The sequence below is a fragment of the Vicugna pacos genome, chromosome 21, assembly GCF_048564905.1.
Source record: "Vicugna pacos chromosome 21, VicPac4, whole genome shotgun sequence".
In the NCBI taxonomy this organism is placed as follows: Eukaryota; Metazoa; Chordata; class Mammalia; order Artiodactyla; family Camelidae; genus Vicugna; species Vicugna pacos.
In genome coordinates this window covers 21216481-21288090 of record NC_133007.1, presented here as the reverse complement: position 1 = coordinate 21288090, position 71610 = coordinate 21216481, and the positions used below count along the sequence as shown (strand labels likewise).

General features: G+C 39.6%; 4 protein-coding genes and 1 non-coding gene across 5 annotated transcripts in view; 3 read left to right on the top strand and 2 right to left on the bottom strand.

Moving 5' to 3' along the window:
* The window catches only part of PCP4L1 (Purkinje cell protein 4 like 1), an 18995-nt gene extending 7629 nt beyond the window's left edge, over window positions 1-11366 (top strand). Inside the window, exons 2-3 of the mRNA XM_006215739.4 lie at window positions 9117-9171; window positions 9763-11366. Of these exons, the coding sequence (XP_006215801.1) occupies window positions 9117-9171; window positions 9763-9905 (198 nt within the window). The 3' untranslated portion in view covers window positions 9906-11366. The remainder of the gene's footprint in view (window positions 1-9116; window positions 9172-9762) is intronic.
* Window positions 11367-18044: 6678 nt separating this feature from the next.
* On the bottom strand, window positions 18045-26231 carry MPZ (myelin protein zero). The gene is given in 7 exon segments (XM_006215700.4): window positions 18045-19280; window positions 19383-19443; window positions 19611-19746; window positions 19995-20208; window positions 20462-20628; window positions 22920-23016; window positions 26159-26231. Coding segments are annotated over 6 exon segments (939 nt in total). The 5' UTR covers window positions 22987-23016; window positions 26159-26231; the 3' UTR covers window positions 18045-18986.
* Window positions 26232-26483: 252 nt separating this feature from the next.
* On the top strand, window positions 26484-54703 carry SDHC (succinate dehydrogenase complex subunit C). Its single transcript, XM_006215701.4, has 6 exons — window positions 26484-26545; window positions 32043-32099; window positions 34339-34440; window positions 42175-42236; window positions 51038-51201; window positions 53841-54703. The coding sequence occupies exons 1-6, from the start codon at window positions 26526-26528 to the stop codon at window positions 53943-53945; spliced, it is 510 nt and encodes a 169-aa protein (XP_006215763.1). The 5' UTR covers window positions 26484-26525; the 3' UTR covers window positions 53946-54703.
* A 1543-nt stretch (window positions 54704-56246) lies between these two features.
* CFAP126 (cilia and flagella associated protein 126) lies at window positions 56247-59934 on the bottom strand. Its single transcript, XM_072946242.1, has 5 exons — window positions 59685-59934; window positions 58378-58440; window positions 57805-57885; window positions 57026-57202; window positions 56247-56645 (listed from the first exon to the last, which is right to left on the bottom strand). Exons 1-5 carry the CDS (start codon window positions 59709-59711, stop codon window positions 56373-56375), a joined length of 621 nt encoding a protein of 206 aa, XP_072802343.1. The 5' UTR covers window positions 59712-59934; the 3' UTR covers window positions 56247-56372.
* TRNAL-UAG (transfer RNA leucine (anticodon UAG)) lies at window positions 57947-58018 on the top strand. Its single transcript has one exon. It is a non-coding gene; the product is annotated as a tRNA-Leu (tRNA).
* Window positions 59935-71610: the final 11676 nt, after the last annotated feature.

The window sequence follows — 71610 nt, the reverse complement described above, 5'->3', positions numbered from 1 at the left end:
TGAGAAAATTTTAGTTCACATAAATATCTGCTGACTAACCACTATGTGCAGTTACTACAAATGATACCCAAATGAATGGGAAATATGGACTGTGCTTTCAAGGAAATGGACCCTGGTGGGGTGGTGACAGTGGGGAAAGGGAGGTAAGACAAATGCACACTAACTATAATATAGGTAATATGCAATACACTCCTAGAGAAGTCCTTCCCCTTCATCCTCGGCTGTCTTTCAAGCACCTATGCTGAAGCGAGGAAAAACAGTGCCTGGGCTTCACAGTCTCTGAACCAGCTGCAGAAAGGAGGCCCTCAGCTATCTGAAAACAAATCTGACTTCAGAAATCTAGGTGAGGTGGGAAGTAAAGCCGAGCGGGAGTTCCCGTCATTCATTCACCAACTCCTGCATGTACATCGTGTGTAAGGGCATTGTGCTAGGCCCCGGGAACCAGTAGTGAGTAAGATAGACCCTACCCTCGAAGGAACTTGCACGGAAATGGAGGAGACCAACATTCACTATCTAATCACTAAATTATTCTTTAATCATATTAGTAACAAGTACTACCACAGAGAAATACTGGGTGCTATGAAAACTTATAATGAGGGTCCTAGCCCAGTCTGGGGAGCAAAGTAGAGCTCCCCAGAAGAAGGAACCCTTGAGGAGAGCTTTGAATGATAAGTAGAAACTAATTAGGTAGAAGGGGAGCAGGGGTAAAAGAACCATGAGCCAAGGTCCTGAGGTGGGAAGGAACGTGGTAGCTTCCAGAGATGAGGTTATTGAGGTAATCAGAGGCTGCATAATACAGGGCCTTTTAGACCATGTTAAGAATTTACTTCTTTAACTTAAGAACATCATTAGCCATTGGGCTGTTACGGTGGTCAACATAAGAAACAACTGATAGGGTGGTAGCAATGGAGAGAAGTGAACGACTTAAGAGGTGTTTGGGAGATAAAGTTAACAGGACTGAATATTAAATTGGATATGCAATGTGAAAGAAAGCAAGCTGTCAAGCATAGTTTCTAGGTTTCTGGCTTGTACAACTGGATGAGATAGGGAATACTTGCAGGGGACTAGGTTGAGTAGGCAGGATTATGAATTCAGTTTGAGACACATAGGGTTTAGAGTGTCCATAAAACATCCAAGTGGAGATGTTTTAAAGCTCAGAGGAGCGGCCTGGGGTAGAGATATGCAGTCTGTCCTTGGTATCCAAGAGTTCTACCAACAGCGAATCAAATTTCTGAATCTAAGGGTGCAGAACTCATGAGGACTAGATGGCCAACTGTACTGTACCATTTAAAAAAAAATTTTATTCCTTTTTTTATGGGGGGAGGTAATTAGGTTTATTTAGCAGAGGCACTGGGGTTGAACCCAGGGCCTCCTGCATACTAGGCATGCACTCTACCACTAGAGCTGTACCCTCCCCAACACCACCCACTACCAGCCGCCTCTTACTATGCAATTTTAAATAAGGAACTTGAGCATCTGTGGATTTTGGTATCCTTGGGGATCCAAAAACCAATCCCCCTCAGATGCCAAAGGAAGACTATACATTTGAGTCTTCAGTGGCATTCTGTGCTATTCAGTATGATACTATTAACCACATGTATCTATTTAACTTATTAATTAATAATTAGTTATTAACTTACCAAACTAAAATTCAATAAATGTATAAATTTTATTCCTCAGTTACACTAGCCACATTTCAAAGTACTCAATAGCCCCATGTGCCTAGGTGAGCACCATATATTGGACGGCACAGATATAAAACATTTCTATCATTGCAGAAAGTTCTATTGCAGGGATCTGCAAGCTTTTTCTGTAATGGGCCAGAGAGCAAATATTTTTGGCTTTGTGAGCCATGTGGTCTGTGTTGCAGTTACTAAACTCTGCTGTTGTCATAAAGCAGCCACAGATAATATGCAAACAATGGGTATGGCTGTGTTCCAGTAAAACTTTATTTACGAAAACAGGCTGCAGACTAGATTTGGCAGTGAGCAGTAGTTTGCTGGCCCCTGTTCTATTGGATGGTGCTGGTACAAATGATAACTGAAGTCATAGGTACAGATAAGATCATTTAGGAAAGAGAACAGAAGAGAGCCTAGCCCTAAACTTTGAGAGCTCGCAACACTTAAATGTTGGGAAGAAATGTCCAGAAAGATAGGAGAAAAATCAGGAAAAACTGTGATATACCAGGAGCCAAGGAAAGAATATGTGTCAAGAAAGGTGAAATGATTAAGAATGTTAAATGTTTTAAGAGGTCAGTCAGGCCAAATGAACCTGAAACTTTTGCATTTGATTTAGTATCGCAGACAGCACTGGTTTTCTAAAGAGTCATTTCAGTGGAATAGCAGTAGAAGCCAGATTGAAGTGGGTTGGAGAGTATGGGGGAGGTGAGCAAATGGAGACAGTAAGCGTTCTGAGAAGTGTAGCTATGAAAAGAAGGGAGATAAGAAAGGCCCTTGCCCCTGACCCTGACCCCAGTCATTTTTCTACTCTACCTTTCTAATTACTCCTTCTCAGTCCTTGATAGCTTCTCAACCTCTCGTTCACCCTTTCTTCCCATTTAAAAAAATTAAGGTATAATTACTTTGGAGAACAGTATGGAATTTCCTTAAAAAACTAAAGATAGAGTTACTATATTATCCAGCAATTCCACTCCTGGGCATAAACCTGGAAAAGATGAAAACTCTAATTTGAAAAGATACATGCACCACAATGTTCATAGCAGCGCTATTTACAATAGCTAAGATATAGAAGCAACCTAAGTGTCCATCAACAGATGAGTGAATAAAGATGTGATATATATACACAATGGAATACTACTCAGCTGTAAAAAATGAAATAATGCCATTTGCAGCAACATGAATGAATCTAGAGATCATATTAAGTGAAGTAAGTCAGATAGAGAAAGACAAGTATCATATGATATCACTTACATGTGGAATCTAAAAAAATTATACAAGTGAACTTGTTTGCAAAATAAAAACAGGCTCACAGACATAGAAAACAAATTTATGGTTACCAAAGGGGAAGGTGGGGGAGGGATAAATTAGGAGTTTGGGATTAACAGATACGTACTACTATGTATAAAATAGATAAACAATGAGGACCTACTGTACAGCATTGAGAACTTCACTCAATATCTTGTAATAACCTGCAATGGAAATATATATATAAAACTGAATCACTTTGCGGTATACCTGAAACTAACACAACATTGTGAATCAATTACACATCAATTAAAAAAATAAAGTATAATTTACATGCAGTAAAATGTACCCTTATCAGTTCTGGGAATTTTCACAAATATATACATTCATGTAACCACTAAAGATACAGAGTGGTTCTATCATCCCAAAATTCTCCCATTCCCTTTAGTAGTCACCCCTCTCATGATCTCAGCCCCTAGCAGATACTGATCTGTCTGCTGTCCCTGAAGTTTTGCCTTTACTAGAAATGTCATCTAACTGGAATCATACAATATATATGTGGCCTTTTGGGTCTGGCTTCTTTCACTCACCATAATACATTTGAAGTTCATCCATGTTGTTGCATGTGTTAGTAGTTCATTCCTTTTAATTGCTGAGTGATAATACATTGTGTGGCTGTATCACCATTTGTTCATGCATTCCTTAGCTGAGGGACATTTCAGTTGTTTCCAGTTTTGGGTGATTACAGGTAAAGCTGTCATAAACACTCTCTTGCAAGTTTACGGGTAGACATAAGTTTTAATTTCACCTGGGTGAATGTGTAGGCGTAGAATTGCTGGGTTGTATGATAAAGGTACACTTAAGAAACTGCCAAAATAATTTGACACAACATTGTAAAATGACTATACCATTTTGCATTCCCACTAGCAATGTCTGAGAGTTCCAGGCCCTCTGTATCTTTGGCAGCACATGGTATTGTCATTAAAAAAATTTATTTTAATAGTTGTGAAATGATATCCAATTGTGGTTTTAATCTGAATTTCCCAAATGGCTAATGACATTATATGTACTTTCATGTGCTTATTTGCCATCTGCATTATCGTCTTTGGTGAAGTGTACATATATCTTGCTCCTTTTTACAAACTGCATTCGTATTATTGGGATCTGAAAATTCTTTAAATATTCTGAATACAAGTCCTTATCGAATGTGTGATTTGCAAATATTTTCTTTCAGTCTGTAGTTTGTTTTTTCATTCTCTCAGGAGTGTCTTTCAAAGAGCAGTTTTAAATTTTGATGAGGTCAAATTTACAATTTTTTTCTTTTGTGGATTGCATTTTTGATGTATCTAAGAAATCTTTGCCTACTCTAAGGTTGCAAAGATTTTTTTCCCCTATATTTTCTTCTAGAAGTTTTATAGCTTTAGGTTTTACATCCATTTCAAGTTAACTTTTGTATAGGGTGCAAGGTATAGATTGAGGTTTTTTGTCTTTTGCATATGGCTGTCCAATCATTCCAGCACTATTTGTTGAAAAGGCCACCCTAAACTTTTAACATTGGGATCCTAGACCCATTTCTTTTTACTCTAATGATGATTGGAGAGGGAATTCAGATTGAGGAAGGCTTTTTGTGTGTGTCTTTTAAAGAAAGGGAAAAGTTATATATAAAAAAGTGAAGAGAATTGGTTGTAAATATTCCTGAGAAGGAGAAAAGGGGAATGGGATCTAAATCTCAGATGGAAGGACATCATCTGAATGCTGATAAATGCCCTGGAAGGAGGTATCGGGTAGGGAAAGGAAGAATGCTGCTGTATTATATCCCTCTCTGCAGTCTCAAAGCCTGAAGACATCTCTAAGCCAGCATCTCCTTTTTCTCCTTCCTCATAGGAAGGGAAAGTCCGCAACTTTGAACTGCAGAGGAAATAAAAGTATGCTCATGGGGAATTGGCAGCTACTGCCAAGATGATGGAATGGAACATTAGAGCACGTCAGGCCCAGAGGTGAGGAGAAAAGGGATACAGGAAGGTAAGCAGGGAAAGAAACTAGGGCCCTCTGGGGAAAGGCAAGAGTTGATGGGCCTCACAGTTGCTAATTAGTGTTTGATGTGTGATGAGAAGTGAGAAGCATTTAGTCCTGTGTGGGCGGTGAGGCTGAACTCAACCAAGCTCCAACTGACTAGAAACTTGGAGTAACAGACTTCAGTGTAAGCAAGGGAGTCATTTGAAGTGGAAAGTAGTGGGATGATCCTGCACATGGAATTCTCAGAATCTGAAGGGTTAGCATCCAGTCCTGGGAGTGAAGAACACATACATAAACTGTGGCTCTTCCCCAGGGGTCTGCCTGGTATGTGTTAGGGGACCCACTGAGCAAATGGGTCAAAAGACAAAAGCCAGAATCAGTGGTTAGCTCATCTACCAGAGCAGGAATCTGAGTCAGTAGGCATAGTCTGGGATCAGGTTCTCAAATAACATGTAGTCTTTCCACGTAATGGAAGGACAGGACCCTGTTCCTCATGTTCCCTGTAGAGTGTATGTGAAGAAAGTGTTGGGGACTGCAGCTTGAGAGACTAGTCCTTGAATACAGCTGCCCACCGGTGGGATTGGAAGGAAATCATGATCCCTAGGACTTTCCTTCTTACTTGAGGATTTCTCTGCTCTGCGGGAGACCTCGTCTAGTTAAATCAGTCTCACATTGGACATCTCTCTCAAGTGTATATACCACATGCACACACATGCCTATGCTTTTGGCTGGAGATTGGAATATAGCATAGCATAATGCTCAGGAGGGTGGACTCTGGAGTCAGACTATCTTGGTTCAAATCCTGGCTTTGCTACTCCTTAGCTGTATATCCTTAGGCAATTTACTTAACCTCTTTTGGACTTTAGTATTTCATTTGTAAAGTGAGAATAGTAACAATACCTATCTTACAGGGCTGTTGTAAGAATTCAATGTATTAATGTTTCTAAAGTGCTTAGAAAAGTGACTGGCACATAGAAAGTATTATATATGTGATTATTAATAAGATGTGATGAGGGGCCATTCTAAAGTCCTTGATTTCTTCCAGTTTCCTTAGCTGGGTCCCACAAGGAAAAGAAAAGATTTGCTAAACCATTTCACTGCTATTATTTCTGATCAGAAGAGCTCAGTACTGAAAGAAGTGGAAGAGCACTGAGAGTCTGTAATCCATACCTGGCTAGAGTGAGAGGCTGAGAGTGGCTGAGAAACATTCACCTATCACAGCTCCTGTGGGTTAGCACTGCTCCTCTGGAGGTATGAGTTTAAGTAAGAGACACTCTTATAGAGCATGTGGTTTCTGGTTCACCTGGAGTAGACCTCCATGCCTTCTTGGTTTACCTGAAGTGTGGTTTAAGTCTGATGGCTGTCAGATGGATGCACCAGAGGACCTTGATTCATCTAAAACTGCTGAGTTTCTGAAAAAGACACAGGAAAGTTGGGGCAGAGACCAGAGGCCAGTAAAGGGCTGAGTACTATATAGAGGATAGGGGCTGACAATATGTTATCTAACTGCTCCCACCCAACCCCTGCAAATCATTCACAACTAAATCCAGAAATCCAGAGTGGCCAGAGCAGCTATTTTAAGAACTGGCTGGAGAGGGTGGAGGGAAGAGGGGCAGGTCGAAGCCCTAGTGAATTACTTTTTAGCAGAAAGTGTGAGAGTGATTTCCAAGGGCACTGTGAGTAATAGGGTTTCTTTTTCTCCTTTTCAGCACCCTTTTCTGGTCTCCCCAGTGACATCTCAGTAAATTTAAACCAAATGGAACTGGGAATCCCTGGGTGGTCAGACCACAGCTGAGCCATGGCTCCATTCCAGGGTCAGTAATCTCAGGAGACACTCAGGAAGGGGACAGCTGGCAGGATGGAAGGAAAGGGGTGGCCTGTGTGGTTCAGTCCTGACACAGATTCCTGCATAGAGGATTCTGAGAGTTGGCTGATATAAGAAGGAAAGCAGAGGAAGAGACAGCTACCTGAGGGGAGATATTTAGAACTGGGGTCCAGATTTTCCTCCAAAGGCGAGGGGCTGGGATGAGAGAAAAGAAATAGCAGATTAAGGGTACAGGCTGAGAGAGAGAGAGAGGGATAATGGTTAAAGCAAAGGTCACATTCAGGGATTTGCTGGCAATAGAGAAAGTAGGATTTGAAGTTAGAGATAATGGAACTATAGAGGTTGCCTCTTAACATATGACCCTCTTGTCTGGACTATTGACTGTTATCCTATTACTAAACACCCCATCCATGCCAAGCCTTTGCAGTGTGGACAAACCTCTTGTGAGTACAGTGTACCAGAGTGGAAAGTGTCACCTAGCTAACTACTGGACTATTATATTGATCATTTGAAAAAAAAACAACAAAAAAAGACTACAGGAAGATCATGGAGGAAGAAAGAGTAATGAGTGGTCAGTCTTTTTTGACTGACTGATGGTTTTTTATTTTTGGTCAAAGGGGACTAGCAGGAATTTCATTAATTCCATTGGGTTTTAGGAACACTTTTTTGTGTGTTCTTTCAGTTTTTAAATAAAATTTATGTATACAAAAAATAAAATAAAATCCTTTGCTAAATCCAAAAAAGTATACATACATAGATAAGCAATCAATATTTTTTACAAAAATTTGACCATATCAATTTATAACCTACTTTTTAAAATGTTAGATAGTTTTAAAAATTAGATAGTCTGGCCATCTCCAGTACTTTCCAAGATTCTAGGAATACACAAATAAATCATAAGACTTGAAAAGGCAGTAAAAATGTGACCAATCTAACCTTTGAAAATCACATGTGATCAATGAAGCCATCTTAGTTTGGCCCCAAATTTTCTCTTTAACTCATATTGAATATCCAACCGCTTATGAAATCATCTCCGGTTGGATAGTTAGGTAGGCATCTCAAACTTGTCCAAAAGCAAGGTCCTGATCCTTTCCCTAATACCTGCTCCTCCTCCTGCTGTCTTCCTCATTTCAGGAAATGGCAATTCCATTTTTTTTTTCAATTCCTTAGCCCAGAAACCTTGGAGTCATCCTTGACTCCTGTCTCACAATGCCACTCACCCAATCAACCAATCATATTAGTCACAGCTTGAAAATACAGTCAGCCCTGTGTTGTCTGAGGGTTCCATGTCTGTGGATTCAACCAAGGACTGAAAAAGTTTTTAAAAATTTTCAAAAAGTTCCCAAAAGCAAAACTTGAATTTGCTGCAACCAGCAACTATTTCCATAGCATTTACATTGTATTTACAACTATTAACATAGCCTTTACATTGTATTAGTATTACAAGTAATCTAGAGATGACTTAAAGTATATGCATAGGTTATATGCAAATACTAGGCCATTTTATATAAAGGACTTGAGCATCCATGGCTATTGGTATCCTCGGGGGCCCTGGATACTGAGGGACAGTTGTATACCCAGAATCGAGCCACATTTCACCACCTCCACAGCCACCACGTTGATCCAAGCAACCATTATCTCTTGCCTAGTCTTCTGCAATAATCTCCTAACAGGTTTATCTGCTTCCTCCCTAATGCCCCTTATGTGCAATTTGAAGGTCTTTAATGGCTTCCCATCTTCCTCATGATGAAAGTCAAACTCCTGAAAAACACTCCCAAGGTCCTACATAGTCTTCCCCCATTCCCAGATATCTCTGATCTCATCTCCATCCATGGTTCCTCCTTCCTCCGTCTCTCTACTCCAGTGACATTGGTCTCTTGCTATTCCTCAAATAGGCTAGTCACACTTCCACCCTAGGGCCCTTGAAAGCTCTTGCTTGGACATCCACAGCCCTTACTCCCTTATCTCCTTCAGCTCTTGGCTCAAATACCACTTTTCAGAGGGACTTTTCCTGACTACTCTGGCAAACTCTGTTTCTCCATTCCCACCCCAGCACTCACTACCTACTTTCCCCACTTAACATAATAATTTTGTTTACTCATTTATTTATCTACATACTAGAAAGTAAACTTCATGAGGGCAGGGTTTTTGTCTGTTTTGTCACCTACAATTCCCTTATCACCAATAAATACTTGTTGAGTAAATTTTGATGACTTTTCTCCCTTTCTCTGATCTCAAGTCCCACTTCTTCAAAAGACTAAGGGAAGTACCTGGTAATAGGAGGGTGAATCTAAAGGGATAGCACCTTCCTACTTCCATGAATATCTAATATTCTGAGTTTTGTTTTTCAGCTTAACACCAAAACATCCCCAGCAACCAACCAGGCACCTGGCCCAGAAGAAAAAGGTGAGTGGGGTTGGGCTAGGCAGTTTGTAGAGCGGGTAAATACAGGGACATGAAGACAAGTAGGGCTGTAAGTCTGGACTCTCCTAAAATCAGTAACAGGAATAAGAATGTGGAGAAGTGAAACAAAGCACTGGGTTAGGACAACTCTATCCATAGGCTTCATTCCACTTTTTCCTAAGAGGTAAACCTACCAATATTTACTCTTTGATTTTAGAAACTGGCTCTGGAAACAGGCAGTAGTCGGAAGAAACCCATCAAATAATCCCAGCCTCTGTCTCAATCAGAAATTGAGGGAAAGCTAAGAAATAAGTGTGTGGTCTGGGACTCTAAACTATAGGATTTAGGAATAAGTGGTGATAGAAGATATTTGTCATTTTGGTTCTAGAGTAGCAAATCTTCTAAGTAACTACTATAGCTAATTCTCAGTCTACATACCCTGACTCAGACTTCAAGGAGGCTTATCAGGCATTCTTGTTCTCAGCAAAGAAGGGGGCACTTCACAGAGTCCAGCAGAAATTGGACTTTAACCACTGTATTTGGGGCTGGGGCAATGCAGGCTTACTCATTAATGAATCTCTCAACTCTCTGTAGGGAAAGCTGGCAACACCAAGAAGGCTGAGGAGGAGGAGGAGATTGACATTGATCTGACGGCACCAGAAACAGAGAAGGCTGCCCTTGCCATTCAGGGCAAGTTCCGGCGATTCCAGAAAAGGAAGAAGGATCCCAGCTCCTGAATAACCAGCCTTGCCCTTCGTCCTGCTCCCTTCTCTCCCCTTCTCCCTAGCTCTGACTCCCATGTATCTCTGTCTTTTTGTCCTGTTAGCCTCTCACTGAGGCAAGTTCAACCCTTATATATTATTTTCTCTGGCCCCCTCAAGCCATGACAGTTGTAGAGGCACAAGGAACAAGGGGAAGATAAATTAGAAAGGCAGCCGCTTGCCTAACAGTGGACCAGTTTCTCCTTGGCTATGGCTCGTTGATCAGTACCTATGCCTGTCCTAGGAGTTTGAAGAACCAAGAAGCTTTGAGGCTGAGAGAGGGAACCCTGACAATATGGGAGGGAGAGGAAAGCCTTCAGAGTAGGGTGCCTGCCTAAGGTGGGGGGGTATATACACTGTTCTGCTGGCTACAACATTCACACTTCAGGTAGCAGTTTTTCCGCTTTGCATCCTTCTCACCAGCACGTCAACTTCCCTCCTATGTGCTAAGCCACAGTGGGGACTGGAGCCCCCTTTTCCCCTAGGCAGACCTAAATCAAGCTGCTTCCACGTTAGTGCATGTTGAGCAGATTAGTTCCAAGGAAGGGAGACTGGGACTGGTAGAGATCAGGAAAAGTTTCCTTCATCATCTAGTCTAGAACCATAAGGGGCAGAAGTAAAAGAGGTTCAAGGGTCCACAGGCAGGGAAATGGGAACACTGGTAGATTTGGGGAGGAAAGAAAAATGAAGGAGGAGGAGATCACTAAAGACACAAGTTACTGCCGGTAAAGATGTACCATGTGAAGGATTCTTGGGGCTTTGCTAACCTGCTACCTCTAACCCCTCATGTCCAGCCACCCCCAGGGGCCACACAAACCAAATGACCCTTGTAGTTCCCAGTTGCCCCACTGTGGAGTCAGAGCAGAAGTGGAATAGCCACTCTATGTGATTTTAGCATGTTTAATAATGATGAAAACAATAAAAATAAAACCTCAAGTGGGGTCACTTAACCTCTACTTCTGTTTTTTTCTTGGGAGGAATATGAATGTAAGCCCAAGCTGGCCTCAGGGAGGGTGACAGAGCCATGTGTGGGTTATATGGGTGCAGAGAAAGCTAACACTGGCTTGAGAATTTCCAGACTGAAGCCCCCTCCTACTTTCCTTCCCCTGACCTTGTCCTCACCTTGATTCACTGCCTTTGTCTGCTGCTGTTGCCACCCCCGCAGTGCACCTGCAAGGGTGCTCATCTCCTTCCCTTTCCCCCTCCAGCTGAGCATGTTTGGTGGATATGCCTCTGAAAACAATCCCACTCTTCCTTGCTCTGTATCCCCAAATGACCTCTGCTAGCTGTCCCTCCTGCTTTGTCTTCCTCCCACACCCTCCCCTCCCATTGTTATATCAAGGAGAAGAAGTGGATGATTCTGGGTCAATAGAGAGCACCGCTGTTACATTAAAGATTTTAAACCGTGAATAAAACGATGGCTTTCGAGTGACCTTACATTGCTGAGAAATAATCTCTATATGTTGAAACAGAAGCCAAATGCTTGAAAATTGAGCAAGGATTGCTTTATCTCTCCCACCCTCCTCAATTCTTAGTATTGATTCAAGAATACAGAAGTTGAAACCATGTAGCAGCTCTGAGTAGGAAGCAAGGGACAATATTCCTAGAAGGCAACCTATACCCAAAGTTTATCCATACCTAACAAGCCTTGGCTCTAGGATATTAGGAAGGTTGAACAGTGATTCATGGGGAGGTCCTATGTTAAGGGAAATACCTTCTCCTCCTTCTCCTTGTGATGTCAGAGAAAAGGAGATTTTACATTTGAAACCTGCTGAAGTGACTTAGGTTTCGTCATATTTAGAGTGCTCAGGGATGTTCATCCCCCAAGTTGGGGTAACTCCTTAGCCTTACAGTCCCTGCAGGGCATGAATGGCGGTGACAATAGTAATATTTAAGATTCATAACGTACCATGTGCCAGATCCTGTTCCAAGCACTTTTTAATATATTAACCCATTTAATTCTTACAACCCTATGACATAGGAACTATTTTGTCCCCCATTTACAAATGAAGAAATCGAGGCACAGAGAGATTAAATGACCTTCCTAAAGCAAGTGAATAGGTGAGTTAGGACCAGAATCCAGGTGGTCTGTTTCTGGAACCTGTGCTCTTTGTACCACCTTGATAAGGGAGTGGATGAGTGAAGAGAAGATAGCTTGTTTGTCAAGGATGTTGTCAGGCCTAGTTTAGAGGTCTGAGCTTCCCTTAGCTGAGCCCAGGTGTGCCTACTTGATCCCTCATAGCCCATATAGGTAAGATCAAGAACCTCCCTGGTCCCCCATATTCTAGGGGACCACCAGATCTGGCTTTACCTAATTTGTCTGCCAGACTCCTCCCAGAATTCTATCAGTGCCTTGATTTCATCCAGCTGCCTCTCTCGTGCTCCAAGGAACATAGGGGTAGTTTCTCTGGAATGAAAGGTGGTTTGAAGTGAAATGGATAGCGAAATGGGGCTCAGAACTTGGGAGGTAGGGCTGATAAACACTCCTAGAAAGGAGGAAGGGTCAATAGACTCACATTAAGGTATAAAGGTGAATAGATGTGGCCATCAAGAAATGAAACCAAACTTTTCTCTAACTCTTGGGAAGGCTCCAGGACTCATTTCCCCAAGCCAGTTCTGAACAGGGTGGTATACTCCCCTCTAGGGGATATTTTGGAAATCCATGGGGGTATTTTCTGGTTGTCATGATGTTGGGAGGTAGGGTAGAGATAGGGGAGGGTTTCCTGGTATTATGTGTCCAGGGGCCAAAGATGCTAGACATATTGCGATGACCAGGACAGTGTTGCAGAAAATAAAATTGTCCCATATCCCACATGTCTTTTAAAAGTACCACTGGATATTAATGTGAAAAACCTGTTATAATCTGAGGGCACCTAGAATCCAATGTCATTTTACACATAAACACAAAGTATCTTTTGCACCATTTTAAACACTGAATTTCCCAGAAATGCAACTAACATGTAGATTGAAGAAACTTGTGATTTGTTTTGTTCAGAACTTTACCAAGAGTTGCTTACCATTTCAGAAATCTGTGTCACCAATGCTTCCAGTTATGCCTGAACATTTCACATTAAAATACTTACAACTTTATTATAAATTAATCTTTCATTTCACCTTTATAATACAGAGTACCATATCTACTTTTTGAAATTATGTGCATAGTTTACATCACATGAATATTATTTCAGAATAGTAAAAGGGGCACTGGGTCTGTGGGGATTGGAAAGCCATGCCCAGAACTTGCCTGAAAATTCAGAAGCTCATCTTTTTCCTGCCTCCATCCCTTTTTCCCTAAAAGAGACTCTTAAAGCTTACTGATAAGCTGTGAGTCTTTACCATGGGCTAGATACTTAGAGAAGGACTGCAGGATAAATAATGGGGGCTCAGCTGGGAGCTACACTTAATGTCCAGAAAGGAAAGCCCTTACAGGACAAAAGGATCTGTCTGTGTTGTGATGGTGTCTGAATTGTGAAGCAGACAGTAGTAGACTGAGATCTGGCCTGTAGGCAGTGAGTTAGGCCCTCCTGCCTGAGTGTGTTTTGTGGGAGAGGTTTCCCACTTGCTTCAACTGAACATAGGGAAAAAAAGGGTCGTAAATAATGACTAGGACCTAGTACGGATGGGTCGTCTACTCTATCCCGGGTATTTAGTGACGTGGTTCACACATATTCTCAATTTCTTCTTTTAAATGCACCATAGGATAGATATTAACTTAACAAAACACAAAGTTATGCAGTCAGGTGATTTATCCCTGGTCACAGAGAGCCACAGTGAGAATTAAAGCAGGTTTGGTTTGATTCCTGTTTTAGGTCTTGCTGAAAACAGGGATGAGTTCCTTCTTTAGACAATTCCTAACTTTTGGTTCTTTTAGAATAAGCAAAGAGATTTAAGCAAATCAGACACACAGATTCTGATGAATCTTTATTCTACCCCAGAACAATATTAAATAATATTCACACACACTAGAATGAACCCTTTGCTTAGTGAAAGAGATTTCTCTTTTACTCTGTGTGTGTACAACTCTGCTCAGTCCCAAACTCTCTGCTTTTGTTGGGGAGGCTCAAACACGTGGCTTCACCCACGATGGGTGACAGCTTCCCAAGGAGAAGGCATTCTGATCCCTTTTATTTCCTGAGTGTGACTAACCAGGAGGGAGGAGATACAATGAAAACTCCACTATCTCAGTGGAGCCTGGCTCAATGGACAAGACACTCTCTGCTCTTTAGCAGTAATTTCTCAAAAGAACTTTGCATGTCCCATTTATTTCTATACATGAAAACTGTCTTCTGGGAAGGAATATAGAACATAGATTTTGGTATAACTCCCTTCCTCCCCTGTTGCTTTATTGAGCTATAATTGACACATATTGTGTTAAGTTTAAGATATACAATTGCTGATTAGATACATTTATAAATCACAAAATGATTACCACCATAGTATTAGCTACCACCTCCATCTCATCATGTAGTTACCATTTCTTTTTTGTGGTGAGAAAATTTAAGATCTACATTTTTTTTTTTTTGTAAAAGATCTATTCAGAGAGATGCCCACTGCATAGACAGAGTATAGGCCATCTCCAGGCCAGAGAGGCCACAAGGCATGGGGTAGGGGAGGAGGATTGAAGTAAAAGTATATACACACTCCATAGACAGAGTGAAGGCCATCTGGGAAGGTGAGGGAACGAGAGGCCTAAGATCTACTCTCTTAGCAGCATTCAATTACATGACACAGTATTATTAACTATTTTCACTATGTTATTCATTAGATCAAACTTGTTAATCTTACATTTGTATAACTTTTTTGGGTTTTATTTTTGTTTTTGTTTTTTTCACTGAGAGAATTTTCCTTCACCACTGTCCTTCACTGTTACCCCTGTCGGAAGTAAACTTCCACAATTTAGTCTTTAGATAACAGAATATTCAGTGGGACTCTGAGTTTGAGGAGTAACTAATGTAGCCAGAGCTGGACACCAGGACTGTTGGCCTGTTTGAGGAACTGTAAGAAGCTCTGGGTTGTAGTCTGACTATAACCTCCCTTCTCCAGCTTCACTTTCACATTTCATTGTTCACTATGTCCAATTTCTTAGCTGTTTTAATGTAGAGTAGCAAATTCATGCTAAGAGTAGTCAGGCAGGTAAGGAAGTGAGAGTAGTGAGAATGCAGTTCCCATCTAAAGGGGGAAAACAACATTCAGTTCAAAATAATTGTTGCTCTGTGATAATCAAATGAACCTTTAATTTGAATAAACAAACACACATCCCGTGGGACAAACAAAAGATGTCTTCCTGGTTGTTTCAATCTCTACTTTAAAATTGTCATACATTTCTCAAATAGGTAAGAGAAAATCCATAATACTGTGTTTCCAGGAAGCCAAGAGATAAAGTGTTATTAGAAAGAGAAAGTGGCCAATAATATTAAATGCTGCTGAAAGGATGAGGACTGAAAAGTGACCTTCGAATTTGGCTAAATGGACATCGTTGATGCCCTTTGACAGGAGCAGTTTCAGTAGAGCGATGGAGTGAGTGAGTTGAAGAGAAAATGGAAGAATAGTGCCCCAGACTTACTTAAGAAGTTTTGCTATAGAGGGAACCTGAGAAATGGGACAGTAGCTGAAGATGGGAATAAAGGAGTTGTTCGCCTGTTATGTGTAGAAAGATAATTCATTTGTGTTGTATTTTTCTCCATGATTACCTTTTGGTTTTGTTTATATTCTGCCATTAAAGGGGTGCAAGATTTTATGTACTTCTTTAGGATTTCTGGACTTCCTGGCTTGTTTAAAAGGCTTTCCCATTTGAAGATTAAACAAAAATTCTTATTTCCTTCTGATATTTGTATTTTATTTCTTAACATTTAGATTTTATTTTTCTATGTGATGTGAGATCTTACTTTATTTTCTCCCAGACATAAAAGTCAATTGCATCAATATGTCTTATTAAATAATCCATTCATTTATCACTGAACTGAAGTGTTATTTTTATGATATAGTATGTTCTCACACTTACTTGCATTTCCCAACTCTGTATTCTGATTCACTGATAATCTAATCTTTACTTAGGTATTCCCAACTTTTTTTTTTTAATTGGAGGTACTGGCATTTGAACCCAGGACCTTGTGCATGCTAAGCATGTCCTCTACCACTGAGCTATTCCCCACCACCTGATATTCCCAACTTTACTGAGTTGTGACTAAGCTTCCTCTCCCACTCTGAAAAAGCTATATAAACTCTATTAGCTTTTATTTTCCAATTAAAAAAAATTGTGGTAAAATATGCTTAACATAAAATTTACCTCAATCTTTTAAAATTCTGTATATTTCAGTGATATTAAGTACATTCATAATGTTGTGCAACCATCACCATTATCCATTTCTGCAACTCTTCATCTCGTGGAACTGAGACTGACTCTATACCTATTAAACAATAAATGCCCATTCTCCCATTTCCAGCTCCTGACAACTACTTTCTACTTTCTGTCTCTATGATTATGACTACTCTAAGAACCTCATACAGTGGAATCACACAGGATTTGTCTTTGAATGGCTGGCTTGTTTCACTTGTTATGCTTAACATCCTCAAGTTCATACATGTTGTAGAATATGTCAGAATTTTCTTTCTTTTTACAGTTGAATATTGAATTATTTTATGTTGGCATGGGATGGAGGAGGTAACTAGGTTTATTTATTTTTAGAGGAGGTACTGGGGATTGAACCCAGAACCTCCTGCATGCTAAGCATGCACTCTACCACTTGAGCTATACCTTCCCTTTACATCTGAATAGTATCCCATTGTATGTATAGATATACCACATTTTATTTATCCAATCATCAGTTGGAATTTGGGTTGCTTCCACATTTTAGCTATTGTGAATAATGCTGCTATGAGCAAGGGTGTACAAGTATTTCTTCAAGACACTGCTTTTAATTTTTTTGGATAAATACCCAGAAGTGGAACTGCTGGATCATATGGTAATTTTATATTTAATTTTTTGAGGAATCTTCATACTTTCCACAGGGGCAGTACCATTTTACATTCTCACCAACAGTGCACAAGGGTTCCAACTTCTCCACATCCATGTTAACACTTAGTTTTGTTTTGGTTTTGATAGTAGCCATCCTAATGGATGTGACATGGTAGGTATCTCACTGTAGTTTTGATTTGTATTTACCTAGTGGAATCTATTAGTTTTTTAATTAAATTAATTTGGGTTAAGTTTTCTTTTAAGAGAAGTGGAAGACATCCCTTGAAATAAATGGAAGCACTCTGGGTTTTGGTAAATCTGCTGTCAAAAATCTCATCTTTAACCTCTTACCAAGGTAAAGAAATGACTTGTGGGAAGCTTGTTTTTCTACCGTCAATAACTCCCAGAGGAAAAAGACACATGTATGTTTTTCCACAATTATTTAAGGATTCCAGGATATTAATGGTGTGCCTAAATTGGCATACCCACAAACTAGCTGATAAGTTATTAATAGTATACCTAAAATAGCGCACCAAGGAAACAAAGTTGTATGTGAATGTGTTTGTAGGGGTAAACGAGATTAGTGCTAGTTTATAAAGTGTAACCCTTTAGGCAAGATTAAGAAACCTCTTAAAAGGACTGATTCTTAATATCTTAGTTGTATATCAATTTATAGTTTACAGGGATTTCCATACACAGGATCGCATGTGATTCTTACAAAAATCCCGGGAATTAAACAGGACAGATATCATTATTTCAGTTGTTTACAAATGTTAAAACAGGGTCACCTAAGTCAAGTAACTAGCCCTGGATCACACAGTTAGTGAGTGGCTGAGACGTTTTAAGGATTCAGATCTTGGTGAAGAGGGAGTCTGTTATAACCCATGTAAATGCAGAGCCTGACACACAGTTTAGCACACAGTACGAACCCACTGGGTATCTGCTGAATGTACGAATTTGTCTTATGAACCTATTTCAGAGTTCTTTCCACTATACTATGTAATCCCATACTATAAAATTAAATTCTTAACAACTGAAACCAGATGGGGAGGAGAATGGGTTGGGGAGGAGAGGGATAGGGAAGGTGGGAAGTTAGGGATGGGGTAAGGGACAGGGATTGTTCCCAGGAGAATGAGGAAATTGGAGATGGAGGCAGCAGCTTCTGGAAATGTCAGTGTTTATTAAACATTTAAGGACATTTGGGAGTTTGAGAAGAAATGTACAGAATGTAGAAAAATCCTAAGAATCCCCTGTGGCTGGGAGTGCAGCCTCTTCCCTCTCCCCCCACCTCTCATTTGTTTTTTTCTGCTTTCTCTTTGGTTATTTAAAAGCTGTTTCTTAGGCTCATGTGCCCCCTCCTCAGCCCCCTGACCTATGAGGATCCTTTGTCTCTGTCCCCTTTCCCATGACTCTCAGAACAGTGCTCCAATGTGGTCAGGGGGCACCATTCCTATAGCTGAGGTTTGAGGATCAGGGGCCCCTCTGCTAGACTCAGTTAAGGATTTGATGGGGGTTAAGGAATTGCAAAAGCCACATGACGTCATTGGTACTCAGTCATGGGGGGGAGGGTGGAGCATAGGCACAGATAAACAAACAAACAAACAAACAAGAATGGATTAAAAAATAAAAAATAACTAACAATCTAAATAAACCCTGAAGGAGAGTTTGATCTGGGTGATCTGGGTGTTAGCTGGGACAAAAGAGCAGGCAACTGGGCCACCTGATGGAAGGGAGGGAAGGTCAGAAAGAAAAGAGCCAGAGGGATAGGCTAGGTGGTGCAGGGGATGGGATACCAGGTGGCCTGGAATTGAGGCACAGGGTGTCAAGGTCCCTTTCTTCTCGGCGCCAGAGAAACAGGCACCAAACACACAGTCCTTGGGGCAGGTGAAGGGTAGGATGGGGCCCTGGGCTCCCAGAAAGCCAAGGGGTAAAGGCAGGAGAGAATATGAAGTGCCTGGGGAATGAATTTTGGAATGAAACTTACATCTCAAAGGGAGGTGCCGGCAGGGCAGGGCTGGGGAGCGAAGGAGGAAAGCACCTAGACAGGGGATGGAGGAGCCTAGGTCCCCCTGCTCTGGCAGGGCCTGGGGGCGGGGGGGTGATCACTTTTCTGAGTCCAGGCCTATCATGTTCTTGAGGGCGTTCTTGAGGCTGGTTCTGCTGGGGGACTTGACAGCAGGCCGGAGCTCCGAGTTCTGCTCATCCTTTCGAAGCTCCATCTCGATGACCACCACCCGAGCGCCTTTGGAGACCTCTGCCCCTGGCCCCCGATCCCCCGCCCGGCCCGCTAACCGCTATTTCTTATCCTTGCGAGACTCCCCCAACCCCTTAGTTTTCTTCTCACTGACAGCTTTGGTGCTTCTGCTGTGGTCCAGCATGGCATATAGCACTGGCGTCTGTGGGGAGGGGTGCACACATCAGTCATCGATCTGGTGGGGCTGGACTGTTCCCATCCCCCCGCCTAACTGCTGCCAGGCGGCTCCCCAAGTCCCGCTAACCTGCCGGCCGCGCTTCGACGAGTCCTTCGAAGGCTTGTGCAATTTCCCCTTCTCCATGGCACTACAGAGAATGGGGGAGGGGTGCAACGGATTTGGCCTCGCCGGAACCCCTGGCAGAGCAGTCAAGGCTTCCTCTCCCCTTTGGCCCTCCCACCCAACGGAGTAGTCTGCGCCCAGATTGGGGGGGGGTAGTCGGGGTGGGGAGGGGAGTCAGGCTCCGCCCCTTACCTGAGCCTCCTCTGCAGGGCCGCCTGCCTGCGTAGCCAGCAGTAACGAACCAGGTAGAAAAGCCCCAGCGACAATAGCACTATCCCCAAGACACCCCCGATCACAGCTCCCAGCACTACCCCGTACCTAGTAGGCACTAGGAGGGGAGGAAGAGAAGTCGAGGAATGAGCAGGGACAAGCATCTTTCGTTCCTAGCTCCGCACCTATTCCCTGCAGTTGAGGAATGTAAGACTTTCCAACCAAGTCTGCCTTTTGCCCACTCTCCCAGTGCCAGAAAGGCATAAGCCCGGGCATTTTGCCCCTTCCCCCAGCCTCTCGGGGAGGCATGATCCCCTCTCTGAACTGCCTCCCATTCCCCCTGCCCAGTCCCACTTCCTCTCACACCTTTTTCAAAGACATAGAGTGTGACCTGAGAGGTCTTGCCCACTATGTCTGGTGGGTTTTTGACGTCACAGGTGAAAGTGCCGTTGTCGCTATAGTCCAGGTTGTGTATGACAATGGAACCATCCTTCCAGTAAGGGTCTCCTACCCACTGGATGCGCTCTTTGAAGGTCCCCACCTCATCGATGTAGGGTTGTCCCTTGGCATAGTGAAAGATCTATGAGGAATGAGGAGAAGCATGTAGCTTTAGCCTCAGAGTGAGGGATTCTGGGATGGAGAGCATGGTGCTGGGGAGGGGGCATTAGTGTCGATAGGACCTAGTCAGGATGACAAAGATTGCCACTTACCTTGCCAAAGTTGGGGTTATGGCTCATAAAGGATTCCCCCTTCCTCAGCCCAAGATCTCTTTTCTGTTGTTCTCTGAAGCACCCTTTCTGTTATCCAATCCCAGGATTCTCCCAGGCACTCACCGAGATGGCATCCCGGCCACCTTCAGGTTGGTAGCGCCAGGTGAAGGAGATGTCATCTGAGACCCACTCGCTGGACCAGAAGGAGCAATGCAAGGTCACCTGGGAGCCCACAGCACCGTGGACCTCCCTATCTGTGTAAACCACAATGGCCTGGGCCGGGGAGAGCACTGCAAACAGAGAGGGAAACAGATGCACATGTGAGCCCAATGAGGGATATAGAGGAAGTGAGATCAACAGGAAGTCAAGGCTTAGTCACATGCCATAGCAAAGACTGGGGCAGAAATGATGAATACTGAGGCCCAAGTCAGTCTGGACTAATTGAATAAATGAATAGAAATACCATGTTGGTTCAAGCTCTTCAGCATGTTTGATAGAGGAAATGAAATCAGCAGTAACAGAATTCTCCAATTTCTAGAAGTTGGAGTCTGTCTCCAAGTCTTACTTTCCCTTTGGGTCAGTATCTAATTTTTAAGCTATCCCTTAGATGTAACCTTTACAATTTTAAAACATTATAAGTTATACAGATAACACATATAGCATTCTTCTTAAACTATTCAAGCAATAGAAATAAAGAAAGCTAAATTCTTTCTTGAAATCCCCCAACCAATTTCTTTCTTTTAGTCCCCTCCCATACATAACCAATGTTATCAGTTTAATGTGTAACCATTTTCTATGTATCAAACTCAATATATACATGTACATGTAAGAAATAGTTTTGTTCCTGTGGAGCTTTCCTTTTTAACATACATTGAATTATATTCTACTTTTTTTTTTGCTTAAGAATATATGTACCTGAGGGAGTGTTTCATGTTGATTCATAGAGATCAATCTTATTTTTAACAGCTGCAAAGTATTTCACAGTATGGCAAACTCAAATTTCTTGCAAAAAAAAAAGAAGAAGACACTGGAGAAAGTAAGTCTTCTTCCCTGGCCCAGCTGTCTTCATTGCTGGTTTCCATACAGCTGCTCTTGACTGTGGGGGGTGGGGTGGGCAGGTCAGAGAGGGAAGGAACTCATACCCCACTCAGGGGAAGCTGATGCAGAGCAGGACCCCCAAGCCCAGAATTCAGATGACTCTGCATGTGAGACCTTTATGGTTCTGGTTTGACCCTCCTCACCCTCCTCTTGGCCATTCTGGCCCAGTGCCACTCCCAAGACTCACCCACACAAGGAAAGCCATTCCAGAGGGATTATGTGTGTGGGCTGGCCCTGGCTGGGGGCAACTGTAGACCCTTTTGTTCTATGGGAGGGGGAGGAAGCAACCAAATAAACAGAGACCTATTGTCTGACCAATGCTGGGGGCTCATACCTCCCCCCTTCTCTCCCCCTTGGGCTCCATAGTCCTAAATCCCCCACCTTAGAATGCAATATCAGTGACTCACCTCCTGGGATTCAGCCTTAGAGCCTTCTTGGGAATCCCAAATGTAACAAGGAAGGTTATTCATTGGATCTAACTTCTATTCCTCCTGTTCAAATTTCAGCCACTGCCCTTCAGCTCTGTTCAATGATTCTATGAGTGGGTCAGGTGCTGAGACAGAACTCTCCTCCTTATACTCCAAGATTCCCTCTCCCCATTTCCCTTACTATTCTCTTCTCCAACTCCTTATCCTTAACATTTTCTCAGAGTACCTCTGAATGGTGCAGTACAGCCCAAAAGAGTCTAGGTTCTGAGTTTAGGACTCAAGGAGACAACAGAGAATCAGACAGCTCCCCAGGCCCCCATTTGCCTACTGCTCACCCATTGCATTAGGCTTCGGGGCATTTTGGAGAAGGGGAGGATCCATTCAAATAACTCTACTCTGAACTTCTCTTTCTCACCCAACATCTGCCACATGGCAAAGAAGGAGTTGGTCAACTCAGGTGGAAGACAGTTTTAGATGGACAAGATTCTAGAATCTCCTGGAACCTCCCATTCACCCACATAATGGATAACTGATCCACAGAGAGAAACTGAGGCACCAAGAGAAAAAGGATCTGAGGAGTTGGGACCACAAATCTTGGGCTCCTTCCTTAGATCACTTTCTCTGACTACTTTTCTGGGAAACTAAGGTTAGGTACCTCCTGCACAACTAGGGGATGAGTAGGGACCAGAACCAGATGTCTGAAACGTCTGAACCTGTGTTCTTATCAAGCTCTAACATTGCTTCCTACTAGGCCCTCAGCATGGCTCTGAGGGCATGTTACTAGTTACCAACCTAGCTCCAGACAGCTCCACCTCAGGGAAGCTCTCTACACTCTCTTTTACCTTCTCCCTTCACAGAATACCTTTACCTTTACTGCCTCCCTCCAAACTGTATATATATATATATATATATATATATATATATATATATATATATGTTCCTGCTCTTGCTCACCTTTTCTTTGATTGCAGTGGGGAGTGCAGTGAAGGCCATGGGAAGGTTGCTGAGAGACAACCTGAGCCCCAGGGACCCCAGACTGTGGTGACTCCACTTACCCAAAGAGGAGAAGAGTAGCGCAGCCAGGACAGGACTAGGGCTGGACGAGGGAGCCCCAGGAGCCATAGCTGGGGCAGGGGCTGGGGCCCGGAGCGTCTGCGGGGTTGGGAGAGTGGGGGAAAAGGAACTGAGCGGGGGCTCCTGGAACCCGCTTAAAATCCCCCGGGGCCCCAGTATGAGGGGGCTGTCCTGAGCTAGTAACCAATTGCAGCCTGGCATGTGCAGTTGAGAGGTGGTGGGGAGGGAGGCAGAGTGCAGGAAGCAGAACGGGTATTGTGTCCTCTGGGTGGAGTGGGGGGGCACACATACCACCCCATACACTGAGGGCTTTGTGTCTGTTGGCCTACCCCTGCCCTAGGCTGGAATGTGGTGGTGGTGGTGGGGACAGAAAAAAGGACACAAACACATTTCTCTGAGGGATAGATGGGCAGGGGAACCTGAATCCTAAAGCTATGAAAAGAGTTTCCTCCCTAGCCTCCTTACCTGAAAGTGGCTCCCCAAGAGCCTTAGGAGCTAGAGGCAGGTCTCCCCCAGAGAATTTGGAAACAGGACATTCCTTGTTATCTTGACTACCATGGGCTGCATTATAGGCTTCCTGAGATGACCAGGTCCTTTGGGAGTCTTTTTTTTCCCCCCATCTCCCTGCATCCTGGGTGATTCTTCCCAGATAAGAACTTTTCTCCATGGGAAAATATCCAGGGAAGAATCCCCTGATGTTTCCTTCTTTTTCAGGAATTTTTTCACTGCCTCATGCTGCAGTTTAAGCCCATTTCAGCTTAGAACAAAGCAACAAAGTTCTATTGAGTGCCAGCTACATATAGAGTCACAGGTTTGTGGGTAATGGAAAGAGGAATAAAAATTAAGATCCTCCTTCAAGGAGTTCAAAATCTAGTCTGGGGAGGCAAAGAGGATCAGAGGACAAACTCATCAACAAGCAAATACAATAAACCATGATGCTTGATATAGTAGAGTGATGAACAAAGTGCTGAGAATATAAAGAAGGGCACACAGAGCTATATTAGGAAGATTAAATTATGTAACAGAGATTAAATACAAAAATAACTTTCATTTAATAAATGAAGTTCAGAGGAAGAGGGAGTCGTGTCTAGAAGGCAATATTAGATGTGTATCCATCTTGAGGGATGCATGCCATTTTGAAAATGAGAAATGAGTAATGAAGGTATCTAGGCAGATAGAACAGCAAAAACAAAGACAAAGAGACAAGCAAGTGTGTGTGTTGGGGGTTAATTTTGCAAAGTATTGGGCATATTCAAGGCAGATCTGGTGTCCTCTGCTTTGACTTGATTTGGGGGATCTTGAAGGGGCATTGTAGAAAAGGAGTGTGCACAAGAAAGTTGAAGCCAGTTTGTGAACAGCCTTAAATGACAGACTAAAGTGGGTACATCATAAGAATTTCCTGAAGGTTTTAGGGTGGTATTTGAGGTTAGGAATGGGAACATCTACATGGTCAGAGCAGAGTTTTAAGACAAATCTGGCCAGAAAAATCATTCAGATCAGAGATCTCCTGATTGTTGCCACCTTTGTTTCTCTCCTTGGGATCATCTGAAATAATTTAGCTTTTCACTGAACCTCTCAGACTCCTATCTGGAATGATTTTCTCTCTTCCCCATCCCTTCTTTTACCTCTTCCCCATCCCTTCTTTCACCTCAGGCCTGGACTAGACCCTGCTTCTCCCTTCTGCTTATTTTTAAGATAAGTCCTGGTGGTAAGGGGCTTGCCTTAACCCTTGGTTTGAATTTTAATATGATTCATTTCCATCAATTACAGGCTGTAGAGGTTAACTGAAGGGAAAGGTCAATGTTCATTCTTGCTTTGGGACCACCACAGGCTCACCTGTAAAGCTGTGGGCTCCTGGTACCTTCCTGGCATCTCCTTATACCAAAGTCTTGGTGGATTTAGTGATTAGTATTGGATTTGGGTTGTGGAGCTCTAAATAGGAGGCTTGATCATAAACTCCACAGGCAAAATCATCATCATCAATAAATGTTTACAGGATGTTGTAGTCAACATTTCTGCCTAACCCTGTCTCCCCAGTTACAAGTAATCACTTTCTCCTTTCATCTACCACCACTTTAACCTATACCCCTTTCAAGGGCTGCTACTTTCTTTGTTGTATTTCTTTCTTTATCTATGTGCTACTTTTTTTTTTTATCTACCTAAGGCTTCTGGAAGACAACATACACATATGTATCTTTGAATCCCCTTCTACAGACTCTGGGAAAAAGTCAATACACGTGTTAAGTGAAACTAAAGCATTTAGTGAAAGAGGTATTCATTGGATTTGTTAATGTGAAGCTTCAGAGAGCCAAAGTAGGATCAATGACTGGAAAGGATCAATGGCAGAAAACTGTATGTAATGTAACAACTTTCTAATGACTGAGTTTTTAGTCAATTAAACTTGTTTTTTCAGGTACTCATTACTGAATGTGTTAGAGCAGAGTCTTGAAGCTCAGCTGTCAGCAGTGTTGCAGAGGAGATCCATCCACAGGATAGAAAATCCGGTTGGAGAGCCTCTAAGGTCCTTTCCAATCTAGAAGTCTATTAAAGTGCTTTCTTTGCCAGCATTATAGAAATGCAAAATAGCATTTTCATTTGATGCAGAAATAAGTGAATCTGTGCTATTTAAGTCCTGAAAGGAAAAGTGCAGGAGTGCTAAATATAAATAAGATCTGAATATTAATGTAATGAATGTTTTATTGTAGAACAAGAGTTGCTCTGGGCTGTCTCCTTCACTCCTCCTCCTCTTCCCTCTTCAATAGAGACTCAAGAACTTTTGCTCCCTTTCGTTCCTTTCTCACTTGCTTGTTTTCTCTGTTAAGTTGTAAGCGCTCTGGTTGCTGTGCTTAGGTTTCTCAAAACTGTTTTTATGTATATAAATCAAAGCGAGTTTGCCTCACCCCCACCCCCAAGGTTCTTCTGGCAGTGGGTGTCACCCACATAGAAACAAGAAACAAGGGAGAGTTGTCTTTGGTTAGTGGGCGTCTAGTTCACGCAGCAGCTCAAAGCTCAGGAATTGTGGGGCAAAAGCTAACTGAGGTGGTTAGAGGAGGCTCCCAGCCCTTGGGAACCCTGATTTGTGAGGTTCACTCCCCTACGGATCTCAATTTGCGCACTGCACCTCTGTATTAGAGAAGGTTCACTTCACAATGGCAGGGAGCCCAAAGTATCTTTTTCCCTGGGTGTCTCAGGAGCCCTACCAAGACGTTTTTAGTCCCACCTGGAAGGGAGAGGGAGTGAAACTAGACCGAGAAGTCGGCAGTGAAGAATCTGGGGCTAGTCCTCCGTTTGGTGGTGCGAAACAAAATCTGTATACACGTAGGTAAAATGTAGACTGAAGAGCCTGAATCAACGACAATTCTGGGAAATCTTCGCAAATTCTGGTAGAAGCCAGCTAAGGCAGGCGAGGGCAGAGACCAAACGTACAAGAAAATCAGCAAGTCCTCTGAACCGGCCTGAGGCAGAGAGGCTACGAATCTTCGTTAAGAGCCGGGTCGTCACGTGACAGAGACCCCGCCCACCTCGCCCTCCCCTCCCAGAGGTGGTGGGGCCGTCTGGCGTCACTTCCGTCCAGGCCGGAACCCAAGATGGCTGCGCTCTTGTTGAGGTGACTTTACTGTGGGTCTGGGAGTCGGTGCCGGCGGCCGTTGGGAGTCCTGTACTGGCCCCTCACGCCTTGCTGACAGATGTTTACCTGTGCCTGGGCAAGGAAAGGACCTGTGGGTGGAGGCCAGGCGCTCTGGAATCCTTGAGACCCTTCCCCTCCCCCAGCCGCTCCTGTGCACCCTCTAGGGTTTCAGGGTCACTGGCGGGTTATCTTTCACACTCCTTTCGGCCGGGTCGCGCTGCTCTCGCCAACCCTACCCCCCCCCCTTTTTTTTCTCTCCCCTCTGCTTGCCCCACTTCTAATACTTCTTTCCCAGGTGGCTCTTAAGGCCGTGCTCAGAGCCAAGCTCCGTGAAAAGAAATAGCTCTGTTTTCTCTTTAGAGATTGGGCCTCAAGGAGAGGATTCTTGCTGTACTTTGCCTTTGCGTATTACTCCTGCAGACACCAGTTGCTGGCAATGAGGGGGCACTGTCCGAGTTCATAACAGGCCCCTAGCAGAGAGTGATAGGTCTGGACACTTAACCAGGCTAACGATTAAAAGTGCCTTATCGCGGTCCCTCTCCTGCCCCAGAGCAGCGCAGAAAATTAAGTTTTACTTTGTTGTTTTACTTAGAGGCGGGAGGAGTGGATGTCCTGGTTTTTCTGTACAGTGTCAATTCACCGTCCAGAGAAATACCCTAGATTTTCTTCCATTCTGAACTACCCTCTGTTTACAAGGCCTCGTTCTCTGCTCAGAACCTTTCTAGCTATAGCGACTTTAATGATTTTAGACGCTCTTGGTACAAATCCCATCATAGTTTCGTGCCAGCACTATTTTTGGAAACTGTTTGTTATGGAAAGTTAGCTTTAATGCTGTTGAGATTTAATTCCTGATTTTCCCAAATATCTTCTCATTTCTCTTTCCACTTCAGTCACCCAATATAAAAATAGAGGGACTTTATATAGAGTTTCTCTGTGACAGAACTCCCCTTGGAGTTGAGATCAGGAATGGTTTATCTTAATCCTTCGTTTTTTCTCTCTGCCTCTCATCTCCAAAGGTGTCTTTTTTTCTAAAGTGTACCAAGACTAGGCTTGCTGGACTACCTCCTTCATTACAGATACTACATAATTGAGTGCTTTGAATTCTTTGATGTATCAAATTTTGGTAGATGCTACAGGCTTTTGGTGGAATTAACATTTAGGTTGAAATGATTGTATTGGTTCTAAAACAGTTCATTTTAGGAGTTTCATGATTAGTGCTTAGAAGCCAAGGGTCACCATACTTACTAAGTATGTCCAGTCTATCATTTTGAGCTATGTAGGACTGTCACCATTAGGATTCATTAGTGGTAGAAACTCTCATGGGAATGGCACCTCTCTATTCATTTCTCACAAGGGCTTTTTTAGGAAGAGAAATAGGGAATTTAAGAAAAAAAATTCCTTATGGAAGTTCCAGGTCTAATTCCATTTTGCTAGAGGGATTTGGAACTATTTATAATGTGCTGATTTAGCCTCAAAGGAAAATACTGTCTAAAGAATTTTAGGGGCTGATTTCTAGTTCTAGCATTGCCACTAATTACATTTGTTTTGGACAAGTCACGGCTGATTGCATTATTGTGATTTCTTCCTTTGAAAATAGTAATAACTTGAACCCACTTAAGAGAAATATTGGCTAAACATTTTTAATACTTAGCTAACTAAAAATTATTAGTTATCACAGTACTATATGTCATGGCTTTTGAATAGTGCTCTATATTTTATATATTCTCTAAATAGTTATGGACTAGCTGGGGATGAATAACCAACTGAGTAGCACAAACGCTATTGGCACTCAGTCAAGGAATGACTTGCCAAAGCCAAGACGGAGATATAAACTAAACGAAGAACAGCTAGGCTTCTGTCTAGTAATGTTCATGCAGCTTAAGCACAAAGCCACCAAGAGTCATTAACCCTCTGGACATTGCTCATCATATTAAATGCTACATATGAAACACCTCTAAAAATAAGAGTTAATTCTAAAGTCCTAAAACTGCTTTTAAAAATAAGCATACTTATTCTCAAGCCATGTGTTCTGAGCCTCTTCTATGTGCCAGACGTTATTATAGGTGCCATAGATGCAAAGTATCCCGGTCCTATTCTTGAGCTCAAAGTTTAGCAAAAGAGATAAATGGATTAATTATTAAGCAGTATAATGTTGATTGAGAGATATGAACAAGTGGTATGGGAGCATGGCAGGTGTAGCAAGTAAAGCTAAGGGAGTGGTGAAGTTGCTATTTGGGAGTAGTTGGGTCTTGAAGGTTGATTTTGTCAGGCTGTGAGGGAGGTCCAGTTGGAGAACAACCTGAGCAAAGGCATGTGGTTATAAGAGGGCTTAGTCTGCCTGGGCATAAATTGTAACATTCAGTATGATAGAGGTATAGGGGGCTGAAGGGAACTTGTAGGAGAATGAATCTCCCACTTGTAGGAGAGTTGGATTGGGTCACGTTGAACCTTAAACTATAAGTAATGAACTGGTAAGACTTTAGGCAGAAGAGTGAGGAAATTAACTTTATTTTTCAATAGGTTAACTCTGGTAACATTGAATGATAGGGAAGAGATTAGTGCTTAGGGAGATCAGTTCAAGAGCTCCTGTTATACTCCTCCTAGTGAGAGATGAGGTGAACATTTGGACTAAAACAATGGACTGCAATTTCCTAGATAATACTGGTAGGATTGGGTGATGCCTTGTGTGTGTGTGTTTGTGTATATAGGCGGGGGAGGTGTTGAGAGAAAAGTCAAGGATGATTTACATTGTAGCTTTGTAGTTAGTTGAGTGCTCATACCATTAATCAGAACTTTTGTACATAAGTGATTGCTCTTGATCATGTCTTTCAAGGTTATATAAATATTTTAGTGTTGTTGTTACCTCAGACATTTATGAAACTAAATTTTTTGGCATACCATCATATCAAATTTAGAGGACATTTAAGAGAAACTCATTATATTACAGTCACATCTTGTTTTGGACCAAAATGGTTTTTTATTCAGTTCAATCACGTACACTTGGCTTTGAATAACTTGTTTTTTCCAAAAGTCAAATCCAGTTTCAGCAGATGAATATTTTTATACCACAAAGAGATTTTAAAAGAATGTGATGCAAATTCTGAAGACCTTGAGGAAACCAATGAAATATTAATATTTTACATATATGTGATACATTGTAGTTTAGAGAATGCTTTCCTGTACATTTTCTCATATAATCCTCCCAGCAACAAATAAAACAAGTGATATCAGTCCCATTTTATAAACAAGAAAGCTGAAGCTCAGTGACTCAGTGAAGCTACACAATTTATGCTGATCTAGATCTCCAGTCTAACTTTTACATTGTCCAGTGTTCCTTCTACATTACTGTTGTTGCCCCAATACTGAGAAGAATTTCAAAAACAATTTGAGCAACTATTACATTTTTGGGGAGACAGGTATATTCAAAAACAATTTGAGCAACTTACATTTTTGGGGAGACATGTATAATGCATTTAGAAGGGGACAACACTTGGAATGTGTATCTACTTTTACTTCAAACTAAACACCCCCACTCCTCTTGGTCTTTCTTCCTCTTGCGTTTTGGGATGGCCCCCATTCTGCTTATGGAGTATGTATCTCCTAAGCCGCTTTTCCTTCTGAGTGAGATGGGCCACACTGTCTGTGGAGTGTGTGTATCTCTAAATAAACTTGCTTTCACTTTACAAAAAAAGGGGGGAAGGGGACAGCACTAACTAGAAATGTTAAGTTCTGACTTGTTAATTAAAAATAAAACAAAGAAAGTACTATTACTTTCTAGCTGTAATATATAAAGCACTATTCCTGGGTGGAAACAAGAAATCTTTTGAGGGTTCCTGATTTCACATGAAAGGCAAGGATAGATTAGATATCTGCTCTTGTCGTATTTCAAATAAGGTTATGCAACTAGTTTCTGTTAGGGCCTTGTGGAAAGTTTACATTGGTATTTGTCCGGGAAACAATAGCACTAGACAGAGAACGCTGTAGATTCCAACCCACATCTGCAAACTCTTGCTGGGTAGCTGAGTGACGGGACCTGGGCTGGTGTGAGGAATGCATGCCCTGCAACTTCAGAGTCACAATTACTTCGATTGATTTAAAGAGATTTCTTCCCACTTCTTTCTTTCTGGGAGCTCTGGATACACAATGTCTGTATTCACCTCTTGCCTCTGAAGCTGGAAAGAAGGAAGAGCTGAAGGAAGTGTTGGTTGGATTATTTTTCCTTCAAATAGTGGGCCCTTCTAGTGTCCAAGTGTAAAGCATAATGTTCAAAATGTTTCTGGATCTAATATCAATGGTGTGAGGGACATCATGAGCTTTTTTTTTTAAATGAGCCTTTCTAGAAGATCATTGGATCTTAGCGATCCATGATCTTATAGCCCCACAGTGCACATAATGAATATACAATAAACGTTTGTAAAATCTCAAGTGTATTTTTCTAAACCGACTTCTAACTTCACTTCTGATTAATTCTTTTTGTTTTTTTTTTTTGGTGGGGAGAAGTAATTAGGTTTATTTATTTTTTAATGGAGGTACTGGAGATTGAACCCAGGATCTCATCATGATAAACATGCACTTTACAACTGAGCTATATCCTTCCCTTTTTAATTTTAGTCCCAGAGCTTCACTCTGATAACTTTCTTAAATACTTTTGGGAAGATTTGATATAATGTGAGTAAAGGGGTGTGATGATCATGTGTTTTTCATAATACCATATGAATTCTGGATCAGTTAAATTCTCTTAAGGTAGAATGCCTGGGCATATTTTCATCTTAGACTTGAAAAGCAGTGCTGGTATTGATGTGTACATTTCAAAAATAGCAATTTTTTAGTGGAAAACGTATGTTCTCTCTTCAAGTACCTTTTCAGATAGGTGGTAGAGAAATCTTTGCATTCTCATATTTTTTGCAGTGTTACATGACAACCTTTTTGACTTGAAGTTCATCCAGGTTGTCTGGAACTTGATGGGAGTTCCTAAAATGACAGCTTAATATTTAGGACCCTCCCTCCACAAACCCCTTGTTCTTCAAACCTTTTAAATTCTTCCAATTGCAGCAGGTGTCTACTATAGCTAAGTTGTATCATACTTGATGTTGCCTGTGACTTATTCTGTTGTTTTTTTTTTTTTTAACCTCTGTCTTTTAACCTTCACCTCCATTAAGACCTAGCTTAAAATCACTTTCTGTATTTCTCATTAAACATTGCCAACTCTAATTATTCTTTTACCTTGTATTATTTGTGTTCAGCTAGAATTTTATTTTGCATTTATAAATAGTATTTGTGATAATAATCTCAAATTATTTAAAGTTGTAGCTTTTCAACTAGAAAATATCCCAAGGACCCTGATACTGTCATTGTTTTCATCTTATTCCTAATTTTCCCCCCTACCCCTATGTCTAGTAGGGTAAAAAACAGAGAAGTTGATGTACTGAAGTTGATCTCTAAATGTGTATTGACTCTTGGTCCTCTTATCTTGCAGACATGTTGGCCGTCATTGCCTCCGTGCCCACCTTAGTCCTCAACTCTGTATCAGAAAGTAAGTTCCTGAATCTGTGGAGATTATTATTATTATTTAACTTTTTTTTTTTTTTCCTGAAGGAAAAGCAACAGGTTTTGACTGCTCAGTGTTGATTGCGATTTTGAGGATATGTATGAAAGCAGATAATTGAAGATGGTTGGCTGAAAATTTAGTGATTGTGGTCACTATTTTTCTTATTTGGTAGTGGAAGAAGGAAGGATAAGTATTTCTTTGGTCTTTTATTAATTTTCCTCACTTTCAATTTTTCTGCTATGTTTAACTTCCATTGATTTGCTCCATTTCTTGATTCCTTGCTTGGTATCTAATTCTCTTCCAGTCTAGTCTTTCTTCCTTTAATGTTTTTGTAACCATTAATTTTGGGCAGCTCCCAGGAGTAAATCTTTAAATCTGTTTCTTCCTGCAATATTCATTCCTAGTCTGTTGGCTTCAACAATTGCCTCTGTGCTGTTTTTTTTTTTTAACTTTTAATTTAAGAAATATTTTGTACTTTCAGAAAAATTGGAAGAATAGTGCAAGGAAGTTTTGTATGCCTTCCACCTAGATTCATCAGTTGTTAACATTTTTGCTGTGTTTACTTATCATTCTATATATTTTAGTTTGTGCCATATAAAACAGTTATTCTTGTAGGTCAAAACTGGCCTAATATTGACAGTTTAGTGTGGCTCAGCCTAATATATGTATAATTATTGTTACTATTTTCTCTGACTTCTTTGAGATTAAGTTGTAGACATCATGGCACTTTGCTTCTAAATACTTTTTTTTTTTTTTTTACTTCTAAATACTTCTGAGAACAAGAACTTTATGAAACACAGTATAATTATACAAATGAAATTATCGAATTCAGGAAATTTAACATTGATGTAATCTTATCTGATATATAGTCAATTTTCAGGTTTTCCATTTGTTCCAAATAATGTACTTTAAAGAAATACAGTCCACCTGTTCTCCATCCAGGATCTAATTAGGCTCACATATTACATTTAATTGTCATGTTTCTCTAGTATCTTTTAATCTGGAATGTTCTTAGCCTTCCTGTGTCTCTTATGACATTGACATTTTTGAAGAATACTGGTCAGTTGTTTTGTAGAGTGCCTCTCAAATTATGTTTGTTTGATTGTTTTCTAATGATTAGATTCAGGTTATCCATTTTTGGCAGGAGTAATGTATAAATGATGTTACACCCTTAGTATGTCACATCAGAGGCATTTGATGCTGTTTGCCTCATTATCAGTGATTTTAACTTTGATCATTTGAATACAGAAATGTGTGCTAAGTTTTTTCCCCACTATGGAGTTACTGTTTTTAACTTTTAACTTTTAATTAATAAGTAATCCATGGGGAGATATTTTCTTGAGGGGGATGGAATCATGTTTTGTATAGGCACATAATAAGTTAAATTGTTGAAGATAGCTGTTTAACAATTGGCTTCAAAAAACAAAACAAAACAAAACAAAACAAACAAACCAATTGGCTTCATCCTAGCCCAGTGACAAGGAAAACCAAGAATTATTCAGAGGTCCTGAGCTGGATCCAGTTCTTGATTTTTTTTTTTTTTTTTTTTGGTTTCTTTTATTTGGGGGCAGATATTTAGGTTTATTTATTTATATACTTTTAGAGGAGGTACTGGAGATTGAACCCAGAATCTTGTGCATGCTTAAGCACACGCTCTACCACTTGAGCTATACCCTCCCCCCCTTTTTTTAAAGTTTTTTTTTTTTCCAGAAGGGAGGTAATTAGGTTTATTTACTTATTTATTTTCAGTGGAGGTACGAGGGATTGAACTCAGGACCTTGTGCATGCTAAGCACGCACTCTACCACTGAGCTACACCCTCCCCTCAATTCTTGATTTTTGAGAACCTGAAAGAATCAGATGACAGCAGGTGATAATGTATGAGATACCACCCGTGGCCTGGGAAAAAGGTAACCCATTTATGTAAATAGGTTTGAAATATTGTATTTGCCCTGCTGCTCAACAAGAAAGAAGTTTAGCTTCCATTACAGGGCCTATGTTGGGGGATTAGAAAGAAGTGTTATCCTTTGATATGACCTCATTGGGTGATTGAGGTTGCTAATAACTGAAACAAATTTGGCATAAAGATGAGTGGACAAACATGTTTTCCTAATAGATGGGTTCATCTAGTCCAGCTTACCTTTTTTTATTTTAATTTTTTGTTGTGTAAAAATTACAGCCAAGTTTACTTTTAATCATTTTGAAACCTTTTGGTTTTATTTTAGTGCTGTTCCTTTGGGAACCACAGCCAAAGAAGAGATGGAGAGATTCTGGAGTAAGAACACTGGTTCAAACCGTCCTTTATCTCCGCATATCACTATCTACAGGTAAGGGCTCTGTATAATCTTGGTTTGTTTGTGTGTGTGTGTGTGTGTGTATGTGAGATCTTGAAAATTTATTTTATTTATTTAATTTTTTTGTTGAGGGAGAGAAGTAATTAGGTTTATTTATTTATGTATTTTTAGAGGAGGTACTGGGAATTCAACCCAGGACCTCTAAGCATGCACTCTACCACTTGGGCTATACCTCCCCCACTAAGGGCTCTGGAATATCTAGTAGTAGTGGATGAAAGTTCTGGAGGTTGGCCCATAGCCTCCCTGATTATTTCCCTTATTCCTTTTTTTAATAACAAGATAACTACATTCTGTCTTCTGGCCTTAGAAGGGTAAGTTGCCTGCAAAACTACTATTTGGAAAATTCTGGTAAGTCAGAATGTAGTTCTTATTAATTAAAAAAATTATTTTGAAACAATTTCAAATTTAGATAAATGTAGAAATAGTGTACAGTGTTCCTACATATCTTTGTACAGATTCCCAACATGTTAATATGTTTGAATGATTTAAGAACAAGTGCAGAGATTATGATGCTGTGTTACTCCTGCATTAGTTTTCTATTGCTGCTGTCACAAGTTATCACAAATTTTGTGGCTTGAAAGAACACATTTATTATCTTACAGTCCTGTAGGTCAGAGTCTGACTCAGGTCTTCCAGGGCTAAAATTAACGTGTTGACAGGGCTTCATTCCCTTCTGGAAGCTCTAGGGGAGAATCTGTTTCCTTGCATTTTCTAGCTTCTGGAGGCTGCTCTGAATTCCTTGGCTTGTGGCCTCCTTCCTCCATCTTCAAAACCATTAATGATAGGTCAAGTTCTCTCATCCCATCTCTTTGACCCTGCTTCATTGTCACATTTCTTTTCTGACTCCCTCCTTCTGCCAGCCTCTTCCTCTTTTAAAGACCCTTTGTATTATATTGGGCCCATCCAGATAACCTGGCATAGTCTCTTTATCTTAAGTGAGCTTATTAGCAACCGTAATTTCATTTTCAACCTAAATTCCCCTTTGTCATTTAAGGTATATAGGTTCCAGGGGTTAGAATGGGGACTTTTTTTGCCTACCGTAATCTCTTAATTCTTGAGTGTATTATTTCCTTGATTTAAGGGAACTCCATACTACAACATCACAGTCAGAGAAAATTAACATTGATCCACTGTTACCCATCTAATCCTCAGATTCCATTCAGATTTTACCAGTTGTCCCAGTAATGTCCTTTATGAGTCCAAGAGCCAACTCAGGATCATATATTACATTTAGTTGTCTCTCTAATCTGTTCAGCATGGAACAATTTTTTAGTCTTTCCTTATCTTTTATGGTCTTGACATTTTTAGAATGTTTCCCAATTTTGGATTTTTCTGATGTTTTCTTTGGCAGGAGTACCTCTGAAGTGATTCCATGTTCTTCTTGGTGCATTGTATCAGGAGGCTGCACAGGATGATTTATTTTTTTGGTGGTGATGTAACTTTTATCACTGGTTAAGATGTGTCTGCTAGGTTTCTCCACTATAAAGTTATTGAATAAAGATATTATATTTATTTGTTAATACTTATGTTGTGGGAAGATACTCTATTTATAGTCTATAAATAAATAATAATATTTATTATTAAATAATCTATTTCTTGTCAGATGTTAACCCATCAGCATCTGTTGATGGTACTTGCCTGATCAGTTATTACTATGATGATTGTCAAATTGTGATTTTTCTAATTCCGTCATACCTCATTTATTACTATAGGGTAAAGCTTACTTTCTTTATCAGTATAGACTCAAGGATTTCTAAAAGGAAAAGCTTGTTTCTCCTCTACTTTTATGACACCAACTAAAGGAAAGACACTAATGTTTCCTCTCTACTCTCAATACTTCTGATACCGAATGTGTAGGGGTATCACATCCACCAGTTTTTCAACTCTTCAGACACCAACTAGGTGTCCTACAATTTGTTTATGACACTAACTACCTGGAGTTAGCACAAACCTCACAGGTTAGGGGCTCAGTCTCTCAAGACTGCCTCCTACTTTAGATGCCAATCCCAAGTCCCACATTGTCACCTGTACTTTTAACTGACCAACTGTAAATCAAGAGTTCTCACAACCCTCTCCTTGGATTCAGTAATTTGCTGGAATGGCTCAAAGAACTTGGAAACATATACTTGAATTTACTAGTTTATTATAAAGGATGTTACAAATGATACAGATGAATAGCTAGGCACCCTTTTAGGTACCTCTGTGTCACATCTGGAAGGATCCTGACCATAGGAGCTTTTGTCCCCATGAAGTTGGGGTTTATTACCCTCTTGACATGTCAGTGTGTTTACCAGCCTGAAAACATCCCGAACCCTGTACTTTTGGGATTTGTATAGAGGCTTCATCACGTAAGCGGGATCAATTATTAACTCAATTTTTAGCCCTTCTCCCCCTCCTCAGGAGAAGGTGGGGGTGGGGCTGAAAGTTCCAAGTTTCTAGTCATGGTTTGGTCTTAGGTGACCAGCCGCCATCCAGAGTCACCTCATTAGAACAAAGATTGCTCTTATCACCTAGGAAATGCCAAGGGATATAGGAACTGTGTTAGGAACCAGAGTCAAAGACCAAGTAAAAAGATACTCCTAGCACCCCTGTCACTCAGGAGATTAAATAAGGGTTTTAGAAGGACTGTGTCAAGAACTGGGAACATATATATATGTATTTTTTTTTCTTTTTATTTCACAATTCTTATTTTGCCCCAAGAGTTAACACTGTTGCTCTGATTTATTTTGATGTTGCTTGTGCCAGACTTAGCTAGTGGGAGTTCTTGAAGATGGCTCCTGTGAAATCCAGATCTGGGTGCTAGATGTGCTCATTGCTGCCTGGATATCATTGCTCCGAGTCCCTTTCAGTAGGTAGAGCTAGGATATGTGTGTACACAAACGCACACATGTACATGTCTATATGTGAGTATATACATACATACATCTATTTCTGTTAATCTGTTGTTCTCAAAAGTAGCATTGATGGCTGCTCTGCTGGTGTTTTCCAAAAAAACCCTTGTAGATCTGCTCCTTTCTAGCTAACCCAGCAAAGCATCTTGAACTCTGCTGTCGTCTTTACTTGGGTTCTTGCCAGGAAGGCTCTCCATTTTTTAACCACCTCCACAAATACCACAACCCTTCAGATTTTTTCCAAGCCAGATTCCAGAAATAATTATGATTGCAGAAATTGGACATTCTACTACAACAGAAGACTAATAAGTGATCTCAATCCTTGCTACTTTATGGTAAAACTTTTTTTTTTTTAAGAGATGAAAGATTTGAGGGAGGATTATAATGATAAAGAACTTCTTAAATTATTTTGAATTTATATTTAAAGCCCAAGCCTTTTTTCATAGGTCATATAACAAATGGTAATAACCTGGTGAGTGAGTCTTCACCTTGTTTTCTTTTCTGGTTATGAAACTTTAGATATACTTGTGAGAAAAAGAAAAGGGGAACATGGAGCTGTTTCCGAAGTGACATGTCTAGGAAAGATGTTTGAAATATCTGGAATCATGTATTTTCTTTTACTAACTTACAGTTTTTTGGAGGTAGCATGGGAGTACATGGTTCAATTAGCATTTTCTGAAGTATTCTTTTTCTCTTAACAAATTATATGTTTATCAAAACAAAAGTGTATATAAGAATTAAGTTATTAAGAAAACAAGTCATTCAAAATAACATTAGAAAAAATTTTTAAAAACTTAGAGTTGGAGGGGTTCTTAAAATATAATTTAATCTTCAGCCTCATTGGCTTTTAAGAGTACTGCTTGGGACTTTGATATTCTATTAAGTTTCTGTGGATAGTTGTGTGGGGCTGGCCAACATGCAGATGACACTGTAGGCCCTCAAGTCCTGGATAACCAAAGCAACTTGACTTTTATGTGTTTTATATATTGGGATTTTGCATTTGAAGAAAGAGTGCTGCTCAAAAAAAAAAAGTTTAAAAGCCACTATTGTACCTAATGGGTGAATTTCATAAATAGTTGTCTGCCTATGCCTGCATACCTCCAGTGACAAGGAACTGGCTATCACCCTTTTCCAATTTGGGAATTTCTTCTTGTCAGAAAGACTCTTATTTATTGAGCTTATTACAGCTCATATCTTCTATACAGTGGCTCTAGTTCTACCTTGAACCATATAAAATGGATCTAAGCCCAGTTTTTTTCTGACAACCTTTATTGATATTGAACATCTTTTCATTTGTTTAAAGGCCATTTGTATATCTTCTTTGGAGAAATGTATATTCATGTCCTATGGTCTTTATTAAATTGGGTTGTCTGTTAACTATTTTTAACTTTTTAAAAAATTGTGGTAAAGTATACATAACATAAAATTTGTCAGTTTAGCCATTTTTAAGTGTACAGTCAGTGACATTAAGTACATTTACATTGTTGTGCACCCATCACCACTGTCCATTTCCAGAATCCTTTCGTCTTCCCAAACTGAAACTTTATACCCATTAAACAATAATTCCCATTCCCCTCTGCCCCCAGCCCCTGGCAACAGCCATTCAAGTTTCTGTCTCTATAAATTTGACTACTCTAGGTACTTAATAAAGTAGAGTTGTACAATGTTTGTCCTTTTGTGTCTGGCCTATTTCACTTGGCGTAGTATCTTCAAGGTTCATTCATATTGAAGAAAGTATTAGAATTTCATTTCTTTATAAAGCTGAATAATATCTTATTATATGTATATATCACATTTTGTTTATCCATTCATCTGTCCATGGACATTTGGCTTGTTTCCACCTTTTGGCTATTAATGAATAGTGCTGCTATGAACATAGGTGTACAGATATCTCTTTGAGTCTCCTGCTTTCAATTTTTTGGGGTATATCCTAGAAGTGGAATTGCTGGATCATATGTTAATTCTATATTTTTTTTAACATTTTTTATTGATTTATAATCATTTTACAATGTTGTGTCAAATTCCAGTGTTCACAATTTTTCAGTCATTCATGGACATATACACACTCATTGTCACATTTTTTTCTCTGTGATTTATCATAACATTTTGTGTATATTTCCCTGTGCTATACAGTGTAATCTTGTTTATCTGTTCTACAGTTTTGAAATCCCAGTCTATCCCTTCCCACCCTCTACCCCCCTGGTAACCACAAGTCTGTATTCTCTGTCCATGAGTCTTTAGATGGTAATTCTATATTTAATTTTTGGAGGAACCAACATACTATTCTCCACAGCGGCTGCACTGTTTACACTTCTACCAGCAGGGCACGAGGGTTCCAATTTCTCCATATCCTCCCCAGTATTTGTGATTTGCTGTTTTTGTTGTTGTTTTAGTAATAGTCATCCAAATGGATATGAAGAGGTATCTCATTGTGGTTTTGACTGGCATTTTTCTGATGATTAGTGATGTTGAGCATCTTTTCATATACTTATTGGCCATTTATATATATTCTTTGCTTTTTACTTCCCTGGTGGTATTGTTTGCAACATGATTGTTATTATTTGCTAAAATTCGTATATCTTACGTCTCTAGCTTTTCCTTGATTAACAATCTACTAACGATCAAAAAAGGAAAAAAAATTAATACACTTCAAATCAGTAGATGCTTGTTAATTGCTCACAGTGTGCCTGGTTCTCTTAGGAGTTGGAAATACAAAGATGAATTATATATTATATATGTACATATAAAAGATATGTTCAAAAGGATCTCTGTATTTCCTGAAAAAAATTTTCCTAAGGAAATTCATACTGGCTCCTAGTGATCATCTTTTCTGTAGGTGAATTAAAGCAATTTTGATTTTCTATGCTAGACTCTTAACTAATGTTCAAACAGGAAGTAGTGGAGATGACCTGTCTCTGCTCTGATGTTTGAGGCCTCAGCCAGAAAACATGAAGGTTGGAGGCTGAAATAATCTGAAGATCCATTTACTCATATATTTTGGGTTGATTCTGGCTATTAGAAGGGCCTTCATTTTCTCTCTACATGGGTCTTTCGACATAATCTCTCTGAATAGGCTGTTTCTCAATTATAGCATGATAGAGGGAGGAATAGATGAAGGGACAGAGGGATGGAGGGAGGGAAAGTGATTTGGAAATTGTGCAGTGTCAGTTCTGCTGCATTCTCTATCTTGAGGCAGTCAGTCATGAAGTCCTGCCCAGATTCAAGGGGCTAAATATAAAAACTTACCTGATAAGGACTGACAAGATTTTGGAAGATCATGTGGGACTGGAAATAATATCATGGTTATTGGAAAATAAAATCTTCCTTACCTTCTCAGTAATAGGTTAACCAGGCTATGTTTTTAACCATTTTTTAAAAAATTAGGATAACATTTGACTTTGTATCACTTCCATTTCCATTGTAGTCTTTCTTAAAGATTATGAGAACAGTACATATGTTTCATGTGTTAGCTCTTTCAGTCATGGGATTTAATTCATCTGGCCAGGAGCCCTAAGTGCATTTGGAATACTAAGCAATGTCTTATAATTTCCCCACTTTTTTTTTTTTCCAATTCTCCTAAGTCAATATTTGTTCTGTCTTTTTCAGTCTGATAATCATTCTCTTTAATAAATAAAATAGTTGAGCAATCTGCTTTGCACTCTGTCATCCATTAACATAAAATTGTCAATCCTAGTTAGCAGGCTTTCTTTCCCTGAATACAATTTTAAAAGCCCCTTTTTGTTGTCCTTGACATTTTTGCAAGCCTCAGCTCATTCTGGGGTTTAGTCTCCTGATTCTTCTAACCAAATTATACCATTGTTCTCTGCTTGTCTTTTGTTATGTGGCACTTCTTCTGCCTTTTATATTTATCCTGTTAAATCTGAGTTAATCAGAGTGGTGGTGTCTAGCCATTTTTTTTGGTTTCTTTCGACATTACTCCTTTCTTACTGTGACTATTTTTACATAGAACTTCTTTCTGAGATCTTTTCTACCTACTTGGGTTGCTTCTCTTTATAGTGTGTGGAGTATGTGGTCTGATTATGCTCAGCATTCTCTATATGAGCTGACTTTCCAGGATGAATGTTAACTTTATCCAAAGACTCCTGTTCTTTCTATTTCACTAACCAGTTTGCTCTTGATCATGAGAACTAGGTCCAGAATATAGCAGTGTTGGTTGTCCTATGGAAATGCTTTGGCAAATTGACAGATCAGAACATGATTTAAAAGGAGTTTGATAACAAAGTATTTCAAAACTATTGTGGATTAAGAAACATATACTAAATCCAGCAAAATCAGATTTAAAATTTGGGATAGGTAATTTATTAGGGAATGAATGGTATGCTCAATTCGGTTATTTTGGGGTACATAATAAGAGAGTTAAAGAATGACTTATGTTATATGAAATTGGGTAAATAAAGCTCACTTAGGTTTTCTCCTACTTCTGTCTTATGACTGGAAAAACAGAAGGACCCAGGTGGTTGTATTCTGTTTTTTAACTGAATGCAACTTTAATTGGTGTCTTTGACCCATGTTGTTTCTTATATGAAAGGAGGAGTTTGAGTTTTTATCGATTCCTCCTCTCAGCTCTGTTAGTGATGCGGTCTGGTAAAAGGAAGGGACGCATCTCCTTAAATAAATTAGTTTTCTTATTTTCAAATTAGAAAGTGAAAACACAGGAAGGTGAAAGCTGTTTGTTTTTTTTTTTGTGATAAACAGTGCCTATTTCTGAAGTAGTTTCTATTTTCTTTGCCAAAATGGACTGTCCTGTGGTGTCATCTGTTCCTATTTTTAATTGTCTTGGTGTATTTCTTTGCAGTTGGTCTCTTCCCATGGTGATGTCCATTTGCCACCGTGGCACTGGTGTTGCCTTGAGTGCAGGTATGTGTTTGTCTTTTTACGTGAACATGAATACGTGCACACACACACTTCTTTGAAGAAAGTTGCTATTTCTGTGGCTCTTGGCAGTGCCTCCTTTGCAGCTCAGCAACTTGATTTAGAGAAAATGATAAGGCCACTTATACTTACTGTTAATTTGTTTCTTTAACAATTAGTTATGAGTTCCCACTATGCTCAGGTTCTTTTCTTAGCCAATTTTTAAATCATCCCTAGCACATCCTGATACTGTATTTATTGGCATTACAGAGAACAGAGATAGAAATGTATTGGAGTTGGGCTAGCTGACTGAACACTGACCAGACCCAGTTCAAGATTAGTCACCAACCTTATTCTTTCAGAAACTCAAGTTTTAGCGCCCATATTTTGTCACTTAGAATTGATCCTGTGCAAAAAGCTTAACTCATTCTCCAATCTCAAAAAATCTGGCTTAAAAACAAGAATGTCTATTTATTTATGTATGTATGTATGTATGTATGTATGTATATATATAATATGAAATACAGCTGCAGAGTGAATTGCTGGTCTTAGTATATCCTTTTTGGGTGGTAAGATTTATTACAGGTAGAAGTAAAGATTATAATCAGGTTTCTAGGATCTGATGGCTCTTTCCATAGTAGGGAGGTAGTTTATAAGAGGATCAGCTATATTTAAATTTTTTCTCTGGTTAGTGCTGGAGTCATGGACATATTTTTGTTTTTCATAATCTCCTTCAGGGCCCCTCCTAGGCTTCTGTAGAGTATGTCATCAGCCGGACTGGTGGCTTAAATATTGGTATCCTGTATTTAGGGAGCTGCTGCTGAGACATTGGAGAAATTATCTAGAACTAAGTCTCTGCTATTCACAACTAGACTGGTTTTGTTGATAATCAAGTAAGGATAGGAGCTCCTATGTAAGATCTAATATTATCATTCCTATGTTATCATTCCTTTGTTTGGTAAAGGGATGATGGAATGCTGGATTGGTATTGCCTAGGAGTCTTGTAGTTTCTGAATTTTAACCTACTTTCACTGAAATAATGGGGTAAATTTCTAGATTAGTCTATTCTAATGTAAATTCATAGTTACTTTATTTCTGCTTACTTAGAATCTTATAATTTTTGATTGAAGCTTTTTGCTTAGTTTGGTAGTAATAAGAAGCAGATTTAGTCCTAAAAATCATTGGAAGGAAAAGAGCAGTTTATTTATTAGGCTATGGTTTCTATTGTTATGTCAGTATATTTATCACCACTGAATGAAAAATAAAGGATGTTGACTCTTTTTTTTTTCCATCTTTACCCCTTTGAATGACCTTATGTTGATTAGCATGTATCCTTTTCTTCCCAAACCTTCTCCCTTAATTCCATAATAGAACGTAGTATCTGTTTTTGTGGTAGTAGTAATCATATTTCCCTCAAATACTGAAGGTCCCTACCTCAAAACTGGAAGGGAACAGATTTTTCCTGGGTGGATGACTCAGGCAACTTAGTTACCACTTTAAACCTCAGTTTATTCCTTGAAAAATGGGAATATTAATAATGCCTATTCCAGAATTGATGGGATTTCAAAAAACTACACTGTTGTTGAGTTATAAAAACAGGGATGAGAAGTATGATAAATTTAATAGCAACGTCTCTTAGAAGATGTTGTGCACTGGACCAAATGGCAAGAATTGGATCGTTGTTTGACCTAAAGTGAAGTCAGTCCCAGCAACTGTGATCTTTGCATTCTTGTGGTTCTCCTCCAATCTGGTTTTCACACAACAGCAAGAAAAATAAAAATCTTTTGAAAAGAAATTGTATCAGGTTATGCTTAGAATATTCCTATTGCTGTATTTGCCTTTATACTTAGATTAAAATTCAAATCTCTGCCATGCTCTTCCTGAACTTGCCCTTTCCCTACCCCTCCTGCCATTCCTCCCCTTGCTTACTCTGCTTTAGCCACACTGCTCTTTGAATTCCTTGAAACAGGTAAAATGCTTTCTCATCCCAGAGCCATTGCATATTTTGTTCCCTTGATTTGAAATGTCCACCTGTAGCTCTTGCTGTGCAGTGCATGTTAGTTCCTTCTTATCCCTTAGATCTTAAGAAAACTGTCAACTCAAAGAGTACTTTCTTGCCCCCGTATCTAAAGTAGTAGCTCCTGTTTCTGTTTCTAGTTCTGTTGTTAATTATCTTGTTAATTTTCTATTTCACAGCACTATTCCTTCATAGTTCTTTTTGTACTGATTGTTTCTATCATAGCTTTTATTACATAACTTGTAGTTATTTTGTTTGCTTTTTATAAGTTTGTCTCTTTTATTAGTCTGTAAGCTCTTCAGAGAATGGGAGCTGCACCTATCTTATTCATACCCTGTAGCATTCAATAGATGCTTAGTAAATCTTTATTTACTAAATGAATACACCCATGTAATTCATTTTGCCCATAGTGGTCATTTCAGAAATGTTCATTCCTCCTAACTTCTAATTAACCTCCTGTTATGCATTTGAAATTGGATAGTGGTAATAATAGACTCTACCTTTAAGGGTACAAGAGTCTATGGAGTAAGACAAATAGATATTTATAATACACCGTGATAACTTTTTAATAAAGATAGGAGGTCCCAGAGGAGAGACCAACTCTGAAGGAGTTGGAGAGCTGGAAAGAAGAATGGGTAGGAGAGTTCATGAAAAGGAGGTGGAGGAGGACATTCCAACATTGAAACTACCTTATGCAGAGGCACAGGGTTTGGAAAGCACCTAGAGTCCTGGATAATGATAACTAGGTCTGCTTGTTTAAGAGTAGTGTTATCGGAGAAGTGGCAAAAGATCAGACTGGAAATTGCACCAGACAGTAAAGGACTTTGCTGTGCTGAGAAGTTGGAACTAGATCCCGTAGACCATGGAAAGTCCTAAAAGATTCATGTTCTCATTTGTTTCAGTAACAGAACGAGCTGGCCTAGACAAATCCATGATTAGACGTTCATTCAGACTGTTGAGATTTTGTGGCCAACATATAAATTCCAAAAAACATGTTGAACTAAAAAATAAAAAGCATAGTTTGACATTGGTAGAATTTACTGAAAAAGAACTTTGCAAATAATCCTTTAAAAGTTGGAAGGAGGTGGCTAGTAACATTCTTCTGTTCTGTAGAGATTAAAATACTCATGATTTTTCATAGTGATGGATCATATAAAAATCTAGATTAAATTAGGCAAATTCTTTGAGAAGGTAGATAGCTGAAGCTGCAGTTTGAATGGGGCTGGGTTAGGGTAATCAACATGCAACCATATAACAATAAAAAATGAGATTAGAAAAAATACGAGTGCTAAACAACAGATATTTTAGAGGAATGCATTGTATATTAACTTGAATGGGTATAAGAATAGTCCTGAATATTTTGGCTGACCTTTAAAAACAGGTCAGATTGGAGAATCAGAACTTCAGTGAGAGATTACCTGAATGTATAGGCAAACCTACTACTCAGGCGGTCAGCTGCTTTTCTAGAAAAGCCAAAGGACTTATATATTTATAAAGTAACTGATGAAACATTGAAATGGCTGCTTTTTCTTTTTCTTTCAGAGCTTTTCGTGAGATGGCACATGAGTTTTTGATTCTCAAATATGATGTGCTATACATTAGGAATCCTGGTCATTCCAGACTGAGGCAGTGTAGAGAAACTGAAAAGAGCACAAACTTTGAAGTTAGATAGATCCGAGTCCAGTTCCATCTCTGTCACTAACTAGTTACTATATCATCCATCACTTCCTTTTCTCCATCACTTCCTTTTCTGCTTATGATAATGTCTAGTTAGGATTGTGAGGATTAAATTAAATACTACATGTAAAGTTCCAGCTATAAATCAGGGTTCCCATGACCCCTTCCTTAGGTCTGATAATTTGCCAGCACTCAGGAAAACACTTTATTTACACACACTGGTTTTAAAAATAAAGGATGCATCTCCTTTATTTTAAAAACCAAGTGGAGGAGATACATAGGGCAAGGTATGGGCAAGTAGAGAGGGGGTTTTTATAGCAGCTTCATTGCCTGGGTAGGATTGATTAAATCATTGGCTATTGTTGATTAGCTCAATCACTGGCCACTCTCCTCCCCCAGAGGTGTGGGGGGAGTGGATGAGGATAAGAAAGGGAAGGGAGGTATAGGACTGAAAGTTCCAGTCCTCAGATCATGCCTTGGTCTTTCAGACAACTAGCCCCCATCCTGAAGCTGTCCAGTCACCCATCCCAACCCCAAAGCTACCAGTCATCTCATTAGCATACAGAAAACCACTCTTAACACTCCAGAGATTCCGAGGGTTTTTAGGAGCTGTGTGCTAGGAACTGGGGGAAAAGACCAAATGTGTACTTTTTATTGTATCACATCTTCAAACGAGGAATATCAGAAGTCAGTCAGTCAGAAGTGACTTTGGCCAAAGCTTTCCTCATTACAAATGAAAAATATATGAGAGGAAATTAAATATGACATTTCCTAAGTCCTCCTCTGATGTCTAGTGTATTGGGTAGCAGGAAATAGCCTCTCCTTTTAGAACCTGAGCACCTGAGGAGGGACTCCTAACAGCTGAACAATTTAAATTAGGAAAACAAAGCCTCTGAAGCTGTCCCACCTAATCACTAAGAAAAATTAAATGGTGTTTTCACTTGGCTGCCAAGACTAGCCTCAGCCTGCTCCACTGCAGTTAAGTGCTATATAAGAACTGTGCAGATTGTCAGTAAGTCCTAGTGCCACTTCCAGAAGCTAACATAAGCTCTTTTAGACAACTTCTTCTAGCAAAAAACCCCTGCAGATGTCACTGCAGAAGAAAATAAAAACATCTAAAAGGGCCTTGGTGGAGCTGTTCCAAATGATGATTAAAACTCAAGTTGACAGCACTTGATTGCTCTTTTAATATAAAATGTTGTCAAACTAATCTCATGATGTATTCTGCTAGACTGCTTCTCTGCAGCCTGGACTGGGGAGCAGGAATGGGAGAGGTCAGAAGTATTCATGCATTGAGGGAAAATAAAGCATTTCTGAGAAGGATTTTCTCTTCTGGTGACAATTAGATTTTCCAGGTCATCCCATCTTGGCAATTCAAGGACTAAGATATAGCAGTCATGAGGTAGGAAGGGATGAGGATGAGATTTTTAGCTACAAATGATCAGACGTTTTCTGAGAGGTAAAGATTAAATATTCCAAATATTAATGTAAATGATAAATCAGAACTCAGCTAGCTTTAGACCTTTATTCAGCTGCTTATTGAATATCTTTACTTTGATCTTCTTTAGGCACCTTGAATTCAAATATGTATACTTTAAATTGAACTTAACTTTCCTTCCTCCCAAAGTATCAACATCAATCTCCCAACAAATCAAAACTGATCTAAACTAAAAACAGCCTACATTTCCTTTGTTCTCTGTGTGGGTGAAGGGCATTATCTATTCAGTAGCTCATGTAAACTACCATCCTTGACTTACCTCATTTACTTGCTACCCTCAAATTTTACCTCCTTTATATCTTTCTTGGTTGTCCCTTCTCTGTTCTCCCTCATCTTTTCCCCTCACCCAGTTATTATCTTTGGTCAAGCTAGTACTGTTTTACCAACTGGAGACTTGAAATTAACATGGCCTCCTATTCAGACTTCCTGCCTCCATTCTGACTCCTCATCCAGGCCATCCCCTTATTGCTGCCAGGTTGATTTTTTTAAAGGGCATATCTGATCATACCACCCTCTAGTTTAAAAACTCTTTAATAACTCTCCAGTTCTATTAAGAATGGCATGGGGGAGGATATAGCTCAAGTGGTAGAGCACATGCCTGGTGTGCACAAGGTCCTGGGCTCAATCCCCAGTACCTCCTCTAGAAAGAAAGGAAGAAAACTAATTACTTCCCCCCTCAAAAAAAAAAAAAACAAACAAAAAAGCAAAACAAACAAACAAAAAGAATGGCATTAGGCCCAAGTAACCCTCCCCTCCTTCTGAGGCCATGGCAGATCATTTTTTCTGTGTAAGATGTGGCCTAAGAATCCTTCTCACTATTAACACTTTAGGTAACCACTATTAATTGATATGGATTGGCACTGAGATGAAGTCTGTCATCCCTGACCAACAGGATCAAGTTTAAACTCTCGTTTAGCATATAAGTTCCTTTATGATTGAGCCTTGTGTCCTGCCACTCTACACTTCCCTGACCCCTAATCTCTGTCCTCAAAATTCAGCTTAAATACAACTCAGAAAAGTCTTTTCAGGATCCTCTACCCCTCTTACTAGATGGATTTTGATTCTTCTGCTTTGTGTTCCTTAGCATCCTGTGTACACGTGTACCTTTGTTACAGTGCTGTCATGGTGCTGGTGCTCTTTAGCACCATACCCTGTACTGTGGATTGAGTTACTTAAATGTCTGCTGCTAGACTCTAAGCTTCTTAAGGCAGATGCCATGTCTTGGTTTTTCTTGCCATAAGTTTAGCACAGGTTTAGCACATAGGATGCTTTCAATAAATGTCTGTGAAGGAAATGTGAGTGCATGTTTGCTACATTTGACAGCAGTAGAATAGAATGGACCTCTAGACGTTATACTCTCTGCATGCTGTTTTCCATTCCCTGTTTCTGTAGTTGTTTCATGTTCTTTAAGATCTGGGAAAGGGTTGGCATAACCATCTCAATCAATAACCTTACTGTTAGAATATTCCTTCTATTGTTTAATTGTCATGATTTTAACCACTCTCCTGCCTTGAATAGAAATGGAGAGTTAAATGCTTGCTAAAACAATCCAGTATATTTTCGACAGGTGTGCTTTTTCACCCTGCTATAGAATTACTCTATGATGAGCCACAGCTATTGATGGAAATGTGTAGGAATTGAAAGTAGGTAACAACTATTGTGGTAGAGATTGTTTCTTTTAACAGCTTTATTGAAACAGTTTATATACCTTGCTGTTCACATATTCAGAGTTTACATTTCAGTGGTTTTTAGTATATTCAGAGTTGTGCAACAATTACCATAATCAATTTAGAACATTTTCATCATCCCAAAAGAAAACCCCATGTCTGTTAGCAGTCACTCCCCATTCCCCCACCAGCCCTCCAGCTGAAGGTAACCACTTATCTCCTTTGTCTCTTATAGACTTATCTATACTGAACGTTTCATACAAATGAAATCATACAATATGTGGTCTTTTGTGACTGGTGTCTTTTGCTTAGCATAATGTTTTCAAAGTTCTGACATGTTGTAGCATGTGTCAGTACTTCATTTCTTTTTATTGCTGAATATTCCATTGTATGTATACACCATGTTTAATTTAGCCATTCATCGACGAAATTTGCATTGTTTCCACTTTGGGACTTTTGTGAATAATGCTACTGTTAATATTTGTGTACAGGTTTTTGTGTGGGCTTCTGTTTCATTTCTTTTGGTTGTACACCTAAGAGTGGAATTGCTGGGTCATACAATAACTAAACATTTTGAGGAACTGCCAGATTGTTTTCAAAGTGGCTGCACTATTTCAGATTCCTACCAGCAACATAGGAGGGTTCTGATTTCTCTATATCCTTGCCAACACTTGTTATTATGTATCTTTTTATATTTTATATATATATAACTTTGTCTTTGTTGTTGTGTTGTGTTATTAAATATAAGTTAAATATATTTGATACTTATGTAAATGTGTATACTCTAGGTAAATGTATAGAGAGTTTTATATTTAGATATATTATAGTTGTCCCTCGGGATTGGTTCCAGGACCCCCTGCAGATACCAAAATATGTAGATGCTAAAGTCATATAAAATGGCATGGTATTTGTATATAACCTGTGCACATCCTCTCCTGTACTTTAAATCATCTCTAGATTAATTATAATACCTAATACATTGTAAGTGCTATGTAAATAGTTGCCAGTTTGTGGCAAATTCAAGTTTTGATTTTTGGAACTTTCTGGAATTTTTTCCTGAATGTTTTCCATCCAAATTCATAGATTCAGAACCTGTAGATACAGAGCACCAACTATATAGCATCCTAGTGGGTGTTACGTGGCCTTTTATTATGGTTTTGGTTTGCATTTCCCTGATGGCTAATGGTATTGAGCATCTTTTCATACACTTATTGATCCTTTATCTTCTTTGGGAAGATACCTGTTCGTATCTTTTGCCTATCTTAAATTGGGTTGTCTTTTTATTGAGTTGTTAGAGTCTTTAATATATTCTAGGTATAGGTCCCTTATCAGAAGTATAATTTAGAAATATTTTCTCTTATTGTATGTATTGTCTTTTTACTTTCTTCATGGCATTGTTTGCAGCACAGAAGTTTTTAATTTTGATGAAGTCCAATTTTTTTTTTGTTTCTTCTCATTTTGGTGTTATATCTAAGAAGCTACTGCCTAATCCAAGGTCATAAAGATTTACTCCTATGCTTTCCTGGTTTTAGTTCTTCCGTTTAGGTCTTTGATCCATTTTGAGTTACATTTTTGATTTGAATGATTTAAATTTTTTTCCCAGATTTGCCCTTGGACTGAATATACTGTTTTTACTTTTTCTTACTGAGATGATGATATAGATGTAGCCAGAGGGTGACTTCTAAAATGGCAGATGAAGTTTTTATAGAGAGGGATGTTGAGCTAAGGAATAATATGCTAAAATGTATGGCAAATTTAAGAGATTAGGGTAAGATTCCAAGTAGTCTTTCTTCTACTGCAAATATGAACATTAGTTTAAATCTTCCCCATTTCAGAATGGTTTAGAATTGTATGAAGTGCCAGGGGCTGTCGTAGAATCCAGTTTTATGTGTTATGTTTATTGTGGCTGGTGAGCAGCTGTGATGGACTTACTTTGTTTTCTCCTCAGGGGTCTCTCTTTTTGGTTTGTCAGCCTTGTTGGTCCCTGGGAACTTTGAGTCTCATTTGGAACTTGTGAAGTCCCTGTGTTTGGGGCCAGCACTGATCCACACAGCCAAATTTGCACTTGTCTTCCCTCTCATGTATCACACCTGGAATGGGATCCGACACTTGGTAAGTTAACTGTGGATTTGTACATTTGCTGGGTGAAAGGAATGGAGAGGCTGGGAGGATTCTGTCATTCATGGTCTGGGTTTAGCACTGTTGTTAAAGTTAGTTGTGCTTGGACCTTTGCCCAAGGGCCTCTTGGGGAAAGCTAAACTGGATGCCTGGGCATTGGTTGGCAGCCCAGCTGTTGATGTAGTTGAGCACTGGATGTAGGCCTGGCAGATACTTTCAGGGTCTCAATGTGAACTTTTCCAGTTTTAAGAGGGATGTTACTAAGAGACCCTTGAAGCCAGCTCATACATCTGGCACAGAAGGCATACTTATCAAATAATTGTTGCCTGTTGTGTCAGGCACTGTTGTTGACATTGCGGATTCAATTATGAGCTAGATAAACATAGTTCCTACTTTCAGTCTAACCTTCTTATCGACTCAGAGTAACACGTCTGGCTGGAGTCAAATATATTAACTTTTATTATCTTGACATTGGATTGTGTTGACTGCTTTTGTTTTTTGTTTGTTTTGAACTATTGGAGAGAATGGGGCCAAGTTTAACAGAAACTGGGTGCCGAAGATCCCAGATTTTAATATTTTTAGGAATATTTTTTTCCTAAAAGATTCCTTTAGGAATCTTTTGATAGCCTGGAAACTATCCATATTGCCTCCTACATGACCTTGGGGTCAGTTCAAACTGTTGTCTTCTCTTTATTAAGGAGTTAAAGATTAATCAAACCTGCCCTGGGTCAGAGATCAGTCCCTCCTCCAGCATTTTAAGATTTCATATTTTGTGGTATCCCTACCCCTAGTGTTGCTTCCTTTCCCAGGAAGATAATTACTGTTCCATTCTTCCTGGTTTTCCATTATTTCTCAACCTGAGCCATCTGTCAAATGAATCCTTTTGCCTTAATTTGACCTTTTGCAACTTCCATATCAGAGCCTAGAGACAAGCACTTTCTGAATTTCAGTCTGGTCCAATAGACAGTTTAATGGAGTCAGAAAAGTGAGAGACCAAATGATCTATTAAATTAAATGTATCTATATCAACTGTTCCCTAGGGCAGTGTTCAGTTTGATTCAGAATGACTTCATTTCCCTCGGGGAGGGGATGGAGAGGGAGGGCATTTCCATTAATGACTTCTTATTCCACAGAACAAAGCTCTCTAATGAAAATCAGCTGATCAGCTTTCTCTGCTGGCATCCTGGCTCAGGCAGGGACTTGCCATGTATTTGGTCTTTTCTTAATATGGAGGGTAGAGAAGGGAAAGAGGTTTCACAAAATGTCAGAACTCAGTCAAGGCTTTTCTTAAGCCCTTAAATCTGCTTTTATTTGTTGTTCTAGTAAGTAGTGGCTCTGAGTGTCAGACAGGATTTTGTCTGTTCTCTGTGACTGTCCATGGTTCTTGCCAGAAGATCTAATGGAGGAGTGGAGAGTGGGACTGATGTAAGAGAGTAGGAAGTGAAGGGTCCCTGGTATTCTAGAGAATATCCCCCCTTACCACTTCCCAGTAGGACTCAAGTTTTCGGTAAAACACTGTCCCTTTATAATCGAAACATCTTTTTGTGGAATCTGCTTGACTCTTAATCTTATCTAGGTAGAAGCTCTTTGGGAGCTGAGGTGGAGGCATCTTCTCATCTTGATTTTTTTGCCTTTTTTCCTCTGATTTTTCTCTGAAGCATTCCTAATTTAGTCAGTTTTACATTCAGAGTGTGGACATACGTGTGTTGGGGCAGTCATGTGTGGAAAGTGGAACCTGAAGACTACTTTTGCCCTAGGGAATTTTTTAGTGATTTAGAGTACAGTATGTTAATATCCCTAGGGCACAAGAGAGTCTCAATCCAGTGTTTTTTAAGTTGTGGTTTTTGACTCAACAGATAGAAAATCAGTTTAGTAGCTTGCTCCCAATAAAAAAGGAAATTTAAATACAATACAACATACAGAATATAGCACACATAGTAATGATAAATATTGCTTATTGTTTGGTGAACTTTTATGTATGATATGTAACACACACAGGGTGCTCATTAAAAGATATTTCTTAATCGGGATCACAGTCAGAACAAAATTGAGAAACAGTGTTCTAGATCCCAAAGAGTATTTTTTAAAAAAATTCTAGTCCTCTGATGGACAGATGTTTCTTCTCAAAGGGGATTCTGTGGTTGACTCTGTCTGGAAAATCATGTGTATTATATCCCCATTTTGAAGATTAATAGTGTGGATTAATCTTGAGAAGTCTTGTAGTTAAGTGTTTGCCAAATTTATTTGACCACAGGACTTTTTTTCCCTCCCATGTAATGCCTTTTAACATTCTGAGGAACTAGTTTTTGGAGAAACACACTTTGGGAAACATTGATCTAGTTTCGTTGTAACGAGGGGAAGTTTTATCTATTCAGTCTGGAAGTTCTTGTCTGTGAGGGTCTGGGGATGGAATCCTTTTCTGTCATTCGGGTAAGTGGGTGGTAGGTACTATATTGTGGGTTTTAAGAAAGGTGAAGTTCAGGAATAAGGGCATAAGTGTTTTTCTCTAGAATCAGGCTGAGGGGAGTTGCCTGTTCTTAGGTGGTGTTTCTTTGTGAGAAAGGAGCTGTGAGAGTGCTCACACCCAGGACCATGATTACTAACTTTTTTCTTTCTTTTCTTTTCTTCTACAGATGTGGGACCTAGGAAAAGGCCTGACAGTTTCCCAGCTATACCAGTCTGGAGTGGTTGTCTTGGTTCTTACTGTGTTGTCCTCTGTAGGGCTGGCAGCCATGTAAAGAGCTGAAGTCCCCAGCATCATCTTCCTACAAATTACTACATTGACCTATTTTTTTGTCACTCTTACTTCCAGCCAGAGCAAAGTTCTGATTTGTTTAGACCCTTTTGTGCTTGCTTGCAGATCCCCTTGAGCTCAGCATTAGAGTACCTTATAGAACCATAGTAGTGGAAAAGCATCCAATTTTCCCCTTATTTCTAAAGATGGAATGACTGCAAAAACTCCCTTTTCCTGCCCCCAGCTCGCAGCCTACTTTGGGCCTGGGAGCCCTCATTCTCTCTCCATATGTTGGGCCTTGATTTGTGCTGAGGGTCAGCTTTTGGCTCCTTCTTCCTGAGACAGTGGAAACAATGCCAGCTCTGTGGCCTCTGCCATGGGGACTGGGAGTGGGGCTTTGGGTGCCACTGCCTGTGGGTTGCTGGCTTAAAGGACAGTTCTGTTCATTGGTCAGAACCCAGGGTCTTTAGCACCCACACAGTGTGACTGAAAGAAGGGTGGGGGTGGGGTGGAGGGGAATTAGCCTGTCCCAGCTTGAGGGAGATAAAAAGGGTAAGTTGGCTGTTGGAGCAGGTGCTTTGGGGAGAAGATGTATAGCTTTTGATGTAAGAGGACGATCCAGAAAATTATCATTTAAGCTATTAAAGGTTATTTCTCTTCCTTGCATTTCCAGAAAAACCAAGCCTCTAATTGTCATTTTTTTAATCCAAATTTATGTGACAGCTTTTATGAAACTGAATAAAAGTAATCATATGTCTTTGATTCCCCTTAAAATCTTGAGAAACCAAGAGAATGGTGACTGGGAAGGAGCCAATATCCTCCCCCTCCCTTTAGTCTCAGGCATTTACATCCTCCAGCCTGACCTTTCCCAGGAGGGAAACAGTTTTTCCTACAAGGGACCACTGAGAAAATTTTCAGGGAATCAAATACAGGTAGCCAGGGGTTTAATATCATGGCGTCTCAGAAAAGGAGGGGGCAAGAGAAAAATTAAGCAGATAGAGAGCTTGTAGGTTATTGCAGGCTCCAAAATCCCACTGAGAACTCATTATTAAGCCTCAGCAAATTATGATCCAGTGGACCAATAGAGCTGACAGGCAAGGGACTGTGAGCTAAGTCTGTAGATACGGGGAGAGAGAAGAGTAGAGATAAGAAGAGATTGTTGAAAACCTGGCAAACATTTATAATTTAATGAGAAAACTTGCTACTTTCATAATTCATATATGCCAGGCTTTTGGGTCCCTGACTCCGTTGGCAAGAATGCTGTTTTAATAGTCTTTGGAAACTCTGGGATGACAGATCTATCTTGCCTGTCACTCTTGAGTTGTTAGCCAACCAATTAAATTAGCTATGGGTTTGAGAGAAGAAAGTGACTGTAATTGGTGTCATTTAGAGAGGAAGACCTTACTTTAGCTGCCTCAACAGTCTTTATCCCAGCTCCCAAGTAGTCTTTGGCTTTAAGTGATGATCACTTCTTTCCTTTTTGCTAGACTGGCTCTGGGAAGTCTTTGTAGCCTTCCTCTAGCTTACACCGTATGTCTTCTGTACTTGTCCTTATAGTGAGGGACGTGTTCATGAGGGAACAATTGGGCATTGGGACTGGGAAAGGTTTGGCAAGGGCATTAAATTTAACAGCTAGTGCCAGAAAGATGCAGAATGGAAATAATGATAAACAGAAATTGGGAGCTGGGAAATGGATAGGGAACTTTTTTGGTGTCTTTTTATAATTTGGGTTAGAGTGGTCAGGGGAGTGGCAGAGTGGTCATCATGTTTGCTATTCTGCTCTTTCTACTTACCATATCCCTTTGTTTTTCTTCTCTCTCTCTTTTTTCTTCTCCATCTTCCAATCACTTCTATATCTTCTGTTTTGAAGTTATATTTGTTCTTTTTTTTGAGTTTTGCTTTTGTAACTCTAATCTGTTTTCCCTGTATGTTCTTTCATCAGATATGAAGTCTTAGACAAGGATCGTGTCTTCTCTGGCTTCCTATACCTTTTCTTCCCCACCTTCTCCGATTACACATACATATGCTCTACCAAATGATTGTACTTCTGACTTAATAGTTCATGCTTAGGATGAAAAGTGAAGGGTTAGGTGTGAGGGACTGGTTATTTGAGGTTTCTTTTGCTGTGATTCAGACCAACCTCCTTTTGGTCATTTCTGGAGTATAACTAACTCAGTCCTTGTAAAAATGTGTTCCACCTCAAGCCACTGTCTTGTCCTTTTCCCTGCTCTGTTTCCCCCAATCCTTCTCCTAGTTTTGGGTTACAAAAGGCAGCTACAGCAGGACGATAAAGTCCAAATCAGTAAAAGATTCAACAAATGATGTTTATTTTTTCTGAATTTGCCTTTATTCCCACCCATAATTTTCGACTGAGGGTCTTGCTTACTTCACTCAGCCTCTAGACAGGTTTTCTCAGTGTGGTCCCAGTCCTTTATGAAGTTCCAGGTTTGCATTTCTGGACCTCGGCTAGATTAGGACCTGCACAGTGTTCTAGCGTGCATGGGCTTCCAGGTGGGCTCTTAGGAGAGCTAGCTGGGGTCTGGGGACCTGGAGTGTGACCTGCCGAGGGATGTGAGCTTTGGAGTTGATCTAGGGTATTGAGACTTGAGGCTGGGGAGTTTGGGATTATGGTTGGACTTGTTGCTTGTTGTACAGTCTTTGTGATCGACTTCCTGAGTTTCTTCTGACTGTCTGAATCATGCGGCTGTCAGGGATGGAATAGAAGAGACAATTGTTTCTGGTTAGGCCTAGACCATTCCCCGTCCATCTCAAAATTCTGAATCCCTTTTTCTCTGTATATACCATGGACCAAAGGTCAGGTTTCAAATAAGTTAAATATGATACCACTAACATCTCCTTGAGATTAGATCATTTTGTACTGTGTGGGGTTAGGGGGTGAGGGTGGGAATAAGATCCTTAGCTTATCCCTTCCGGCCTCAGAACTTGATTAAGGACAGACAGGATAAGACAGAATTGGTCAGAGGTTCCCCCTGCTGGGGTTGTGGTGATATAACAATAGGCATTTTTGAGGTTGCAAAGAAACAAAGACAATAGGATTTGAGGTTAGGTGGGAAAAATAGATACCTTGCCTAAGATTTCAGGACACAGCCCATTGGAGGCCTTCAGTAAATCAGGATTTTTCTGTATCCATTTGGTGAGGGAGGCAGCACCAGCAGCTGTACGGGAGGTCAGGGTCACCCGAGCAGGGGGTATCTTCAGAGGCATTTGCCATGTGCCCATGAAGGATCCCCAAGGATTTGCCTAAAAGAAAAAAGGTGGGGTTCCTCAATATGGTTTCTCACTCCCAGTAACTGACCTATTGACAAGGCCTCTGTCCTAATTCCGTCTTTTACCTTTGGGAACGCATGGTAGTGAAACAAGACTGAATAATCTCTCTACTCTTCCTGCCTGCTCCCCCATTTAGGTTTCCCTAATTTTTTCATTCCTTTACCTCTGCTGGCTTAAATTCTGCATCCTTAGGCTAAGTTGGCAGAATACCCACTACATAAATATTACCTGAATGTGTTTGTTTATACAGATCATTCATCAATTTAAGGAATTCTTTAAATACAATCCTGTCCTGTTGGATAAACTGGCTGGAAGTTTGAGGGCACTTGTATTACAATGTGAATTAGATTGAACTTTTTTTTTTTTAACAATTTTTTACTGAGTTATAGTCATTTTACAATGTTGTGTCAAATTCCAGTGTAGAGCACAATTTTTCAGTTATACATGAACATACAAGATTGAACTTTAATTTTCCGAATAGTGGCTGTAGGAGATTGCAAGTTTCCCTGTAGTACTCCCATTTCTATGCCTCAGTTCTTTACTGTTCTTGATAAGAATGGAGATGAGTATCTCACCTTGGAACGGGGCACTGAAGGCAACAGATGTCCACGTTCATTGGCGATAATCTGAGTGTAGCCTTCATGGGAAGATATCCTCTGGGGTAGAGGTGGGAAGGGCAGTGCTTGTGAAAATGGAGTGAAAAAGTGGGAGAAGGGAGGGGGTATAGCTTAGTGGTAGAGTGTGCAGTTAGCATGCAAAAAGTCCTGGGTTCAATCCCCAGTACCTCCGTTAAAATAGATAAACCTAATTACCTCCCCATCTAAATTAATTAATTAAACAAAAGATCTCAATATCCTTTTTAAAAAGAGGGGGAAGGGTATAGCTCCATTGGTGGAGTACATGCTTAGTATGCATGAGGTCCTGGATTCAATCCCCAGTATTCATATAAATAAACCTAATTACCCACCGACCCCCCCAAATTTTTTTTAAAGTAGAGGAAGTATCTGAAGGGCTTGAATTACGGGCTGAGGGAGAGGAGGGTATGGGAGTTTAAAGACGGCTGAAAGACGTTAGGTGTCAGTGAATTACACAGAGTACGGCATAAAGAACCAGAAACTGGCCTTGTGGGTGCACTGAACATGGAATACCTCTTTTGTTGGCTTGGCGAGAGACCAGTTCTGCAGATACTTGGGTGAGAAAGCTTTTTCATACTGTGGAAAGAGATGAGAATCCTTATGAGGCTCAAAGTCCCCAAGCCCAGAAAGTAAATAGGCACTGTTCTTCAGAGTTGAAGACCAAAGGCATGAATGACCATGCTAGACTTTAACTCACTATAGAGTCACTCACTTTAACTCAGTGTAACTCACCATTTGTTTCATCTGTATGCTGTCCAACATGGCGCCACTAGCCACACATAGCTATTGAGCACTTGAAATGTGACTAGTCCATATTGAGGTGCTTTGTAAGTACAGTTGGCCCTTGAGCAATATGGGTTTGAACTGTGTGGGTTCACTTGCAGCTTTTTTTTTCAATATGTACTACAGTACCACATGATCTATGGTTGATTGACTCTGTGGATGTGGAATCCTGGATACAGAGGGCCTACTGTAAAGTTATATGCAGATTTTCAACTGCCCTAATCCCTACCTTGTTCAAAAGTCAACTATATAAAATACACTGGATTTTGAAGACTTAGTGCAAAAAAAACAAGAATATAAACATCTGATTATAACTTAAAATGTTGATTAACTGTTGGAATTAATTTTGGATTTACTGGGCTAAATTAATTATTTAAATGACGATTTCTTTTTAATTTTTTTCATGTAGCTACTAGAATATTTAAATTACATCTGTGACTCATTATCTTTTTTTTTGCAGTGCTGATGTAGACCAGGGGTCAGCAAACTGTGGCCCATTGGCCAAGTCCATCCTCCTGTCTGTTTTGTGATGGCCTGTGAAAGCTATGATTTGTTTTTATAGATGAACATTTGCAGTTGATTTGATTAAGGGGAATGCTAACTTTGTATCCAAGTTAAGCAAAATATTTTCTTGTCCTACAAGAATTCCATTCTTTTCATTAATATTAAAAAAATGCACTCAGTTATTACATTTTGAATTTCATCAAAAATTTTATGGAAAAGTGTTTTCTCTCATACCTATGTAATACCGCTCTGATTTTGTCACTTGACCCACAAAGCCTTAAATATTTACGCTCTGACCCTTTTCAGAAAAAAATTTGCTGACCTCTGGGTTACACCCTACAAACTTGGCCCAGAATACCTATTATTTGTCCCTGGGCCCTCCCTAGCCTGAGTAGCTGAGGAGGTGAAAATACTGTCTCACCTCACTCTCAGCTATCTATTCAGTAATCAGAATCATATAGGAGGGGGTCAGTCCGAAAGTGGAATATGGAAGACAAAATTAAAAGTCAAAGAGAAGGAAAAAGAGTACTTACCTGGTTGGCACTGTAGTTAGTGGCCATGATCCTGCCACTTCCTGCTGTTTACCTTTGTTGCTTGGTAACCTCAGAAGGCTGACCTTCTGGGACTACCTCCCAATTAACAGGGAGGGGCTGCCTTTCCCTTCTTGTTACTCACTTTCTTGGCTGACACTGCCTTTGATCTTTTCCTTTGAAACCTGGGTTCATTTTCATTTTAGAGACGTGAGGAACAGAGTAAATAAACATGAGAAAATTAGCTGAATAGTGGCTCTGACTTTTTCCTAGCATAACTTACCCTGCTTAAGAATTTATAGGTTGTCTTTGCCTGGGGTCTTTAACCATGGTAACAAACTATGGAACGCCAAGAGCTCTGTTCATTGGAGAGTGTGGTCTAAGTACCACAGACTTCAGAGCCAGACACTGGGATTTGAGTCCTTACTCGACATAGGAACATAAGAGCTGTATGACAGTAAGCAGTTGGTGTCCCTTCACTGAGTTTCTGTAGTCATTTGTATCGTGGAGATAGTAGAACCTTTACAGGATAAATTAGGTAAAGTGAATAAAGTGTTTAGATAATGTCATAGCATGGTAGGGACTCAATACTGCTGAGACCCTGTTTACAGGGTCCACTACATTTTCTCAGAATAACAAAGCAATGATGTTTTAAATAGCCACTAACTCAGATTTGTCCCCCCAAAGAAAAACATATCCTTGGTCATTAAATGACTCCTGGCTTTTCTGAGGTGGAATGAATTGCTGGTGATGCAGGATTGAGCAGGCATGATGACAGAAAGACATAGTGTGGAAGGCACCAGATTTGGAGAATGAAGTGGTGGTGGCGGGACACATACCTAAGATTTGGACAACCTCTTTGAGACTTATCTAAAATGGCATTAGCATACCTATCTACTGGGTTGTCAGAATTAGGGAGAAAATGGAACTGTGCTTCCTGAATTACAAAATCTGTCCAAAGAAATAGATAATTGAGAACCAGGAGAGCATTGTAAGGGATGATTATCAGTCCCTTGTCCCTTAGAAGATATATCTTTTTAAAAAGGTGGGTGGCAGAGAGGAGGAACCAAATGAAATAGATCACATGATGAGAGACTTAAATATATAAAAATATATAACATAAAACAGATCTAAGATTAAATATATTTATTACATAAATGGGTTTATCAAATCTGTTAAAAAGAAATGATTTTCATATTGACTAAAAAAGTAAATTTCAACACTATGCTTATAAAAGAAACATCTAAAATGAAGAGATTCAGGAAGGCTAAAAATAAACGACTTAACAAATATGTACCAGATTTTTTTTCTTTAAGCAGGGGTTGCAATTTTAATTAGCCAAGAAAGTAGAATTCTGACTTAAGAGGTTTAGAAGAGATAAGTTTTTAGCACAATTTAAAAAAGAGAAAGAATTACATTTAATAACGGAGAAAAATAGAAGCACACTGATAATAGGAGACTTTAACCAATCTCTCAGATCTAGAAAGATGAAGTGAATAAGAAGTTAGCCCAGGTACAGACAACCTAAACAACATAATAAATAGGAAAGATTTAATATATATTAAACTCTGAACCTTGATAATAGAGAATATGCTTCTTTTTCCAAATGCATATGAAAGATTCACAAAAATCACAAAAATGTGGCACACTCACATCTTAGGACACAGGAAAATCTCAAATTCAAATTTCCAAATGAAAAATTTAAAAATATGTTGTTAACCACATCTGGGCCAAAGGAGAAATGTAAAACAAATTGATAATAGTAATAATGAAAACCAGAATCTATGGGAAATAGTTAAAACATCTATCAGAGAAACATTTATAATATTAAATACCTATATGTATAAAAATTAAAAAGTAAAAATGAATGAACTTTATGACTCAAAAGACTAGGGGAAAAAAGTAAACCAAATTAGAAGGAAGAAATTAGTAAAAAGAAAGGCAGAAATAATGGGTTTGAAAACAACAAAAAGTAATACTAAAATCAAAAACTGTTTGAAAAAATTAAATTGGTAAATTCTTAGCTAAACTACTCAAGAAAAGAAGACAGCACAAATACATGTAATTAGGAAGAGACAAAGAAGAGGAAATTTAAAAAACACTCTGTAAATATGTTTGAAAATCTACATTTAATGTATAATTTTGTGTAAAAGCACAATTTAACAGAATTGACCCTTGTGGAGACAGAGTCTAAACAAACCATTTAAACATAAAAGAAACTAGAAAACTAGAGTTCCCCCACAAAACCAAACAGGCCCAGATAGTTAAAGTATTTTACAGCATAGCAAAAGAAGAAAAATTCCCAAATTCATTTTATGAAGTAAGAATAACATTGACTCCCAAACCTGAATTTTGGAACCATGACAGAGTCTAAACAAAAACACTGCAGATCAATTTCACTTATTAATATTGATGCAGAAATCTTATATAAAACATTAGTAAGCAGAATCCAATAGTACATTAAAAAAATCGTATTAAGACCAAGTGGAAAGTACTCCATGGATGCAGAAATGGATAGTCAAATTAGGAAATCCATTAATATAGTTCATTATATCAAGGTGAAAAAAAAATGTGTGTTTATCTCCACAGATACATTGGTAAGTTTTAATACATAACAATAACAACAACAACAAAAAGTAAAAAGACAACTGGGACAAGTAAGTTATAAATAATATTATAAAGAGTTAATATCTTTGATTTTTAAAGAAGTTCAAAAAATACAGAAGACTAATAACCCTATAGAAAACTCGGTTAGAGATACATAATCAGGCATATCACAGGGAAAGAAATACAAATTACTGTTAACCATATGAAAAGATGTTCAACATTGCTCATAATTTTTAAAAATGGAAATTAAAACTACACAGAGATACTATTTCTTACCCATAAGACTGCAAAAATCCAAAACTTTGATAACATACTCTGTTGGTCAGCCTATGAGGAAACAAGCATTCTAATATGTTGGGTGTGGAAATGTAAAATGTCACAACCCTCGCGGTGGAGAATTTGACAGTATCTAGCTAGCACAATTATCAGTGCCTTTTCCATTTATTTATTCAATGGAGGTACTGGGGATGGAACCCAGGATCTTGTGCATGCTAAGCATACACTCCACCACTGAGCTATACCTACCCCAGTATCATGCCTTTTGATTAAGTAATCCTACTTCTAGCAATCTATCCCAAAAATACTCTGGCAAAAATAAGAAGTGTGCACTATTAAATGCAGCATTATTTGTAATAGCTACAGAATGGAAACAACCCACATATCTGTCAGTAGAATACTATGATACTGCCACACAATGTAATATTATGCAGCTGTAAAAAGCAACAAGGAAGATGCTGCTATGGAGTGATCACCAAGAAATACTTTTAAGTGAATAAAGCATGGTGTAGGACATGTGAATAGTGTGCTATTGTTTACGTAAAAAAGTAGATATAAATATGTTTCTAATAGAAAAATGATGGAAAAATAAATGGTATAATTAGTGATTACCTTTAGGGAGATAGAAGAGATAAGGTGGAGAGGACAGGAGTAGAAGATAAACTGAATATACCCTGTTTTGCAAAATTGACTTTAGAACTGTATAAATATTTTACAAAATTATAAAAATTAAGTTAAAAACAAAAGTAATTCCTAAAGTAAGAAAACAAATTCTCATTATTTTCAAAACAAAGAAGTTTTTTTTCTTTTAAAGAGTTAGTTAGCTAAATACAAAAGCTGTATATAAACGAGTTAATGTTTCTGCTTCCTCTGAACATGACAAATTTCATATCCAGTTTTCTTTCTTAAGACTAAGTCTCCCTCTAGTGGACATTAGTTTTACAACAAGTCCCCCATTCCCTACACTGCCCATTGTCTCCTGTTGCCAAATCCTTAAATTACATAAGTATCAGAGTCATGAGAAGGAGGGTGATGGAAGATATTAAGCAATGGGATAGCCAAGTGTCAGGGACACAGCCAAGTTTAAAAGGAAGTGGGGAGATGAGAGACATGAGAGGCTCTAAGAGCCAAGAAAATTTTGGTCACTCAGCTCAGAGTGGGGAAGGAACTTCAGCTTCCTACTGGAGGATTGCCACCACCTCTGCCCAGCAAGAGGTGATTAATATACCAGTGTCACTGTGTACTCAGTGAAATAGCTCCCCCCAAGGCGTTGCTTTAGGAAGAAACCCGAGTGAGAAATAGTGATGAGTAGGAGATGAAGAGTGATTCTCCTGAGCCAGATAAGGTGTGACAGGGTGAACTCCAGGCATCTCCCACCCCTCAGGGCTCCCCCAGAGTCCCACAGACCATTGAGGTCAGATGCGTGAAAGCTTTGCGTCCTCAGATACTGACGGTGGGGAAAGGTACTGGCACAGTCTCTTCATTTCCTGGCAGGGAGAGGAGAGTCAGAGATGAGTCCACACTGAAAAGTGGCCTCTAAGGGTATGATGGGAGGGTCTTTGTGTGCTGGGCTACCCTGGGTCTCATCTGACCTCACATAGTGGAAACTACTCAGAGGAAACTCATTTAGAGTAGATCCTCTCCTAACGTCTACTCCAGTTTCTAAAAGTTTATCACTCCTTCCCACGCCCTGTCACACTGTGGTCTCTCCCTCATAGAGAACAGTTGAGGGTTGCCACCTCAGCATACATCTCCAATCTCCTTTACAGTTTTAAATAAGAATACAAAAAGAAAAGAACACCAAAAACAGTCTAGTTTCCTAAGTTCATTTTCTGGTCCTATAAAAAATCGAACTCCTTAATTCAGGTCTGGGGGCCTGCCCATCTACATATCTAGCTTGAGAATACTGTCCAGGAAATTACTCATTCGAAGAATTATTTCAGCCAATTCCCACACCTTTCTTTGTTCTTTCTTCACTTCCTCCCTTTAAAAGGTGAATTTCCAGACACACTGAAATCCCGGAGGGAAAAAATTGGCCTAACTAAGAGTGGTGACCCTTCCTGTGTGCAAAATACAAGAAACATGTTGCTAAAGGCCATAGTTCTTAATGTAACAAAAAGTAATGTGAACCTTATACAATGAAATACTTTCAGCCTTATAAAAGCATGAAATTCTGACATGTGCTACATTGTGACATATGACACATTGTATGAAACTTGAAGACCGTTATGTTAAATGAAATAGGCCTGTCATAAAGAGACAAATAATGAATGATTCCAATTATATGAGGTACTTAGAGTAGTCAGACATCAAAGAGGCAGAAAGTAGAATGATGGTTGCCATTCTACCGGGGAAGAGGGGGAATGAGGAGTTATTGTTTAATAAGTACAGAGTTTCAGTTTCACAAGATGAAAAGAATTCCGGAAATGGATAATGGTGATGGTTGCACAACAGTATGAATGTACTTAATACACTGAATTGTGCACTTAAAAAGGGTTAAGTAACTTTTATGTCATGTGTGTTTTACCACAATAAGAAAAAAAATGAAGAAAAATAAAGTAACGTGTAATATGAACCTTACTGAAGACTGCCAAGAAGTAATGGAACTGTGTACTGATGAATGATGCTAGGGTAAGTTCTCATATTTCATTTTAACAAGCACCAGGGGGAACACCTCTTTCTGGAGCTCTCTGTCTCTCCTTTTTACATGCATAAGCCACTCAACCGTCATTCATACCTCTTCTCTGAGAACACATTGCCTTAAATCACTCTCAGATTTTACCTTCAGAGGAATGATCCTGGAAGCTATCACACAAACATATTTCCATTTTTGTCTCATTGGCCTGAACTGAGTCACTGGCCGACCTAGCTGAAAACATAGCAGGCTATGAAATACATAATTTTTATTTTAAGAGGCTATATGCCCAACTGAAAATTACATTACTGTAGGAATTGGAGGAGAAATTATGTCAGGGAACTCTTTCTGGCACTAAATAATCTTAAGTACTTGCTATGTATCCTTCCAGTATGTTTTCTTGTACTATACACATTACTCTGCAACTTGCCTTTTTCATTTAATATATCATTCAGGTATCAGAGACCCCACAAATATGTAGCCAGTCCCACATTCTGGACATAGGGTGCTGCTATTAGAGTCACCCTGACTACCACCTCTAGAAACTGGCTGAAGCTGTTGCCCCTGTTGCCATGCCCCTCACTGGGCTGCACTCACTGCCTTCCCTGCTTCTTCCCCTCACTTGTTTCCAATTCAAGACTGGTGCATCTGATCTGCAGATTTTCCAGCTGTAATGGAGGCTAGAAAAGTGAATAGCTGGCATTTTATGGTGGGAGGAAGGGTTTCTTTTAAGGCAGAGGCAGTGGTGGTTGAATAGGGATTCCTTAAACAGAGGAAGTAGGTTCAGAGGCTCAATAGCCAAAAGGAAACACAAATACTGGAGAAAACAGAACCACAAAGTATGTATAAATTTATCTCATTCTTTTAAATAGCTGCCTAACATCCTGTAGTGGAGACATTTATTCAGCCATTGTCCTGTTGATGGGCATTCAAAATATTTCCACTTTTTTGCTACCACAATATTATAACAGACATCTTTGTACATTTTATACATTTGGCCTTCTGTCTGATTTTTTTTTTTTCAGTATGCTTAAAAGTGGAGTTGCTGGATAAAAGTGAACATGTATTTTTATCTTTAGTATATATTGCCTGGTTACTTTTTAAAATATATAGTAATTTATATTCCCACCAGCAAGATACAAAAGTGCCATTTTCTCCTATCCTTTTAGTCCCTGAATACTATTACTGTTTTTTCTTTTTATCAATCTGATGAGTGAAAATGATATATTATTATTATTTTAATTTTTGGTTTCTTGACTACCAACATCTTTTCATATGTTTATTGGCTACAGTGAATTCCTTTTTTTAATTAATTGCCTATTCATATCTTTGGCTCACTTTTCTGTTGGTGTATTTCTTTTTCTTATCAATTTGTAGGCACTCTTTGTGTATTAGAGATACTTTATCAGCCATATGTGTTGGAATTATTTCTCAGAGCATGTTTCTAGTTTTTCTACTTTATTTATGGTATCTTTTAAAAGATAGTTAAATATGTCTTTTCCTTTATGGCTTCTCCATTTGTTTTGTCATTCTTGCTTAAGAAAATTTCATCGTACATTTCTGTTGTGATTGGTTACAACGAGCACACATTTCTTTTGTAATAAAAATATTTTTTAAAAAAGAAAAAAAGCTTAAAACCTTGAAAGAGTAGCCTGAAGACTTATTCTTAGGTACAGTTCTATTACCAACTAGGTATGACCTTGGACAAGTCACCAAGCCTTTCAGTATTTCATTGTCTTAATTTTACAAATGAAGGATAATAACATCTATTCTGTTACTTCACTGGGTTTTGCAAAGATAAAATCAGATTTTTTAAAAGTATAAATATGGGTTACAAAAACATAAGGTATTATTATTATTATTATTATTATTATTATTATTATTATTATTATTATTATTATTATTATTATTATTATATGCTTTCCCTCTTCACTTGAAAGGTAATGTGATAAGTAAAGATATCACTAGATTAGGAAGTCATGTTCCATCTACTCCAATTACTAACCAGTATGCCTTTGAGCAATTTGTTTAGCTTCTATGAAACTCAGTTTCCTCATCCTTAAAATAAAAGAGTTAGTCTCTAAGTTACTTTTTAGCTTTAAGGATCTAAAAATATTATAGCAAAATCTCTAACAAGAAAGTTAGGTAAATTTTTTTTTTGGTTAATATTAAAGGAATCTTTAGGATTCGGTGTTTAAATATGTAACTTGAAGATACATAAATGGAGAATGTACTGGAAGATGACAACTGTAGATGCACAGAAACTCATAAGGAGTCTTCTGCAGTTGTTTAGGTGAGGGGTGATGGTAGACTGAACCAAGGTAAGAGCAAAGGAAATGGAGAGCAAGTCAGCTGGGCATAAAGTCTCAATTGATCATTTGGCCCACCTTGAGTGTTAAGTCACAGCAAGCACTCAGATGATGGATAGATACAAGTCCAAAACTTGAGTAGCAAAATCAAACTTAATCTTCCTATAGCCCACCTCAATTCAAATTTCTTCTCTAATTTTATGTCTTAAGACTAAGACTCTTCCTAGTACAGACCAGCTGGAGTGAACGGGATCCGGCTGGAACACGCACACAACTGTGAGGTGTTCAGGTCTACAGGATCGCCGCTCCCCTCGAGCAAGGACAAGACCTAGTCATTTCCACATCCTGGGGCCGAACTGGGGACGCCAAAAGGAGGCTGCCTGCTTTGTGCTCCACTTCCCTCCCACCGAAGTGTGGCCAGAACCGTGTCGTGTTGCTCTCACTGTCGGGAACCGATCAACCCTTCCCCGCCTTCCGGTCCTGACTCAGGCCTGACTTGCGGGAAGCCTCTTGATCTTAGCGGGCCCAGACGGGAACGGGGACTGGGCTGTCCGCGGGCTTGACGGCTTGGGGAGGCAGGGTCAGGAAAAGGCGCTGGGCGGTGGCGGGGCGGGGCACCGGCTTGACGGCGGGCGGGGTTCAGGGGCCCAACGGGCCTCCTCAGACTTCCGGGAAACCCTGGCCAGCCCCTTCTCCAGGCCTCAGGCTTCCGGCCTTGGATTTGGATTCTGGGCTTGTACCGTTAGGCCCACAACATTGGCCTACGTGCAGGGTTCGTGTCCCGGAACGGGCTCTCCTCCGTCAGCGAGCCTGGCCCAGGGCCCCGAATCCCAGGTCTGTCTGGGATCCCTGGGCATCTCAGTGTGACTCGCGCGCTGCCCAGCTGCTGGCCCTCGGAGCTTGCGGAAAAAGAGGAAGGGAGGGTCAGCTGCAGCCTGGACGCCCCCAAGAGTAAGAAGGCGAAATCGTCATGTGACGAATTAATTTTGGAGAAACGCACGTTTTTCTCATTTCCTTAAAGTCCGTATCTTCCTTGTCTTCGGGATGAAAATCTGTAATCTTGCCTTTACCTAACTGGACTGCTCTTTTCTCCTGATGTTGAATGTCTTTACCGTGCTTGAAGTCTTCTGCCGCTTCCAGGTTGTGTTGCACTGACATTTTCACTTAAAGTTAGCTCACATACCTCTATTTCTATTTAGTCTTGATGACATTTTTTTAATCTTAAAAACATTTGGAAAAAAACCATTTGATAGTTTTTGAATAGGTAATATACAAAAGTAATAAAAATAAATTGACACAATAATTAGGTTGTTAATACAAAGAACAGGTGGTTGCCAGAGGGGAGGGGGTGGGAGGAGGAGAGAAATAGGTGAGGGAGGTTAAAAGATACAAATTTCCAGTTACAAAGGAAATTAGTCAGAGGTATGAAATATACAGTGTGGGGAATATAATCTATAATAATGCAGTATCTTCGTATGGTTACGGATGGTAAATAGACTTATCCTGGTGATCATTTTGAAATGTATAGAACTGTTGAGTCACCATGTTGTGCATCTGGAACTAACATAGTGTTGTAGGTCAATTATACTTCAAAAACACACTCACAGAAAGGGGAGGCTATAGCTCAGTGGTAGAGTGCATGCTTAGCATGCATGAGGTCCTGGGTTCAATCCCTGGTACCTCCATTAAAATAAATAAATAAACCTAATTGCCTCCCCCTCAAAAAAAAAAAACTTCATAGAAAAAGGTTAGATTTGTGGTTACCAGAGGTAGGGGCTGGGAAGAGGGAAAACTGGGTAAGGGTAGTCAAAACTACAAACTGCCAGTTGTAAGATAAATAAGTATGAGGGATATAATGTACAATATAATAAATATAATTAACACTGCTCTATATTATAGTCTAGTAAATCCTAAGAATTCTTATCGCAAAGGAACATTTTTTTAAAATCTTCTCTTATTTTGTATCTACATGAGAGGACGGATATTCACTAAACTTACTGTGGTAATCATTTCATGATGTATATAATAAGTCACATCATTATGGTGTACACCTTAAACTTATACAGTGCTCTGTATCAATTATACTTCAATAAAAGGAATTGGAAAAAAAAGGAAATTACAGAAAAGCAAAAACAAATGAAGACTGGCTTGGAAATTCCCTGAGCAGGCAAAATCAGTTTAATTATGCAAGCAAAGCTTAATTTAGCTTATTTTGCAAGACCAGGGAGAGTAACTTGACCTGGGTCACTTCTGGCTTATGCCTCTGGAAGTCATAAACAAAACTTAAACTGTTCTCCAAAATTGATATGAGGTAACCACTAACCAATTGCCTGTCTTTTAAGAAAATTCTAATGTAGCCAATCACTGTTAAGAATAGTCACTGACTCCTCACTAATATAAGCTGCTTATTTGCGTATCCATGGGTTTTGTATTCTTGGACTAAACTAACCAAAGATCAAAATATTTGGGGAAAAAAATTCTGGAAAATTCCATAAAGCAAAACTTGAATTTGCCACAAACCAGCAGCTATTTACATGGATGGCATTTACATTTTATTTACTACTATTTACAAATCATTTACATTGTTTTAGATACTATAAGTAATCTAGAGATGGTGTAAAGTATACAGAAGAATGGGGGTAGGTTAGATGCAAATACTACACCATTTTATATAAGGGACTTGAGCATTCAAGGATTTTGGTCCTTGAGGGAGGCCAGGAACCAATCCCCCTCGGATATGGAGGAATGATTGTATACCCCTGAGACTTCCTCCATGTTTTCATTTGAGAGCTTCTGGTGTGTAAACTGTCTTTTTGGTGTGTGCACAATAAACTTTTACTAATTACTACTTTGGTAATTCATTGGTTTTACTTCTGCTGTTTCTGAACTTTTGACAAAGTGTATACAAGGAAAATTAAGTTTCCTTTCCGGCCCTACCCTCAATGCCCCATTACTTTTCTCACAAGCAAGCATGGTTACAGCTTCTTGTCTGCCTTTCCTAGATAATCTAAACATGTATACACATATCTATATGTGCATAAATATATTTCCTCCATTTCTCCTTACCCAAATATTACATATTTTACACAGTGCTCTGCACCTGAGTCCTTTTCAATTAATGTATCTTGAAGTCTTTGAACAGGTCCAAAAGCAGAATGCTATGCAAGATGAAGAATGATTAAAAACTGTCCTACTACGGCTGGGGTCTAAAGCACTTCCAGTTTTTAGCCAATGTAGGCAGATGGCCCAACCATGGGAATTACAGATGCTTTTCCAGTCCTTGCCACACATTGGCTGTTTCTTTCCAAACAAAGGGGAAAGTTTGTTCAGTATTCTTACTGAAGTTCGGCAGAATGGTGATGGCTGAGATTCCTGACTCAGCTGGATGGACCCTGTTTCCCCAGCAGTGTGTGTAGCTCTCACCTGAGTCCCTAAGCCTGGGTCAAATTACTGGCCTGTGCAGAGGCCTCTTTGAAAGCCAAGGATGCTTTTGGATCAATGGGAAATCCCCGGGGGGCCTCCCCAAATAGGAAGTAGTTGTGCAGACTACTTGTTTCAGGCCCAAAGTGCAGATGACCCAGCCTTTTTTTTTTTTTTTCTTTCTTTCTTCTTCCCCCACTTTTTTTTTTTTTTTTAAATTTCTTAGGCAAGTCTCTGATTCTATCCTGAAATTCTTCAGAAGGCTCATCATACTTTCCTCAGACCTGGGATGACAGCAGCCTGGGCTCTGCATGACAGCAGAGAAGGGAGTACGGTGATAAGAACACCTTAGGGAAATGCTGACTAAGCTCAGGGGCAATGCTTACTGAAATTTACCTCACAACCTCCGTGGAAAGCCATGGTCTTGCTCTTGTAAACAAGGCCTATTTCCCTGCCCCTGGATTTCCCTTTTGTGTCCCATTGAAGATCAGACTGGAAGATCCTGGCCAGTCTGGGTGGGGCGGGCCTATCACCCTATTTCTTTGTGCTTTACGTAAAACCCTGAATTACTCTGACCAACTGGAATAAACTCTTTTCAAGGTCACAGAGTTCTGAGGAATTTGCCCATGCCCTTCCTCCCCACTGCCTAGGTTACTGGCATCTACAGAAAGGAGCTAGTGGA

Bases quoted from the DNA above. Each gene is read 5' to 3' on its own strand.
- SDHC (XM_006215701.4), top strand. From the start codon at position 26,526: ATGGCTGCGCTCTTGTTGAG. The intron at 34,441-42,174 runs GTAAGGGCTCTG...ATTTCTTTGCAG, and splicing joins CCGCATATCACTATCTACAG to TTGGTCTCTTCCCATGGTGA. The intron at 42,237-51,037 runs GTATGTGTTTGT...TTTTCTCCTCAG, and splicing joins TGGTGTTGCCTTGAGTGCAG to GGGTCTCTCTTTTTGGTTTG.
- CFAP126 (XM_072946242.1), bottom strand. From the start codon at position 59,711: ATGGCCACTAACTACAGTGCCAACCAG. The intron at 57,886-58,377 runs GTATTCCATGTT...CCTCTACCCCAG, and splicing joins TCGCCAAGCCAACAAAAGAG to AGGATATCTTCCCATGAAGG. The intron at 57,203-57,804 runs GTGAGATACTCA...TTTTTCTTTTAG, and splicing joins CTTCAGTGCCCCGTTCCAAG to GCAAATCCTTGGGGATCCTT.